At 39.5% G+C, this 72,089-nt stretch overlaps 3 protein-coding genes and 1 pseudogene across 4 annotated transcripts in view; 2 read left to right on the top strand and 2 right to left on the bottom strand.

The window, feature by feature from the left end:
- Positions 1–1,671, bottom strand: part of LOC136833742 (uncharacterized) — a 54,362-nt pseudogene extending 52,691 nt beyond the window's left edge.
- A 3,727-nt stretch (positions 1,672–5,398) lies between these two features.
- LOC136833904 (uncharacterized) lies at positions 5,399–17,429 on the top strand. The gene is made up of 6 exons (XM_067096195.1): positions 5,399–5,542; positions 5,855–5,883; positions 12,547–12,605; positions 13,744–13,835; positions 16,483–16,595; positions 16,997–17,429. The coding sequence occupies exons 1-6, from the start codon at positions 5,516–5,518 to the stop codon at positions 17,247–17,249; spliced, it is 573 nt and encodes a 190-aa protein (XP_066952296.1). The 5' UTR covers positions 5,399–5,515; the 3' UTR covers positions 17,250–17,429.
- Positions 17,430–25,717: 8,288 nt separating this feature from the next.
- Positions 25,718–59,520, top strand: Tmlh (Trimethyllysine hydroxylase). Its single transcript, XM_067095966.1, has 9 exons — positions 25,718–26,039; positions 38,492–38,538; positions 38,871–39,086; positions 39,726–39,859; positions 40,379–40,471; positions 46,638–46,813; positions 46,928–47,152; positions 52,461–52,594; positions 56,174–59,520. Exons 1-9 carry the CDS (start codon positions 25,963–25,965, stop codon positions 56,311–56,313), a joined length of 1,242 nt encoding a protein of 413 aa, XP_066952067.1. The 5' UTR covers positions 25,718–25,962; the 3' UTR covers positions 56,314–59,520.
- Positions 59,521–62,001: 2,481 nt separating this feature from the next.
- Positions 62,002–72,089, bottom strand: part of ave (Protein aveugle) — a 15,830-nt gene continuing 5,742 nt past the window's right edge. For both annotated transcript variants that reach the window (XM_067095968.1, XM_067095967.1), the window contains exons 3-4: positions 70,066–70,191; positions 62,002–64,291 (exon numbers count right to left, since the gene is read on the bottom strand). In XM_067095968.1, coding sequence (XP_066952069.1) covers positions 64,124–64,291; positions 70,066–70,191 — 294 coding nt within the window. In that variant the 3' untranslated portion in view covers positions 62,002–64,123. The remainder of the gene's footprint in view (positions 64,292–70,065; positions 70,192–72,089) is intronic.

Below are 72,089 nucleotides of genomic sequence, written 5' to 3' on the forward strand. Positions count from 1 at the left end.
CGATGGTTTGCATACTGTGTAGGAACTAACCTTTCCTAGAATGCTGCATCCTGACCTAACCAGACCTTACCTTTCAAATCTTACTTAGGGCACTGGTGCCCTGACCTGGTTGGGGGGGCTTTGCCATCCTGGCCCCGACTCCCAGTAACACTGAAGATCAGATACAGATCAGCAGGACTAAATTCGGTAGAACTATAGAACAGCTCCGCATGGGGTGTTATATAACCTTGGATATTGACTTTTTCTATAGTATTTTGGTTGCTTATCAAGAATTTACTGTTATTTTTTGTCGGTTGACTGTCATCAACCTATTATAAACCTCAGAACTGATATGATATTGTATGCTGGCCATCCTACAATGCTATCAAGCATGTGCAGTGTTATAGAGGAACATTTGGTAAAAAGTGGGGTTTCCTTCACCAGGGGTCCAGGGGGCAGAGCCCCCAGCTAAGTAACATGGCCTACTAGGTTAGGTTAGGTTAGTATAGTTCCTTTTATAATAGATTTCCTTAGCTAATACCTTCTTGAACATATGGCTCCCTAATGACTTGCGCATGCCTGGAACCATTCCATAACAACAAAATGGCAGTTTGGTCTTTCTTGCAGCGATTTCCCCCTCCCAAAACTTCATCTTCAAAATGGGTCCCCAACCTTGGATAGATATTGAGGTTAATAATAATTGATAGACAATAAACAACACCACCTCCTTCATCAGCAACACCAATAGTATAAGAAAAATAAATTTCCAAGGTAACAGTCCATGCAGAGCTGTTCTATAGGTTAGCCTAGTTTTACTCAAAATTTAGGAGGCAAAATTACCAATGCCTTGCCTAATGTTGTCTCCCTACTCTGTACACAGTAAACCTTTACTTTAGTTGCACGGACTGGTTCCCGCCAGTCTCCGATTGGGACATGTTACACCTTTTTTGGGGGGTTTGCCCAACAAGGTAGGTGAGGGCACGTCGCCCTAAGTTAGGTCAGGTAGGTAAGATCTGGTTAGGTCAAGACCTGGCATTATAGGAAAGGTTATGTCTATATGTATGAGGAACCCATCCCAGTAGATGACTGGCGGGAATCAGACTGCGCAACTAAAGTAAAGTTTTATCCGTATACTACCGGGGCGGGCGCCCTGGCCACGCCCCACCTGGGTAACACGGCGTTAGGCTAGAGCCTGCTACCGTCGTTCTCAAAAGCTTCCCTGCAATCTAAATTCGGGCCCAATCCAACTGAGAAGTCGCTCGAAACCGGCAAATCTGTCAGGAGTATCCAAAGCCTCGATTGACATTAGTAGGCTGTAAGCAAATGCAAACTTAACTAACTAGAACAGCCGACCATTAGAGTAGCCCTGGTTAGGAGAACTAGCCTATCCTATAGCCTGCCCAGTCAAAGTCACGCATATCTGTTTGGCATCAAGCTCTTACCTGTGTCAACTCCCACGACCCCGACAACAGGTCACCCACACCTGCACATTGCGATAAATCTTCGTTGTGGCACCCACTCATTTTAACCTTCTGCCATAGGCTATGAAATGCTACAGCGGATCAAAGTGAGCTGCAAGAAAGTTCAGCGACTTAGGCACTCATGTCCGCTTTGTTTTGATGGGCCAGCGACACCGTTGATGTTACGGAGGAAAATCATAGATCTCAAAACTAAATAGAAAACATTGATTTCACAGATGTTCCTAGATCGAAATTTTTTGTTCTAAATTTACGTAGGATTCCACTATATGTGCTACTGTTTTGGTTAGCGAGTCAGTTGGATTCGAAAACCAGTAACTTTATATATATATATATATATATATATATATATATATATATATATATATATATATATATATATATATATATAGAGCCCCAGCTTTCAGCCTATAGTTTAAATTGATAATGTTAATTAGTATAGTTTTTATAATAGGTGTACACGCATTGTATACATATGCGTGTGTGTGTGAGTACACATGGAAAGAATTATATTTCATTATCAATTTAAACATGAAAACGTGAAAATTTCGTGCTAAAGCCTGAAACATGTCATAAACGGAATAGTAAGGATACCATTCCTATAAAACCCATTAAAGATGGAATGACACGAACATTTAAGAAAGGCTGTACACGCTACAAAATTTTATAAAGGGGAAAAAATAGTCAGTTCTTTGAAAAGAAAAGCGGGTACCAGCCAAACAGCTTTCTTTCTCGGGATTCCCGTCACTCGCAATCAGAGGCAAAAAAGCTGCTTGAGATGATGACCTGTGCAGAAAGAAAGCGAGAACTCAAACAAAAGAAGGTCTTTGACAACTTAACAAATTGTCCGGTAAATGGGGCCAAATAAAGTGAATGGTTCTGTGTAACGCAAATATGGATCGACTAACTGCTGCGATCATAAAAACTGCTGCCACATTACACAGAGAAAATGAATATGAGAGGCGTAAATAGAGTACACGTACCTGGGTAACACGGACACGCACACACACATATGTGTGTATATATATATATATATATATATATATATATATATATATATATATATATATATATATATATATATACTTATATATATATATATCTATAGAGAGAGAAACTTAACTAAGAGAGAGAGAGAGGAGAAGAGAGAGAGAGAGAAATTAACAACAGGGGTAAAAGTACACCTAAGACTGTGTGTAGAATACTGATGAAAGAACGTTGATCGAGGAGTTCTTCCCTTAAGAGAATCACTTCACTTGTGGAATTGCATGTTATGTGTAATTAACTAGGTTTGCTTTGAAACGCTCTAGGTGATTCGATTATATATATATATATATATATATATATATATATATATATATATATATATATATATATATATATATAGATCTCAAAGGACCTAATTCAAACTGGATGGTATCTAATGGAGTTTTTATTCAAAAGTTACAAGTTTTAAATTGGACAAACACTCCATATTATCAAGTATCCGTTATGAGCAGACGCGTCCGGCTGTATTTGTATCTGTGTGCTGAGTACTTTTAATCCTATAATCGCCTAGCTCTTCCTGTGTGACCTCCACCTCTTGACCTTGGTCTTTCTCTGATCCTTCCTCCTAGGTGACCGTTTTCCGTGTACGTTCTCTTACGTTTTTTCTTCGTTTCATTGCTACTGTGGAGTATATGATTTTTCTAGATATGCTGTCTTCAAAGCCGTTTCCGGTGTTCCCTGCCATCGTGTTGTTGGCGCAAGTTATGAAGACTTTTATTGTAAACCAGTCTAGATGTTTTGTTGGTGTATCCTGCTAGAAAACTCATATTTTCCCAGTCTATTCTGTGATCATTTTCCAACAGTGTTTGCAACTGCCGACGTCTGATTATAATATTATTATGTTCTGCAGATGTTGTTTGTATTTCTCTTTACATGATTTGCCAGTTTCGAATAGTAGCCTACTCCTTCTTCACAGTCTAGACACGCTGCCATATAAAAGAATCTCTTCCCTCTACCGACTTTTTGTTTCTAACTATTTTATTCCTAATGGTGTTTTTATAGTAGCTGCCTATCAATTTGAAATTAGGAGATTAGGCTACCCTAAGTATTGGTGGGAGTGGGTACATATCAAAGCAAGGAAAAACTATTTTGGGGAAGGGAAAATAGAAAAGGAACATTTGGTAGGAAAGAAAATAATTACAGTCCCGGGAAACAACTCTATTGCACCCATTAACAGGAAGCTAAATAATTTCAAATTGATAGGCAGCTACAAAAACACCATTAGGAATAAAATAGTTAAAACAAAAAGTCGGTAGAGGGGGAAGAGATTAGAGGGGGTTTATATGGTACGTGTCTAGACTGTGAAGAAGGGTACTATGGCGAAACTGGCAAATCATGTAAAGAGCGAAGCAAACAACATCTGCAGAACATAAGGCATTATAATCAGACGTCGGCAGTTGCCAAACACTGTTGGGAAAAATGATCACAGAACAGACTGGGAAAATATGAGTTTTCTGTACAGGAACACCAACAAAACATCTAGACTGGTTGTAGAGAACGCCCTCATAACTTGCGCCAACAACACGATGGCAGGGAACACCGGAAACGGCTTTGAAGACAGCATATCTAGAAAAATCGTATACTCCACAGTAGCAAGGAAACGAAGAAAAACGTAAGAGAACGCACGGAAAAACGGTCACCTAGGGAGGAAGGATCAGAGAAAGACCAAGGTCAAGAAAGGTCACACAGGAAGAGCTAGGCGATTATAGGATTAAAAGTACTCAGACACAGATATAAATACAGCCGGACTTCTGCTCATTGTACGGATACTTGATAATGTGGACTGTTTGTCCAAGAAAGCTTGTAACTTTTTGAATAAAAACTCCATTAGATACCATCTAGTTTGAATGAGGTCCTTTTAGTAATTCTACTAATGCACAGAACAATTGTATGTGATAATCTTAATATACATATATATATATATATATATATATATATATATATATATATATATATATATATATATATATATATATATATATATATATAAATATTATAACTGTTCCTTCTGCAGGTGAGTATTGCAACAATTTCTCAAGTAATTTTAGTATAAGTAGCTGGGTGGGTTAATGCCATAAAAGTAGTATTAGAAATACTGGAGATATTAAAAATTCCAAATTAACACTTACCCTCTTCAAGAATCGTATGTATTAGGAATATTCACTCTAATAATAATAATAATAATAATAATAATAATAATAATAATAATAATAATAATAATAAGAAGAAGAAGAAGAAGAAGAAGAAGAAGAAGAAGAAGAAGAAGAAGAAGAAGAAGAAGAAGAAGAAGAAAGCTATTGAAAGTTGCAGGACCGGGACAAATTCTGTCGAGTTTCTAGCGTGTCTCGCATTCATTTACTGACCTGACAGCTTTCCTTTTTTCTTCCAGAGAAAGTGAAGGCTCCAGGGTTAGAAGGGAAGAGTGCATCGGTGAGCAGTTGACCCCTGTACAGTATAGGCTACAGTGCCCGTTCAGCGTTCGGTACTGCCACAAAGGAGATCCTTTTCACTTAGAGCGTAACCAAGGCACCTGAAGTACTTACGACTCTTGTTTATTCGGCGCATGTGGTTGTGTTGTGAATCAGTCATTCAGGATGGCATAGAGACGTAAGGAGAAAAAGTTGTATCTTATGTGGATGAAATAGGAATAGTTACAGGAACTCTACACAAAACTGGAAAACATCACACAAGTGATTAAAGGACAAATTGCGAAGGCATCTGAACTTAGCTCAAGGTGGTGTTCATACTTCAAAATTCCATAGTAAACGTACTATTCGATTTAAATATATATAATACGGTACCAGTCGATAAAGCTTTGATTTAGAACTTAAAGGAAACGAGTGCCTATTACACGATCAGAAGGAAATCACAGATTTCTTGAAAATCTTGGTCTCCAAAGGTGAAAACTATTATGTGAGATAGAACAAAATTAACGTTTAAAATTTACTGCAGACGAAACAAACGGGGAGTAATTTTAGCACACCTGCGTAGACTTTAGTGCTTTAAACAACATGAGATTGTTAATTATTTGTGTACTGGTAAGTACTATATGCTTAAAGCAACAGCAGTAATGGTGATCATAGTTACGACGTCGATTTTCCTTAAGATAATTTGATGGAGATAATGATGATGATGATGATGATGATAATGTCAATAATTGAAGAGGATGAAAATTTCTCCTTTGTTTTCATTTAAAATTTCAGCAAATTGCATTCTTATTCATAACCTCAAAAATGCAATAATAAACAATTTATTTACTCACAGAAGCGTCTGGCTTTTCGGAATATATGCACCTTTTTGAGGCAATCATTTTCTTTTAATAAAGTGATCTGATTTTTTTTTTTTTTCAGCCCTTGCTACCAACTGCCAGCCCAAGAAGGTAAGGGTCTGATGACTCTGAAATTAATTACTATTTCTTAAACTGTCTAATCGTGCTTAAACTTCCGCAACATTAACTGCTTCATACACATACCAAGAAGGCTCATTAACAGTGCACGAAATTCCTATAAAAACTGATTCATTCGCCTCTAATTGCTCACACTCTCGCTTCCTGGATGCTGAGGCCCCTCAGTTCAAATACCTTTTCACGCTTTCGAACCAAAAGTTTCTAGGTCATCCTCTCCTCCTCACTCCCAGAACTTCTGACCAGAACGCCAGAACAGCCAATTACTATCCATTCTTTGTTGAACCATCTTAAAACATCGTAATCCATCCCTGAATAAACACTAAGATGTAAAATTTTACTACTTTGTCTGACTATTTCCATACTTTCACCCATTCAATTCTTCCTATGCCTCTTTTACTGTGCAAACAACTTATCTCTGCAGTTTCCACAATTTTTCTCCAATTTGCATCGAAAACCACACTTCACTTCCATAAAGGAGAGTTGGGTCAAGAATCACCCCTTACTTTACAACCTTGACTTCAAAGGCATTGCAACCAGCCCATTGATCTTCTGGACACGTCCCACTTACCTTGCCTCACCTAATCAGTGACCTCTTTACTCTCATTCTACCATTAATTAAAATTGTTACTGTCAAAGAAATGCTCAACGAGCAGGTAAAGGTTACTGCTGATTTATTACAGATCCAGGCGGCTTATATTGCGGCCGACTGACGCCGGGCCGTGAGAGACAATGGAATTGACTGTGACCTGAGGTCGAAACAATAAACAATAATATACAGTGAACGAGTACGAATTACAATACGAAACATACAGAGACACAATATAGATACAGTCTTGATGCCTATAATGAAGAAACATTTGATACACAATGTGTGACATTCGTATAAATACCATAAAGTAAAAATGATTAAAATGCGTGACCTGGCACGTTTTAGGCGTGACTAATTTAGCTTGAAGAAAACGGGAAGTCACCAAAGAAAACAAGCTCAGCGGAGACTTAATTAATGGCGCCGCCGAAACACTATCCTGGCGCCGAATTGGTGACTTTACAAAATATTTACTCCCAAATGCTCATAGGAATCTACTGCTTCCATATAATAAATACATACAAATTTATAGCACAAAGCAAAGGGCCTATATGAAATACCAACTCACATTTCTTTCCTGAGCTTTCATTTCCACAAATCTCCAATCATATCCAGTCTCAAGTTCCATAGGTCCCATTCAGGTAGTAGGCCTGTCATTCAGCTCTTCCGGTGCCCTCAGGAGTCCCATATATATCCTCGGTGTGTGCGTGTACCTTATATGTGTTCTCACAATCTATTGCGGTGAAAGCTAGTTTGATTCCTGAGAGAGGCAGTATGAGTCAGGTACTAAAGACTGGGAAGAAGAGGCTAGAAAACAGTATGCCAAAATACTCGCATTTTCTACGGGTGAAAGGTGTGGAGGTTATCTATGCAGTTTATACATATGTACACGCACACACACACACACACATATACATATATATATATATATGATAATAAGCGACCTCATAACCTTTTATCCAGATTCGTGCCTTTATATATCCAGAAGTCCAAACACTGGCGGGAGAAACTACTCCCAAAGGGTTGGGTGTTTGCCAGGCTCACTCTGGAACCGGTGAGATTCCGTGGTCAAGCTGGAGTTAGGAGGGTGATAACTATTCGGTCAATAAGCACAGAAGATTTCACTTCATTTATCATTCGCCTTTTGTGTGCCACCTTTGTCGTTTGCTTTTATCTCGTATTACTGTCTCCCTGGGATCAACGACTATCAACTCTCTCTCTCTCTCTCTCTCTATATATATATATATATATATATATATAAATTATATATGTGTGTGTGTATGTGTGCATTTTGCAATCAAACAGTTTAATATTTTTTAAAGGGACACAAAATAATAACAGATAGTTAAACAAGGCACTATATGTCGGCCAATACCTATCACCTGAGAAGAGGGCCAGTTTAATTGGCTGCACATATAGAGGCTTAATAAAATTTCATTGTTTCTTTTTGGGACGTTTCAATACATACACACACATATATATTTAAATATATATATATATATATATGTAAGCCATATATATGCATTATAAATCATAATAACACTTATATTCACATATATATTTCATAGTTTGGAGTAACGAAGATTAACAAAGCCCAAGCCAGATCACGATGTGTCCATGAATCCTGCGGCTCAAGAGAGATTCTCAGAAGATTTACCAGTCTTGCTTTTAGAGAAAGCACCATGAAGCCAGAGAGATGGGACTCAAATCGTATTTAAGAACAACAGAAGAAATGAGGACAGAATATGCTTTAATGCCATAAAATTAGATGGACTCAGCAATGACCCAATCTTTCAGACATTTCATCAAGGAATTATCCCTACTGAGAGACCTGGGTTTGATCCCGACGTGAGTCAGAAATTTATTTCTAAAAATGACGTGATTGTGTGTTGATGATTTCTATCTTATTCACTCAGAAGGGATAATTCGAATGAAATGTTGTCTATTGGGTCATTTTACATGAGTCGGGAAGTTGGGGAAACTTCGCTGGTATGCAAGCAGTTAGCTTGCCCAGGTAATTCCTGGGTGCAGTTGCTCTCAGGTTCCAACTTCTTTTAGACTTGTATGGCCCAGTGGTAACGCCCTTTGCTTTCCACCTGAGAGACCTGGTTCGATCCCGACGTGAGTCAGAAATTTATTTCTGTTCCACACGTGATTGTGTGTTGATGATTTCATCTTATTCACTCAGAAGGGATAATTCGAATGAAATGTTGTCTATTGGGTCATTGCTGAGTCGGGAAGTTGGGGAAAACTCGCTGGTATGCAAGCAGTTAGCTTGCCCAGGTAATTCCTTGGGTGCAGTTGCTCTCAGGTTCCAACTTTTTTAGACTTGTATGGCCCAGTGGGTAACGCCCTTGCTTTCCACCTGAGAGACCTGGGTTCGATCCCGACGAGTCAGAAATTTATTTCTGTTCCACACGTGATTGTGTGTTGATGATTTCTATCTTATTCACTCAGAAGGGATAATTCGAATGAAATGTTGTCTATTGGGTCATTGCTGAGTCGGGAAGTTGGGGAAAACTCGCTGGTATGCAAGCAGTTAGCTTGCCCAGGTAATTCCTTACGCAGTTGCTCTCAGGTTCCAACTTCTTTTAGACTTGTATGGCCCAGTGGGTAACGCCCTTTGCTTTCCACCTGAGAGACCTGGGTTCGATCCTGACGTGAGTCAGAAATTTATTTCTGTTCCACACGTGATTGTGTGTTGATGATTTCATCTTATTCACTTTGAAGGGATAATTCGAATGAAATGTTGTCTATTGGGTCATTGCTGAGTCAGGAAGTTGGGGAAAACAAGTAGTATGCAAGCAGTTAGCTTGCCCAGGTAATTCCTTTGTTGCTCTCAGGTTCCAACTTCTTTTAGACTTGTATGGCCCAGTGGGTAACGCCCTTGCTTTCCACCTGAGAGACCTGGGTTCGATCCCGACGTGAGTCAGAAATTTATTTCTGTTCCACACGTGATTGTGTGTTGATGATTTCTATCTTATTCACTCAGAAGGGATAATTCAATGAAATGTTGTCTATTGGTCATTGCTGAGTCGGGAAGTTGGGGAAAATCATTATGCAAGCAGTTAGCTTGCCCAGGTAATTCCTTGGGTGCAGTTGCTCTCAGGTTCCAACTTCTTTTAGACTTGTATGGCCCAGTGGGTAACGCCCTTGCTTTCCACCTGAGAGACCTGGGTTCGATCCCAACGTGAGTCAGAAATTTATTTCTGTTCCACACGTGATTGTGTGTTGATGATTTCTCTCTTATTCACTCAGAAGGGATAATTCAATGAAATGTTGTCTATTGGGTCATTGCTGAGTCGGGAAGTTGGGGAAAACTCGCTGGTATGCAAGCAGTTAGCTTGCCCAGGTAATTCCTTGGGTGCAGTTGCTCTCAGGTTCCAACTTCTTTAGACTTGTATGGCCCAGTGGGTAAAGCCCTGCTTTCCACCTGAGAGACCTGGGTTCGATCCTGACGTGAGTCAGAAATTTATTTCTGTTCCACACGTGATTGTGTGTTGATGATTTCTATCTTATTCACTCAGAAGGGATAATTCAATGAAATGTTGTCTATTGGGTCATTGCTGAGTCAGGAAGTTGGGGAAAACTCGCTGGTATGCAAGCAGTTAGCTTGCCCAGGTAATTCCTTGGGTGCAGTTGCTCTCAGGTTCCAACTTCTTTTAGACTTGTATGGCCCAGTGGGTAACGCCCTTTGCTTTCCACCTGAGAGACCTGGGTTCGATCCCAACGTGAGTCAGAAATTTATTTCTGTTCCACACGTGATTGTGTGTTGATGATTTCATCTTATTCACTCAGAAGGGATAATTCTGCAAATGTTGTCTATTGGGTCATTGCTGAGTCGGGAAGTTGGGGAAAACTTCGCTGGTATGCAAGCAGTTAGCTTGCCCAGGTAATTCCTTGGGTGCAGTTGCTCTCAGGTTCCAACTTCTTTAGACTTGTATGGCCCAGTGGGTAACGCCCTTGCTTTCCACCTGAGAGACCTGGGTTCGATCCCAAAGTGAGTCAGAAATTTATTTCTGTTCCACACGTGATTGTGTGTTGATGATTTCTATCTTATTCACTCAGAAGGGATAATTCAAATGAAATGTTGTCTATTGGGTCATTGCTGAGTCGGGAAGTTGGGGAAAACTCGCTGGTATGCAAGCAGTTAGCTTGCCCAGGTAATTCCTTGGGTGCAGTTGCTCTCAGGTTCCAACTTCTTTTAGACTTGTATGGCCCAGTGGGTAACGCCCTTGCTTTCCACCTGAGAGACCTGGGTTCTGATCCTGACGTGAGTCAGAAATTTATATATATATATATATATATATATATATATAATATACATACATATATATATATATATATATATATATATATATATATATATATATATATATATATATATATATATATATATATATATACAGTATATATAGGATGAATCCAAAGTAATATAAGTACCCTGTCAATAGCTTTAAAACATTATGAATTTTTACTTGCTACTAACAAGTTTCTCATGGATTTATCCCTTACAATTTTGCTGTGAATTATACATGCATACATGTATATGTATGCATACTGTGTATATATACTGTATATATATATAACCAAAACTGACTGAAAAACATGAATCCAACACCAATATTTAACACAGGTTTCATAGTTTGGAGTAACGAAGATTAACAAAGTCCGCAAGCCAGGGTACCAGTCCATGAATCCTCCGGCTCAAGAGAGATTCTCAGAAGATTTACCAGTCTTGCTTTAGAGAAAGCATCATGAAGCCAGAGAGATGGAACTCAAATCGTATCTAAGAACAACAGAAGAAATGAGGACAGAATATGCTCAATTTAATGCCATAAAATTAGATAGAGAGAAGATCAATGAGATGGAATCTTTCAAATATTAAGTAACAAGGATATCTAGTACTGGTTCTTTGATTTGGAATTTAGAAAAAAACTAAAAATGAAAAGGTCAGTCAAACAATGGGTAGACTGGATAAAGTTTAGGAAAATAAACAGATTGAAATTTCGTATAAAAGCAGGCTTTTACATGAGTCTAGTACGAACTGTATTGATATAAGCCATGGCCATGGCACGACAATGAAATTATATCTGAAAGATCTTGTTGAGAATAAAGCCTTAGAACCGTGTTAGGTATCAGATGGTAGCACAGAATTAGAAATTACACTATAAGGGAAATTATGAAAGTTCAGCCTATAGACTAGAAACTGTTGAAAGGGAGACGAAGATAGCTTGGTAAGACCTTTGCACGGGCCGTGGGGGAATAGTAGGCCTACATGACAGTGTCACCTGTGATCCTGTGGAGAGATGAATGGAGATTTATGGAAGATGAAGTGCAGGAAATACATGAGTAGCAAAATGGGAAATAATGAAGCAAATGTGTAATGTACTATTTGTTTTTACGCAATATAATCGTGAAAGATTTGGAAACTCCGTCAAATTGTGAAAAAGCGCGAAATGTTTTGAAGGTATTTTTCCCGAGTTGTCGTTTAGAAACGTATTATATTGTATTTTTCGTAGACCATTACAGCTGCTTACGCAAGAGTAAAAGGAAACTTCATAGAAGTGTATTGTATGCTAGGGTGCATACCATACGTGAAAATTAAAGATAACAGTATGTCAGAGTTAAAATCAACTAATGCTTCTCAATTATCCACGAGACCATGAATGGTAGATTCCTCTACTTGTGTAAATAAAGTCGCTTGCTCGGTGATGTCCTTTGTTCTAAGTTTGTCCATCAGAATTAAAAGATGTAGACAAAGTAAGACCCAAAAACAAGTATATGAAAACTTATTTCAGATCTGAGGTAAGAAGATATTTTTGCTACAAAAAAGTGTGATATTGTATGGAGGAGTTGAACCTTCCCAACCACAACAAAATTCTGCAAACATGCAATACCAGTTCCCCACTAGTCGAAGCAGCATGAATATTTACAGACAGACTTTGAGTTAACAATGGCTGTCAGATATCATGCATCATTTCATAAAAGACTCCCTGATTCAAAAAGTTAAAATATTTCAGTAATAACATTTATATTTCTCTTTTCAGAGACACCGTCAAAGAGAAACCTGTCCCCGACACTGAGGTCAATGCCTTCAGCGGCAAAGGTAAGATCTCTGAAGCGCAGGAAACATTACATGAAGCGATCAGCCTGGGTAGAAGGATTCTTCTTGTAAGGAAAGGAAGAATATCTAGGCTTTCCTTTAATATCTGAGTGGCGAAAAGTTCTCAACTCAGCTCAAGTCCTATTTTTCATTCTTGGTCTTCATCTCACCCAAGATAAATAACTACCATTCCAATTCAGGTTCATCAATAATAACCATTACATACAAGTTGGTCAAACAATTATGAGTTTTTTTTTTTTTTTTTTCTCAGGCTTAGTAACAAGGAACACACTCTTTCGTAGTCATTCCTCTATTAGGAATTCACTTATTCTTATTGAAAGTATTAGGGATTTGAATTGAATATATTTCCTATTTACATTCAGGAAAATGGACTGAAATATAAAGTGAGAAAACGAGATTCTAACTTCATTGACAGTCACTTCAAATGCTTTACGGGACGAAAAAAGGGACAGGCATTGATATCCTCTCTCTATCTCTGCAGCCTCCTAAAACAATCTGGATTAAAGGGCGGTGCGAACAGCTCAACTACTGCCTTGGTTGCCAATACTGAGATCCCATCTTCGATGCAATCGAATTTGCTCAGGGTCAAAGCTTGACGAAGAATAATAATTCGGATAACAATATAAACCAAGCTAGAACCCCACCAGAGGCATAGTGATGAAAGAGTGAAAGCAACCCTCTCATTTTGCTGTTTTGTCTTGTCCTTTGAAAGGAGGTATTGCAATGCATAGGCGGTGCTTTAACGCCTTCATTCCCTCATCATGGCCTTCGTGTATGTTGAATTCGAAGCTCTTTCTTATCTGGAGGCCAATGTCTAAAGAAGGGTGATAACGATGATATAAAAAAGTACAAAAAGATCACATAATATAACTTGTAACATAACTTCCCAATGAATGCGGCATTATAATGAAAGGTAACTGAAGTTTTCTGTTCTGGAATTTAGTTTAACTTTTGCTCTGAAAGAAAACACATGGCTGTCACCTACGCACTTAAACGTTCAGCTTAAAAAATAATCCACACCTCTCCGTTCAGAGCAATCTGTTAACTACCATTTCTGTTGGGTAGTGTTGGTTGCAGCACGAAATAAATCAAACTTATTTTTTCCTATCTTGTTTTTCAGAATTGCCTTGTGGCGAACACCATCTGCCACTAAAACAAAAGTTCTTCATTGACTGGGAAACTGCTCAAGAAGAGTGCCAGTGGACATTGAGGGTTTGTAGATACTTTAAGACCTTTTCTCTTCAGTCTAGATATTTAAACAGTCAAGTATATAACAAAAACTGAAAATACGCACCCACTTAATTCATTTGTACATGTTTATGGTTGATATTGGTTCTATCTGCCAACGTACTGGTTGGTAAAAGAATAATTAACTCGCATTAGCTAGTTTTATTTCTAATTAATGTTTTATGTTTTGGTATTATATCCCAAAGAAATTATGCATAATAAGCTGACCCACCTAGAATCATCTAACGCATGATATAACTCATTTAGTGTGTGTGTGTGTGTGTGTGTGTTCGTGCGTGTTTTTACACGCAGCCTCATTGACGCACATTGAAAGCAAAAATCATTAGAATTATCAGCGGTTTTTCCTAATAACAGTTCTTAGGCTTACGGATCAAGAAGCACAACCCACATCTTAGAAAGTTGTTACACCGAGGACATAAGAATCTTTTCACACGAATCTGTTACCTGGCGTCTCTCAGCACCTTGCCGACAGAATTTGCGTCAGTAGGTCAATATTAGTGAGGTGCGATTGAAGTCACCCCTGCTCACGATAGTAATTCCTATATTTCACGAATACAGAAAATGTTAATGGGAATTTATTGCTAAGGTTGGCGCAAGAGGCTCCATGTTACCAGAAAATTGGCTCTGAGGCGTACATGACTTGCAGAGATTAAAATGAAAACAAGATTGTTGGTGCATACAGGCCAACTCATATATTGTCTTTGAGGTGTGGCACTGCAGAACGTTTTTGTCTTTGTTTTTGGACGCAGCTGGCTGAGAATCAAGAACGTAACCAGCAATCGGTAAGAGGGATCTTGCACAATTCGCTTTGCCCGAATTTGTTCAGTCTCCCTTACGAAATTATATATCCTAGTTTTCTCTTTTCTTTCTCATAAGCAATATAATTGTTTGTATATTTACTCTTAGGAGTTATTAAAGTAATAAAAGCTCGCGCCCATAAAGAGAAATGCATGCATGTTAATAGAAAAATGCATGCGCTTTTGATACACACATATATATATGTGTGTGTGTCTGTGTGTGTGTACGCGCATGCATTTTTCTATTAGCATGTATTTCTCTTTATGGGCGGGACAGAGGCTCATTTGCTATTTAATGGGCCTTTCTCCCCACTACGAGTTTAGTTTATAAATCTTAACTACTGTAGGCATACTTTTCCTTTAGGATACAGTGCATTTTATATATAATATATATATATATATATATATATATATATATATATATATATATATATATATGCATATATATATGCATAAATATGACTTAGAAAAATATCACAAATTAAATTAATCCTCTTCTAAACCTAGGCATAGTCTACTTTGTGTATTATGGTAAACTTAAAAAAGAATAATATCACAAACTAAAAACTGGCTACTGCTCAGAATTGACAATTAAATTACTTAGGAAATTAAGTAAACGTCATAAGAGAACATTTTCATTTCAAATTTATGTGTGATTCTTTAATATCATAAAATAAAAGTACTAAGAAAAATCTAAAGTTAACAATTTCCAGGTATTAAGCTAGACTTTAATATATTATTCCATTAAAAAAAAGGAAACATACTAATTCAAGGGGGAGGGGAGCAAGGAATACTAGCTGATGTTAGATAATTTTCTAGGGAGGGTCTGGACATGTGTTATGAGGCCTGACAGGGGAGAAGGGGGTCAAAAATTACCAAAAAGGGTGTTGCGTAATTTTTGAACGACCCCAATGTCTATAACAAAAAGGAGTGGCTGGAGGTATATCTGAACTTCTGACATATAGAAGTTTGAGTTGGGGGGGAAACATGACTGTAAATGTAATGAAGACAAGTGACGTTGATAAAAAAAAATTGATAAGAACTCATAAGGAGAAAATGGAGGAAAACTGGATTAAGGACATGAAGGAGGAAGTACTATGTATGGAGCATTTAAAATTTGAGGGTGGAAAAGAGTCAGCAGGATGTTTACGTGCACTGGTGGCAGGAGAAGGAATGAAAACATTACGTGGTGGGCCAAAATGTTTAGTGGAAAGTAAATGATTTCAAGCGTCATTACATGACAAAAGAGAACACCATATCTTGGTATAAAAGAGGACAGGTAAGCTAGTCAAGAAGAGAGTGAGAGAAAAAGACTAGTAGTGAAAATATGTGGGCAAATCTGAGCCAGAGCCTTAGGTTGGATAAGTTGCTTTGTGAGGAAGCAATTGAAGATTGAAACGTTAATTAGTAAATGGATCGCAGGTGTGTATAAAGAGTTACTGAAATGAGTGGAGTTCAGTAGAATGAGTATTTTGAAAATCTGTTGAATATCAAGGGTAATATATAAGAAAGATCTCAATGGAACAAGAGTGAAGGAGGTAGATGTAAGCTGAATAATACCTTTGGGAGTGACTTTGAGGATGCAAGGAGAGCAGTTAAGAGGTTTAAGACTGGAAATTTACAATGAGATAATGTGATGAGTCTTCTGTAATGGTGTATGAAGCAGCTAACGTTGTTTAAGCTTAATTTACGTGTCATCATTTAAAGTACGAATGTGGAGGTGGCTATTGTCTTGGAGCCACCCAATGTAATGGAAAATGGCTCAGTGATGAGGTTCCTTTTTATAAGATTAAAAACTGTTCCTTTATTTTCAGGTCCATGCAGACACTACAAACATCAAAATTCGGTGCAACACTCGCCTGCGAGAAAGCGAAAACTGCCGAGATGCTTACGTACAGCTCTTTGATGGTTGGAGGATCAAGCACAAGTGAGTTGAAAGCGAGTGTACTCTCTTTGTAGGCCATGAACCAGTCTTTACTGCAAAGGACGAACTAAGATGTAATTGCTGGTTTTTCCTCTTGTCGATATGTCCTTTTTATTGCCATATTTCGATCAAATCAAAATATTTTGGGTTCAAAGAATATCTCACCATGCTATGAATTTGTGCACAAACTGGTAACCTATCTAAACAGCTCACAGCTCAATGATGTATTGAGCGCAACTATAGCAAGTATGAATTTGTAGACATGATAACATGTATGTATTCAATCGTTTACATAGGAGTTGAGGGTTTTGACACAGGCATTTAGTTAAATCATTCACCAATGATAATCTGCTCATAAACGTGTACAATAAATGACGCCTTTATTCACTTTCTCTATTTACCAGATACTGCGGGAAACGAAGTAACATCAGCAGCCACAGTGGCACCGGTCTCATGGTGGTGAAAGCGGTTGGCAAGACGAGCAGGTTCAGCAGAAAAGAACTAGGAACTTTCGGCTGCGAAATCAGCACCGAACTCAAGCCGAGTCAAACTGTCAAAGGCCCCGAAGAGCCGGAGGAAGAAGAAGAGCTCCCTCTCCCACCGCCCCTGTCGCTTCTGGAAAGGATCTTTTCCCTTTTCATGAGTGAATCAAGTTAATAGATGTGAATTAATGATGTCAGTGAAGTATCTTCAGTCTATTTTCTTTTCTCTCAATAGCATCATTCGCAATGAATGTTAATTTATATTTAAATTAATATAACTATTATGAAGCATTTCTTTCAGTCCTCTTGTATTCCAGGGAATATACTCTTTAAAATAAATTGTGAAAACAGTTAGCGCCATTGTTTCAGTCTTTGGAATTGGTTAAGTAAACATTTATGTATCAAATCAACATAAAAGTAATTCAAGTATTCTTGAATGTAAGAATGTTCTGTGAAAAGGCTGCTTTCTAAATATATTTTTTTTTTTAAGAGCTTGAAAATTATGGGTCACTGCTTTTATTATTTGAGCAAATTAGAAGAAAGACAAAACCTGCACTTATGTTAGAGCAAATGAAACAACTCGGAATTCTTTAAGAATGAGAGAGAGAGAGAGAGAGAGAGAGAGAGAGAGAGAGAGAGAGAGAGAGAGAGAGAGAGAGAGAGAGAGAGAGAGAGTTGTTTCGGACTCCTTGAAAGTCAATGTATAAATGTCGTATTCGTGAACTATACCTCATCGTTTTGACGAGTAAAAATAAAATTTTGGATAAATGCACGAATCTGACTACAGCTAACCTCATCATAATGAACTACCGGAAGGTAAGTGATTCTTTCTAGTATGAAAGAAGGAAGGAAACCACGATACATCCTGTTAGAAAAAAAAAGAAGAAGTGTCATAATCTGTAAAAGCGCTGAACCAAGGTCGAGAGAATGTACTGCTGAACAAGAATCAGAGCTGTTGTCATCAAAATGTAGAATCTCTGTTCCCTCTTAGTTTCGTCAATGACTTTCACACGTATTGCGTTCAGACTAACATTCCCAATATGTTTCTTTCATTCAACCAGTGAGCTTTCGCGTTTTGAATTGGAAGAAAAACATGCTAGTTGAGTGATGTTGACCATTAGATGGAACACCGTGTCAATACAATATATAAAGAACTAGGCAATAAATGCAGTTCTAGGTTGAAGTGCCAAGCCAACGTGCATGAATCTAATACTCTTCAAGAACGGTGAAATGAAGGTGGCATTTTTCAAGATGCAGAGAAACGTGTGACGGGCAACACACAATACTACCAGCAGCCCTTGCTGGTAGGAAGGCCCTCCTTCGTCTCTTACTCGGCCTATCACGTGGGCCCTTCTTATTTGTTCACTTAAAGCCCCACGTTTCCTATATTACATTGCTTTTAGTTGTGATTTCTTTTGAAAGGATGGCTACAGTTCTTTTCAACTTTCTCAAAGTCTCCCCCTTTTTTCCGGGCCAGATAAATGAGCAGTACAAAAGCCTTTTGCTTGAAAGTACACGTACAGTATCTTTGCTGCATCTCGGCTCCGTTATAGTATAAAAGTCTGACTTGTTTCATCATTAAATGTATCTGGGTTGACTTCCACATTGTTATTGAATTCTATTTTGTTTGTACTTTGAAACTTATTGCACTTATATTCCCTTCTTCTTGTGTCTCCCTGACTCTGCAGATATGCTTTGAAAATAATCATAAAGATAACAAAAAAAAGAAAAACCCATCTGTACATTCGTACAACTATAAGTGAATAATAAAAAAAAAAAACTTGTACAGCCCCTCCCCCGTCCATCGTCGATGTAAAAGTAAGGATCATTTATTTCAGCACGAAAAAGTCTAAAAGCATTGTATTCAGTGGCGATTCTAGGACTCTGAAAGTGGGGGGGCCACTTCAGGGCCAATATAAATTTTGGGGGGGCATTTATCGTTGGTGGCTAGGTGGCGAGCGAAGCGAGCCCAAGCAGCTTTGAAAAGTAGATGTTCTATGTGCATTTTCATGGCACTCTGAAGACAATATTATGTCATTAATGAAATAACAAATGACAATAATAACACCTCATTACTTTCATAACTTGCATTTGTAAAACATATACATGTATGCCTACACAAACATTATGATAATGGAGGTTATTCGTATTATTTAAAAAAATATATATGTATTTCTTGCAATATATTTTTAACAAAATCGCAAAAATATGGCAATGTTTCTCCAATGTACAGTTGGACACCTGAATATAGCATGTATTCCTTGAATTTTCGATATGAGGGAAACTATATAGGTGGGATAGATGTCTGTTTTGATACCGGTATGCAGTAGTTAAATAATATGGCCAATTGACAATTGTCTTGTAAAATTTAATAATGTTTGTAAGTCCGGGATAAGAGTTTCGACTGCCCTTCATACACAATAATGAAATAGCAGAGAAATCTCCATTGGCAAACTGTAGGCGTGTCACTTAACAAACAGTGATTTGCTTGACATTTCAGTACTTTTTATTACTATAAATCATCTGTGAATCCTTATAATTAACCATTTTTCATTATAAACTACAAATAAAGGAAATTATTTTGGTGTTTGATTTTACTAAGTTCTTCGGATTGACAACCTGACCCTTGGTCAGACTTTTAACGTGACTGCACCTATAATTGCATAGCACTATGTACAGCATAATAGGTCCACAAAATGTTATGAGTGACTATATCGCTATTGGCCTATATGACTATATCAACAATAAAACTATGACCTCGTGCAACGTATGTAATCTAGATAAAAAATACTGAGACACAAGGCATGAGCAATCATGCAATGGCATGCTGTGGGAATGACATGATTTTCATATAGGCTAGTATAGTCGAGTAGCGTTCACCTCAGGAAAGTGAAAATCACCCTGCTGGTAACACCCGTTGCTAGGCAACCACTTTTACTTTCTACATAATTATGTTGAAAGGACAAACCTAAGTAGCCTACTTCAAAAATTCATAAAAACTATCTTCAAAACAAAAATGAATCATGAGTTATGAATGTAATGTAAATATTATGTTGATATTAAAACCCCATGCAAGCATGCATGAAGTAATGCAGTGTTGCCAACAGGGCGAGTTTCCTTTCCTGAGGTGAAGTAGAGTATAGTACGTATATTTAGTGCAGCTTAATTCTACGATTATCATGCCGGCTATCAAATTCATCAACAAAACAGTCTAAAATCAATTCCCTCGGCACGTGCACTTTCAATGGACAGTAATGCGATATTACTCAATCTAGCACTGGTCATGGAATTTCTGAAAATGTTTTCACTAATTTCATTTTTGAAAAACTTCTCTCACAAGAAGCACTGGTAACAGGAAGAGTGACAGATATTAACAATAGTTTGTACAAACAGTCAAATGCAGCCTTATAAGGACTAAGGAATGACAGGAATTGTGTAATGGATGTAGGCTGTATTGGCTCTTTCATGTGAGTAATTTCTTCACCAGAGGGATCTCATATTGTAAAACATTTTGACTGACCGAGTATGCCATTGCATATGCCTTCAAGTCTTCTTCTAACAAGAATGTCTGTCCTCCAGGACAGAGAGCTGAAATACCACAGAAAATTGCATTTGACTCTTTGGAGAAACGACGGTCTAATTCACTAATTAAAGCAGTCTAGGACTTCATAGAAAATCCTGATGTGTTGCACATGACATGGAACAGAAGATCCTTGACCACTTGTTTCAAACACGATAAATCCATCAAGCTTACGAGGTTTCTTTACCCGTTTTCTTGTTGTTGTTGGTGTAATGCAGCATTTCCTGCAGAGTTCATTAACCTTCTCAGAGTAATGGTCATTCAAGTCAGAGTTGCGTACATTAACTAAATGTTCATGGAGTGACGAAATTAGATTTGCTGCTTTTCCTAGGTCTGCTTGTTTATCCTGTAGCTGTGTAGACACTTATTAACTTTTCCAAGAATATCTGTGAAAAATTGCAATAAGTAAACAAACTCTGCATCAATCTGGGCAAGCAAACCGCGAGCGGATACAGCTCAGGCACCAATGTCATCTTCAGAAATTTCCTTCAAAAGTCTCATTATGCATTCCAGACGGAGTAGAGCATTTTCACACGAAGTGGCCTGACACCACCACCTTGTGTCACTGAGATGCTGCAGTTCTCGTACTTGTTCTTCAGGCAACATTTCACGCTGTATCAAAATGAATTTCTCATGAACTACCGAGTTACTAGCAAAGATATAGAGTTCTTCAAGCAAACTAAAGAATTCAGCAGCTTGGGGTACATACTTTGCAACATTTATCAACACTAAATTGAGCCTGTGTCCATAGCAGTGTATATAATATGCAAAGGAGCTTTATCACGAATTCGTTTCTGAACACCACTAATCCCTCCACTCATCACTGATGCCCCATCAAATCCTAATCCTACAAGAGAAGATTTGTAATCCAACCCCAGTTTATCAAACTCTTCAAAATAATATCTGTGATAGAGGCAGCATCCAACAAGTCCATCTGAGTGAAAGAAATGAAGCACTCCTGAATACAATTTGCTATTTCATCATAAAATCTAATAACTAATGCCAACTGCTCTGCCTTACTAACATCCTTGGCTTCATCAGCTTGAACAGAAAAGTAATGACATGACCTAACTTTTCTGCAATTTCTTCCTTCACCATACATGCAAGTGTGTCAATCATCTCATTCTGTATTGCAGAACAAGTGTATTTTTCATTTTTGGACCACTTTCTACTCTATGAGCTATAATAGGATCACGTTTAGCAGTGAATCTGAGAATCTTACGAACATTTCCTGGATTCAGTTCATCATCACCTTCTCTATGTCCTCTCCTCTCTGCGAAATGTCTTGTGTTACAGTCAACAGGATTATTTCACCTAATGTCTTTATGTAATGACGATTTTCACGAACTTTCTTCTGGTATGCCTCACTTATACACTGAGCAATTGATGTTTTATCAGCTTTATTTCGTTGATAGTCCGCCCATGCAATACAAGAAGTTTTGTGGCACTGTGAGGAAATGTGCTTTTCGATGGCACCATCTTTTCCATGTGCTTTCTTCCATCGTCTAAAGCCACTCTTTATGAATGCTTCATCTGCATTGCCATATGTTGGTGGAGCAAAGTGCCTGCATGCAAAACAGAACATTGCATCTCGTTCTTTAGAATATTCAGCACATTCATATTTGTCGAACCAAGCCCCACAAAAGACCGAGCATGAGACTTTCCTTCACTATGCCTTGGATACTCTTTTAAGCGTACCTGAATAGGATTCTCAGAAGCAGATTGAGAAATGTCAGCTGGTGCAGAATCTTCCTTTTCTGTTTCTTTTTGTTGGATGATCATGAACTTGATCTTGCAGGATTGCCAATACTTTCACGATCACAGTCTCCTCTGACTTCTTAGCAGGTTTATCAGATTCAAGGTTTACTGTCAATGGTGCATCACATTCACTGCGTTTTTTAATTACAAATTTATCCATGATTGTCTATAGTACAATAAAATTATCTGTGATAGTAAGTTCTGAAAAAAAAAATTAAATTAAATAATCACACGTAATTCACAATTAACACAACACACCTGTCACCACAGAAAAATGTGATAAAATTTGCGGTTTTGCCGACTACCGACTGGAAGATGATGACAGCACGCACACACACACACTGTCACACACACACTGTCACACACACACACACACCCACACACACACACACCCACACACACATATATATATATATATGTGTGTGTGTGTGTGTGTGTGTGTGTGTGTGTGTATAACATGTATACAGTATAATAAATATATGCACATATAGGCCTACACTATCACTGCCAACATTCACGAATCACAAAAATTATGATACAATTAGACGATTTTTATTATTATAGGAAGTGTTTTCTATGTAAAAATAAAATGGGGTTAATTGTCACCGACTCACCAGCTACTTGTATTTTGGCCTATTTAGTTATTTTCTTTCAAATATGGCTAACGACAATATTTATATTTGGCTTTGTCAGATCTGTTTGTGAAAAAGGTTAACACTGGGTTGAAGGGTTAAAACTTGAGTTGGGATATAGACCTACATCATATAACAAAAAATTAGTGTACATTGTTTGCTACTTTACACCCGCCTGTCAGATTCTTCTCATTCTTTTCTAAGATTTCGTATAATTATTTTTTACTCTATTTTCGTATCCGCTTCTTATGTGAAACACCCACATACTGTACATAAAAATCGAATATCTCATAGCCACTAGTCTACTCCCACTTTGTATGAGACGAAATAATGAATACCACTTATGCTCAAATGCACTTATGCACAAATAATTATGCTTTAGACACTCAATAAGACACTAATCGGGTAAAAACTGACTTAACCGGCTCACAGTCTCACAGAAACAGACTACATGTACTGATCACATCATCACATCATACATGGACGTGAAACATACGCGTCTGATTCGCGTCACACACACACAAGCGGGCGAGGAGGACGGAGGTGTAAAAAAAATTCCAATAATTTTAATCTAGCAACGTTACCATTTTTTTTTTTTTGTGATTACGTCTAGTTATTGTGATAGGATGGGATATTTGAGTGTATATATAGTATACTGTATAATTTATAAGGTATAGGCCTATATTTATATTATATATTATATTATATTATTATATATGCCTAAACTAAGCTTATTTAGAATTAGGATATGGAAACAAAAACTGGGGGCCAAGCTGGGGCCAGCCAAAAAACTGGGGGCCATGGCCCCCAGCCCCCTAGAATCGCCACTGATTGTATTGCCAGGAGCTGGTGAAGGTAGAACCTCTAAGAAACATAAGTCTCACGAGGAAGCCAATTGTATTTTCATGAAATTGTTAAAGTTTGGATATTAGCCCAATATATCTTAGCTAGAAGTTGTAAATCAAGGAGAAAGGAAAATTTCGTGCGCATGCGCTGCAGTTCGGGAAGAAGTCAAAGATATCTCAAATTAATTCTGGACGACATCCATTAGAATAAATTTTGTGTATCGAAAGTAAAGATTAGAAACCTGAGAATTTTTTGTTTTTATGTGACAGTCAAGTGCACGTAACTATCTATCTATCTGTCTACCTACCTATATACTGCATATATAAAAGCTAGCTCATTATTGCTTTGATTTTGCCTTTCGAATTGGTGAAAAAAATCTTATTTAATTGATGAATTAGGTATCAGTCAGAAGTTAGTTGCACTCATGGCATATTTTGTACTTGGTATGAAATTCATCCAGTAGTCTCGTAACTGAGAAAAACATGGAAAAGTAATGTGAAAAAAAATTAATAACACTGAGATTTTACGGTCTAGAAGAGACCCGAACGGGAAGAAAAAATCCCCACGTCACGAGTCAGTCTGAGTTATGCCAGTGGAATGGCACTCATGTCTTTCCTGTGCTACCACTGCCACACATCTTCCTATGGAAAAATGCAGCCTCGGAAAGTCTTACTAATAATGCCTTGCAATCCACTGGCTTAACTTAGTCCATAGAAGTGACTGGGAAAAGCCACACGCAGTTATCCAGATTAACGACTTTACTCAGAAACATCCTTGAAACCGAACAAACTGGGGAAATTTTAACATAGTCCCTGCCCTGTCTTGTATTGGTCTTATATTCTTGTCTTTTCTTGAAGCTTATAGTTATATATATATATATATATATATATATATATATATATATATATATATATATATATATATATATATATATCCTATAGAGTGTGTGTGTAAGTGCTTCAGCAAGGAAATGAGTGCAGGTAAGATATAGCTTGTGGTCGCTGTGTGTAAGGGGTCTGATACACTAGAGACGAGCTTTTTGTGTAGGTTTATGAAGTGGCCAGTGATCTGGAAATCTGCTGTACTGGGATTTTACTTGAGATTCAACAACTAAAGTAAGGATGCTGCAGTGACAGTTAACTCTTTTTTTTTTCCAAGGCTGACCCTTCATGTTAAGGGAAACGGTATAATGTTGAATACTCATATAGCCTATATATATATATATATATATATATATATATATATATATATATATATATATATATATATATATATATACATACATATATATATACATACACACACACACACACACACATATATATATATATATATATATATATATATATATATATATATATATATATATATATATATATATATATATATATATACATACATACATACACACACACACACACACACACATATATATATATATATATATATATATATATATATATATATATATATATATATATATATATATATATATATTTGTAGTCGTCAGTTGGTAACGGTTACGCAATGTTTATAGTTTCTCCATCTATCTTATCTTCGTCACAATCCACGATCATAATAGTTATAAGAACAGCAAAACATATGTTTCGTGAGATAAATGTAAGGGAGTTTAGTAACAATTGTAATTGTGGTTTATCATGAAAGTTAAAAGAAAAAAAAAGCGAAAACGAGGATGAATGATAGGCCTACATCCCGAGGTCAAGGGTTTGTTATTCGATTGACCTTGAATTGTATTATCCAGTGTTGTCCGAAATTAAATAAAACAATTGGAATTTGTCACAAAAGCTAAATAGCATTCACATTCACACCGACAAATTAACAAGCAAGAGCAGAGAGAAACCGAGAACTATCTATTTTTTGTTTACAAATATAAAAGTGGGACGAGTCTCGAGAGACCAGTCACCCCGTGACCCCAGTCACACTGAGAGTAGTCCCAGACCAAGGCCCACCCAACAGTGGGATCCCGCAGAGCGAGTTGCTTAGTACGTGTCTACACGCTTGTACGAATCACAGCCTCGGTAGATTGTACTGGTGTCAAGATTGCTGAACAAATGGAAAGACCAGCTTTGTCCTTTATTACATTTGCCTTGAGAAGATCTACTGGGCTTTTGCCTCCATTATGCAGCAGGTTAGTTTATCAATAAAGTCTCTTATAGGATGAAAATACAATGGTGAATGTGAGAGAAGCCGTTCGTCACGTAGGTCGCTATCGTCGGTACACCAGTTGGGTTACCAAGTTTCAGATTTGTTGACGTGCTTTACTCGATGTCACAAGCATAGTTTGAAGCATTAATAAATGCACTAACGTACAGTTACTAGCGAGGTTTGAAACATCAGTAAATGCACTTTTATAATGCACTTGACAGATGCATAAGTTTCATTCTTCTCGACAACCTGTTGTTGTGAAGCTAAGGACTGCTTGTACCCTAGTTACCGATTTTTGTTTTATTATATTTGGGATTTATGTTATGTTAAGAGAAAACTGTTTTATTAAAAGCTGAGTGTTTCCTGCCACGCACAAAACTTGCCAATTGAGAATAGAAATATATTAATGGTGTACTTTGGGGAAGCCCTTCACTATCAGTTTAGAAGCAAGCTATGAGTACATTGCCTCTTCAGTAGCCTATGTGAATTTTTAGAGTGGGATAAGAAAGCACTTACCCTGTTTCGCGCGGTTGTTAAACCTGACAGAATGACACTACGAAACGAACTTTTTTGAGGACAGTGAGAATGAAAAATCAATTTTTGGGTAGGCTAGCCAAATACGAGCTACCTAACATATTGCTCGGGGCTAGAGACATGCACAGTACTACTGTTTCCTGATTAGCCTCTCTCTATTATTTTATAAGTTGCCAATACACGCTATAGAATTGTAACCTACATTTTTTAAAAGTTATTCATTCTCGTTATTTTGAACCCCATAGACACTATGCGCAAATGATAAATAAAAAATTAATAAAATTACAACTTACAAGGTAAGAATACACCCCCCCCTCTCCATAGTTAACACGGCAAATTTGTAACCAGTAAACACCCCTAGGTTAAGTTATACAGTATAGGTATTTTAAGGTTCTTTTGGTGCCCTATCATTTCCTAGTTATATTTGCATGAAAAACCTAAAATGGTTTTTTGCGCAAAAGTGGCTGGCTGGAGTCTTATTGGCAACTTATAAAATTTTACCAGCCTCCCAACCTTATCTGTAATGGTGTAATCTACAAACATTTATTAGAGCACATTTCAAAGAACTAGGTTGTTAAACTATAATATATATATATATATATATATATATATATATATATATATATATATATATATATATATATATATATATATATATATATATATATATATATATACAGTATATATACATATATATATATATATACACACACATATATATATATATATTATATTATTTTTTTGTATATATCATATGTTGAATGGTTAATTCAAATTAGTTGCTACCAGTTGGGGGTAATTCTAAGTATTACCTCCATGCCTGTTTTTACCTTGGAAACTGGTTTTTCTGCACTTTTAGGGCTTCTGATACTGGCGGTGCTTTTGTTTGTTGTCGGCCAAATGTAATGTTCCTTCGGCGTGTTTAGTACTGGCCCCTGGGGCGGTGGTACCCATACGTTAACAAGTTATTGCACTTGCTGGACGGGATATGAACCGTTCCAAACAGTCGTCCCCGTGCTCTGTCTTGTGAAGATCGCATATGGAAACCCCTTGTTGGAGGGACTTCAGGGGTTAATTACATTCATGCAACAAGAATTAAAGGTAAATCCATAATTAGCAACCAAAAAACTGTAGAAAAAGTCAAGTTAGAAGGAAAACGCCACCGCAAAGCTACTAATTAGATCTACAATTCAAATTAATTGCTACCAGTTGGGTAACTGGTGGGTCGGGAAGTCGCGTGAAACTTACTGATATGCTAGGCAGCAGCCTGCCCAAGAAAAACCTCAGGTGCAGAAGTACGTAAGTTCCAACTTTTATGAACCATGCGATTTCAGTTGGTAGGCCATGGTCTTTCATTTGAGAGACATTAATCCTGATGTGAGTCAAATATATAATGTATATATGTGTGTGTGTATTTATGTTTGTTTGTTCATTCCTACACACATACAAACCTTTGTTCTTTACATAGGGATTTAGCTTGCAAACACAAGCTGGAATGGCCGTTTAACTTTCATACAAGGTCATTGACTATTTACAGGTAGGTGGAAGCCTGCCCACTTGTCAGCATGCATACCACTTTTCTTTCAGTTGCCATTGTATACTGATGTGTCTGTGGATTCTCTGCCTGACTTGCCATTTTTGCCTTCTTTCCTTTTTTGCATGTTTGCTCTGTTGAGAAATGCACTGTGTTTGTTGAGTTGTCTGTATCATTATGCTGCAAACCCCTCAATCACTTAAGCCTTCTAATGCTTCACAGAGGTAGCCTCAGGTCTTTAGGCACTGTCCAGGGAGGGATAGGCCTTGTAATAGAGTTGTCTCCTCTACTGAGGTAGGTCCACATACTCTGCAGGAGGCACAAGTGTAGTTAATATTACTAGCCCATGTCTGGACAGTGGGAGAAGTTTGCCAGGAAGAAGAGATAGAAGAATGTCTCCCTGGCATCATCGAACTGCGATACTCAGCCAGTGACCCTGAAAGCCCTCATTGATGCTTTCCTTCCACCTGCCAAACTCCACCCACTGTTACTGCTCCGAAGGGAGTAGTCCCCCCCACTGACTCATACTGTTTGATCTGTAGGGTGTTTCCAAGGAGGGAAAGATGTCTAGCACATTTTCTCATCTGGAGCCTCTCTTTGTTCTGAGGGAGAGTTGTCCTCATGAGGACGCTCTTTATTGTAGCAAAGGGAAGAGCTTCCGCCTAACCCGACTTCCGTCACATTAATACTGTAGGATGAGGCGCTCAGAGATTTTTGGCCCTTCCTTAGCATCTCTGGAGAGCCTAGTGTATCATCCTTTATAGACCACCTGAAGTGATGAAGGGATATCCTGTGACTGCATCTACCGTGCCCATGACCTTGACAGTCACAGTCTTCACTGACTCTGGGACCGCCCCCACCTTGTTGGTTACTCACTCCCACTTCATTGGTGACTAGGAGATTCTCGCAATCACTCGCATTTGCTAATTTTTTGTTATTAGTTCTGATGTAGTTAATATTGAAGTTGTATAACAGGAGTAGTATCTACTGCGATCCTCATAATGTAGGTGGTTCATAGTTACTACATGAATTCTAAAGGTCAAGCAAGTTATATTTTGATTTGAAAAGGATTTCTTACCTGTACATTACCTTTATAAAAAAAATTATGTCCTTACAAAACTATAAACATTTTGTTAATAGTACTCAATCACATTTTATTTCATTGTAAAACCTGGAAAATTCAAAGCAAGAAAACACACATATATAAGGCCAAATCAGAAAAATATTTACAGGACCTCTTTAAAAACTATTTTCAGTTACAGCATGGTCTCCAATTTTCCTTTGCTGCGAGTTCTCAAAAACCAGAACGTGAAATGATTCAAATGAACAAACGCGTTAGCAGGTGACATACAACTGGCCGTGTGTGATGATGTTTGTCCTTGAGCCTTGTTGATGATCAAGGCATAAGCTAACTTCACTGGAAATTGTCTGTGGCAAAGGTTGAATGGCATATCGACGTCGTCTTTAGTATAGAGAGGACTTGGCATCTCAGGCCTGAGTGTCAACAACTCTGTTAATACTGGCTCAACCAAGAAAGAGGTGTCCCAGAGCACGATAACTGTCTGGCTTCATGAGACAATCAAGTAGGCATACTCTGCATCTGATGAGGTCGACATAATTATGATTGGGGCGAGAGCTCACAAGGTTAGGGGTTTAGTCCGTCCCTCATGTTCCGGAAGAACCTGTCGGTTCTACGGGTGTTACTGCTGGTGATCCCAACAAACAACATTCACGTCTTTTTACCTTTGGGACATTGCTTACAGGTCCTTGGACGTGTTTCCCTTGGGTCCTGTGGTGACTGCTCAACAAGTTGTGTCGCTCAGCTGGCTCCTCTAGAGGGACAGGTAGCATCTCTCCTAAGGTGTACAATAAGCGAGAAGGAATGTGTGTGAGTGACTGGCTTCCTCCTTTTTCTCTTTTTACCTTTCTCATAGGACAAAGAGGCAGGTAGTGAGCTGTCACATGCGGGATGGATGTGTCATGCAGGTGAATCTAGACAACTGATTATCTAGTCTATAGTCTATTGCAGATTGTTAGATGCAAGTCCTCCCCCTCTCTCTAGCAAGGGGAGAGATGGGTTGATAATAAAACAAACCTGTTGGTTTTTATTAGCCTTTTATTGTCTTTGACATTATGGGTTCATCCAAGCCTTTTACTGAAATAATGATGCAAACCCATTAATTCACACCCAGAAGTCTGATAGTTGAACATCCCATATGTTCAACATGTTAGAGGTAAGGACTCCTTCCTCAGGTCTTCAAGACCAGGAAGAGATTCCGAGGTGGGTGGAACTTCCAGTCTGTTCAGAGATTTACCCAAACTCTACCCTCCAATGGGTAAGTCTCCTATGTAAATATTGAAGGTGTGTTTTGTTCATGAAACTTACCTGTCAGATATATATATAGCTGTATTCTCTGTTAGTCCGACAGAATTTCAAAACTTACGACACACGCAGTGGGAGATCAGGTGGTTAGTACCCATTCCCGCCGCTGGGAGGCGGTATCAGGAACCATTCCCATTTTCTATTCAGATTTTCTCTGTCGCCAGTACTGTCAACACTTGTTTTCAGTACCTCCGTCTTGGATTTCGGATAAAACTTGATTGTCACTTGAGTATTGGTTTGATTTTTGGTTTTTGACTTGGACTTGTGGCTAGGCATACGCTATTGTGGATTGTTTTGGATTTGGCTTTGTTTTTTCCTGGGAGTAAGATGTCTGAATCTAGTTCTTCTAGTTATCGAGTTTGCCGTGTGCAAGACTGTAAAGTGAGGCTACCGAAAATTTGGTAGATCCTCACACTGTATGCTCGGGTTGTAGAGGACATGTTTGTTTGTTGAATGACCGATGCAAGGAGTGTGAATCTTTGTCTGATGCTAGTTGGAGGACTTATGATTCTTATGTGAGAAAGCTAGAGCGAGATAGGCTCAGGAGGTCTTCCTCCAGAAGTGGTAGGAGTCAGGGTAGTGTGCTTTCACCTGTTAACCCTCCTGTAGACGTAGCTCTTCCTAACCCTGTGGTGTTGCCCCTAACCCTGGGGTTGTGTCTGCGGATGGTGATGCCTGGCCATTATTATGTCTTCCATTCGTACCTTGGAAGCTAATATGCTCGCTCTTCAAAGTGCTGTGAAGTGCAGTGATAGTGTCCGTCCCCTAGTGTTGTGGAGGGGTCAGATCGGCCGTATAACGCCTCTAGGTCTGAGACCTCTGTCGGACTCCCAGGACTCAGGGAGTGGGCAAGTCGAAAGCCGCAAGAGGGTTACGCGGACCCCCCCACCGATCTGGCGTCCCCGGCATGTCCTGATGACGCTTCCCAGGCTGCCAAGGATCGTGCGGGCACGAATCCTTGGCGATTGCTTCTCTTCCCCGATTCCTCCTCCCCGCGTCGGGAATGGAAATCTCGGGATTCTCGCCCTTTGAAGAGAAGCTTCAAAGAAGGGGCGCTTCACGCCCTTTTTCTCGTGACGCTCTTGGCTCTTCTCCGGAGGATTTTGACGCCATCCCACCGCAGAAGAGACCAGGACGTCATCGGACGATGACGCTTTTGAGCGCTCCGCTCGCTCCAGAAAGAAGGCTGTTGCTTCCCCTGTGAGAAGCAAGAAGAGGCGTCCTCGCCCTCTTCTTCTCATAGGATCAGTCCTTCTCCTGAAGTAGAATCTTCTCCCTACTCGTAAGCTGCTCCTTGGCATGCAGGAGCAATTGGCTTTAATGGCCCAGAAGGAGACCGATGCGTCGTGGTAAATCGAAAGGATTCGACTGCCGATCAAGAGGTCTAAACCTTCCCTCTCCTTCTCCTCGTTCGTCGTCGTCTCATGCTTCTGCCGCCGCTAGAAGTCCTGTTGCTCAGCGTTTTACTGGTCTTGGCAGGGATCGCAATTTCCCGCTTTCTGATCGCTTCACGCTGCCAGGCTTGACGCCGCCACGCTCTGACGACCCTCTTGTTTCTCGTCATGACGCTTCTCATGCTGCCAAGCGTGGCCTTCTCATGCTGCTAAGCGTGGCGCTTCTCATGCTGCTAAGCGTGGCGCTTCTCATGCTGCTCGGCAGGACGCCTCCTTGCTGCTCGACATGGCGCCTCCTTGCTGCTCGTCATGACGCCTCCTGGCTGCTCGTCAGGACGCCTCCCTTGCAGTTCCGCCAAGACGCCTCCTTGCTGCTCGGCACGACGCCTTTCTTGCTGCGAGGCATGACGCCTCCCTGCTGCTCGCACTCACCAGGACTCTCGTCGGATCGGTCGTCAAGAAGCTCATCGGGATTCTCGTCAGGAAGGGGGAACTCCGGCTGCGTCGAGACTCTCATTTTGATTCTTCTGCTCGTGACTTTCGGACTCCTCTCGGACTTCTTCCAAGCAGAAGTCCCTTTTGCATGTTGGTCTGCAAGGACTTCGTCCTTCCGGTTCTTCTCCTGCCCTTCCGTTGCTCCTGTGGAAGAAGGAGAGCTTTCTTGCGCTCGGATCCTGCAGTTGAGGATCAGACATCTTCTTCTTCAGCTTCTGCAGACTACCAAGTCTTAACTAGGCTGCTGAAAGACTTGTTTGGGGACAAGTTTCAACCCTCTGCTCCTCGCCTCCCCTGCAGCTTACCTCGTCTAAGTCACAAAAGTCTTCTGGTTTTGTGAAGATGGCTACGTCTCTCTCTCTCGAAGAGGGCCTTTAGCAAGGTTCAAGAGTGGATGGACTCCAGGAAGGCTCAGTGCAAGACTTCTTTCGCCCTACCTCCATCAAGATTGAGTGGAAAAGCAGGAATTTGGTATGAGACAGGAGAGGAGGTTGGTTGGAGAGTTCCTTCCTCTTCCCAAGGGGATTTTGCCAGCCTTGTGGACGCTCCCAGAAGGTCTCTCCTTTCTTCAGCTAAGGTGTCCTGGTCTTTATCTGAGATTGATCACCATCTGAAAGGCCTTTTCAGGTCCTTAGAAGTTTTTAACTTTTTGGACTGGTGCCTGGGAGTCTTGGATTTGCAGGCTCGTAGCCCTGACTCCATTAGCCTGGGAGACTTGTTTAGTGTCCTATCCTGTATGGACAAGGCGGTTAGGGATGGCTCCGAAGAACTGGCTGCCCATTTCTGTGCGGGCCTTTTAAAGAAGAGAGCCATTTACTGCAACTTCACGGCAAGTCGGTCTCTCCTACTCAGAAGGCAGAATTGTTGTTCGCTCCGCTTTCTAGCCATCTTTTCCCCCAACCCTTAGTCAAGGATATGGCCTCCACATTGCAAGAGAAGGCTACTCAGGACCTCCTGGCCCAGTCTTCTAGACGTCCTGCAGCCCCTTCGACTTCTTCCCTTGGACAGACTTCCAAGATTCAGAAGCCCTTTCGTGGAAGATCTTCCTCTAGATCGTCCTTTCGAGGCAGAGGTCCCTCAAGAGGTAGAGCCCTTCTAAGACCAGGGGCAAGAAATGACTCCTTAAACCTTCAGACACCGGTAGGAGCCAGGCTCCTTTCTTTTGCAAAAGCCTGGAGAGAGAGAGGACGGACAGCTGGTCCCTCAAGTCATCGAAAAGGGATACAAGATCCCATTCCTCGTATTGCCTCCATTGACTCGATTCCCATAGATCTGTCGCCATCCTATCATCAGGAGAAACAGCAAATTCTCTTCAACCTGCTCGATCAAATGCTCGAGAAGAGAGCTGTGGAGCAAGTCTCAGATTTACAATCCCCGGCTTTACAACAGGCTGTTTCTGGTTCCGAAGCAGTCAGGGGTTGGAGACCAGTTCTGGACGTCAACAAGTTGAACCATTTCGTTCTGAAGGAAAAGTTCAAGATGGAGACGTCCCAGTCGGTCATGGGAGCCCTAAGACCAGGCGACTGGATGGTTTCTCTCGATCTCCAGGACGCCTATTTTCACGTTCCTATACATCCTCTATCGAGGAAATACCTGAGATTTGTCCTGCGGGGACAGGTATTCCAGTTCAGGCCCTTTTTGCTTCGGGCTCAGCACAGCTCCTATGGTTTTCACGATCTTGATGAGGAATGTTGCAAGATGGCTTCATCCTTGGAGGAATAAGAATCTCCCTTTATTTGGACGATTGGCTCATTCGAGCCTCGTCAATGACAAGGTGTCTGGAGGATCTTCACACGACTTTGACCTTGACGAAGTCCTGGGACTTCTGGTGAATTTCGAAAAGTCCCATCTGACCCCGACTCAGTCCATCGTTTATCTGGGGATTCAGATGGATTCAGTGGCTTTTCGAGCATTTCCGTCTCAAGAAAGACAACTTCAGTGTTTAGAAAAAGTTTCAGCCTTCCTGAGGAAAGAAACATGCTCGGTGAGGGAATGGATGAGTCTGCTGGGGACCATTTCATCACTGGAGAAGTTTGTTTCCCTGGGGAGACTGCACCTCAGACCGCTTCAATTCTTCCTTGCAGAGAACTGGCACGACAAGGAGAATCTGGAAGCTTCTCTGAGTATCTCGCCAAGGTAAAGAATCACCTTCGGTGGTGGCTCGATCCTTCGAAGTTGGCAGAAGGCCTTTCTCTTCAACTTCAGAACCCGACCTAGTGTTGTTTTCCGGCCAGCGTCCATTTCGGGTGGGGGAGCAACACTGGGGAGGGAAGAAGTGTCGGGCACCTGGAGAGGGGAACAGGTGTCCTGGCACATAAACCTCAAAGAATTGGGGCGATTCAGTTGGCCCTTCTTTTCTTCGAGGAGCGAGTCTCGAACCGAGTTGTCCAGATCAACTCGGACAACACCACGGCCCTTTCATACCTCAAGAAACAGGGGAACTCACTCTCGGTCCCTGTTCGCCTTAGCAAAGGACATTCTTCTGTGGGCACAGGCCCGAAATATTACGATCCTCACGAGGTTTGTTGCAGGCGTAGAACGTCCGTGCGGATCTTCTAAGTCGGCAGCGACAACTGCTCCCGACCGAATGGATCCTACACCAAGAGGTGTGTCAAGGACTGTGGAAGCTTTGGGGACGTCCCTTGGTAGATCTCTTCGCAACCTCAAGACGAAGAGACTTCCTCTTTACTGCTCCCCTGTTCTCGACCCAGGAGCTCTCTCAGTGGACGCTCTTCTTTGGGATTGGTCGGGGATGGACGTGTATGCCTTTCCTCCGTATAAAATCATCGGAGAAGTCATCAGAAAGTTTCTGCGTCGTCGGAAGGGACGAGGATGACGTTGATCGCCCCATTTTTGGCCTTCGAGGGAATGGTTCACAGAGGTCATGTCCTTCCTAGTAGACTTTCCGAGATCTCTGCCCATGAGAGTCGATCTACTCAGACAACCCCACTTCGAGAGGTACCACAAAAACCTCCCGCTCTGTGTCTGACTGCATTCAGACTATCGGAAGCTGGCCAGAGCGAGGTTTTTCTAGACCAGTGGCGAAAGCTATTGCCAGGGCGAGAAGACTCTCTTCCAGCAATTTGTACCAATCAAGTGGACCGTATTTAGGAGATGGTGTAGAAAGAAGGGCATTTCCTCCACCACGACCTCTGTGAGCCAGATAGCAGACTTCCTCTTATTTCTGAGGAGTGATGTGAAACTTGCAGTCTCGACTATAAAGGGGTATAGAAGCATGCTTTCATCTGTTTTTAGGCATAGAGACTTGGATCTGTCTAACAACAGAGACCTTCACGATCTCTTCAGATCCTTTTGAAACCTCGAAGGTGCCTCGCCTAAGGACTCCTTCTTGGAATTTGGATGTTGTGCTTGGTTCCTCATGTCCAGTTCGTTTGAGCCTCTTCGTTCTGTCATTGAGGAACATTACTAGAAGACTATTTTTCTAACTGCTCTGGCAACGGCAAAGAGGGTTAGTGAACTGCAAGCCTTTAGTAGGCATGTAGGCTTTAAAGGGCATAACGCGGTTTGTTCCTTAAGCCCTTCCTTTTAGCTTGAAAAATGAAAGCCCGTCTAACCCTTGGCCCAAGAGTTTCGAAATCAAGGGTATGGCTGAAATCATTATTCAAGAGCCAGAGAGTCCTTTGCCCTGTTAGGGCTCTCAAAGTCTACTTAGACAAGACGAAGGAAAGTCGAGGTCCCTCAGATAGTTTATGGTGTTCGTAAAGAGACCGGACTTACCTATGTCAAAGAATGCTCTGGCTTTCTTTTTCTGAGAGATACGATTAAAGAAGCCCATTCATCCTGTCAAGACTCTGATTTGAAACTTCTGAAAGTCAATGCTCACGAGGTGAGGGCGGTTCTGCGACCTCAGTGGCTTTTCAGAAAAATATGTCACTCAGCAACATTCTGGGTGCCACATTTTGGCGGAGCAACTCTGTGTTAAGCTTCACACTACCTGAGAGATGTGAAGACGACATATGAGAACTGCTTCTCGCTAGGACCATACGTTTCCGCAGATACTTTCCTGGGGGCAGGGATGACACTCATCCTATCCTATAGAAAATGGTTGGATAGTGTTTTTATGGTTGTTGGGTCGACTGCCTGTGGCGGACTTCCCAATCGTTAGCTTTAGTTAATCTTATCCTAACTTAGTTAGGCTTGGTCAGGTGGTTGGTTTTGTTCGTTTGCCCTCATTGTATGGTCAATATGGTCTTGTCACACTGTGGTCACGTCCCGTTGACAGATCATCTAGAACTCACCAGCTATACAGGTCACACCCTTGCTGGAGACTCTAGTTAAGCAGAAGCGGACTTGGGTGACAGTAATCACGAAGTCAGCTATGCTAACAGGTAAGGAACCAAAATATCTTTCACCTACTTGTAGTGTGTTTTTCCAAATCCTATTCTGTCTGTACCCACCTCCAATGGTGGTATTCAGCTATATATATATCTGACAGGTAAGTTTCATGAACAAAATGATATTTTAATGATAAAATAAAGTTTGTTCATACTTACCTGGCAGATATATATATTCATAGTGCCCGCCCACCTCCCTCAGGAGACAGTGGCACTAGAAAATCTGAATAGAAAATGGGAATGGTTCTGATACCCGCCTCCCAGCGGCGGGAATGGGTACTAACCACCTGATCTCCCACTGCGTGTGTCGTAAGTTTTGAAATTCTGTCGGACTAACAGAGAATACAGCTATATATATATCTGCCAGGTAAGTATGAACAAACTTTATTTTATCATTAAAATATCATATTTGTGTAGGAACAAATAGCAAATTTTAAAGTAATACGTATGTATTTTTCCTAACATACAAGCCTGAAAGATTTTACATTTACAGCCCACCTCAGCCACCCCTCATTTTGGTACCTGGGCCGAAAGGCAAAGTGGAGTGCTGACCAAGGAGTGGGCTGGGCTTCCCCCTGCCATCACAAGCTAAATCCTATGTAAATACCTTCATGTTTGTATGTTAGGAAAAATATAAATAATTTTAAAATTTGCTAATTTTTTTTCAAACATACAAACCTGAAGGTCTTTACATTTACTACCTACCTCAGCCACCCCTCATTCTGGTACCTGGACCAAAGGGCAAAGTGGAGTGCAGACCGACAAGTGGGCGGGGTTTCCCTCTACCGTCAGTAGTTAACAACCTTGTTTGAAAATTAAACAGCTGTTCCGGCTCATGTTCACAAGCTAAATCCCTGTGTAAAGACCTTCATATTTGTATGTTAGGAAAAATACAGATTACTGTAAAATTTGCTATACAATATTTCATACAAGTATTACTTCAGGTGTTATAAAAAAAAAAGATTGCTCCCAAGTAGTAGTAATGTACAACATAGCAAAATTAAAGGATTTTGACAAAGGAAAAATCTATTTCTGGAGAGGGGCCCGTGTCACCCGGTGAAATAGTCCATTCAGCACTTATTTCTAGGTAATTCCGTTGCTAGATACCAGAGAAAGCTAAATGAAATGCTGGAGTTACTACCCCAGAGCGAGCTCCACTAGATGGAGTCGTGTATGGAAAAGGGTGAACTAAAAACACGGAACCTTATCCTATAGAGATTCCCAATGTCAAAAGTCCCAACGAGAGAGGTGCCGATACAAGCCCATGCCCCTACTTGGGGACTGTATACAAGGCAACACTAGCCGCATTCCATGTTAGCACCCACCTCACTAGAATGAAGTTTATCAAGGGAGGAGAGAATGAAAAACAGGGTGGGTCACCGGGTGACACAGGCCCCTCTCCAGAAATAGATTTTCCTTTGTCAAAATCCTTTTTCTGGATCGAGTCCCGTGTCACCCGATGAAATAGTCAGAGAAATAAACATCATTCTTATGCTATTAAAAATAGTAACAGAAATAAACATCATTCTTATGCTATTAAAGACTTAAATAGAAACGTTGAAAACTAGGAGAATTCTACCCTGAACATAAGTAAGGTCCTCTAAGTTCATGTAATGAAAATAATGTAAGTGGTCACCATCTAAGATCATGAGCTTAGAATAGCACCTGAATAGGCTTGTATTAAGAAAATACTTCCTGCCTAATAGCAGACCCAATGACATTACAATTACTATATTCCAGAACACTTAATTCTCGGTGGTATTGTGCTTCGGTTCCACGGCCTATTGGTAAGTTAAACATCAATTTAGTCTTTACCTGTCATGAGACATCAATTTAGTCTTTACCAGTTATGACCAAGCATAGCTTATTTTTAGCAGTTTTTATGGCTCCATTGGTCTGTAAGAATTAATCTTAGGTATTGCATGCTATAGAGGGTTATATTTGTAGTTGTCATATTTTTTTTAGATTTTGTACAGTAATATGATGTATGAACTTCATTTTCAGTGTTTGCTTTCACAGAACACTACAGTATATCTTAAATGTAAATTCTTTTATTTGTGTATAACACTTGAAAAGAGATACAGTACTGCCCAAATTTTTTTATTTTTCTATTCTGCAGTTGCTGAGGCTATAGATGCAGTCACACGACTGGAGCTGCATGTGAATCGCTGGCCGCACACTCTTGGTGTATCTTACCTGTGGTTACGAGATCATTGCCGGTGTCCTGAATGTTATAATTACATAACTAATCAGAGAAAATTAGATATGCAGAAAATTCCCTTAAATATACGCCCAGCATCTGTAAAGGCCACTCGTGAAGCCCTTGAAATTCAGTGTAAGTACTACATTTTTTACTGGATTTGCAAAATATACTGTTTTTATTGTTAAGAATAAATCCACCTATTGGATCTCTTGGGCACATGTAAAAAGTGAGGTAACTTCAGGCGTTCCCATGTACAGTATATGCTAAAATTGGTTCTGAGCCATAATGTATGCGTAAATTCACATATATCAGTGAACCCCATGTATTAAACATTTTCATAATAAATACATTTAAATATACTGTAATTGAATTTTGAATAAAGTATTTAGTTTAATGTGCTGAGGTTGTTTATAAGCATATTTAGTGTTTATAGTTATAAGGTATTGTCAAGGTAAGGTCAGGAAGGGTACCGAGTTGCCCTCGAAGACCTGTAGGTTTTCTTTTACTTGCTCTTACCTGGATTTTGCCCTTATCCGACAGGGCCTTGGCTCTGTTAATCCAGATAATGAAGGGATTACTTTAATAACAGTATGCCATAATCTCAACTTTATTGATGTAAAATATTAGTAGTCTCATTATGGATTCTTGATCTCACGCCTATTTACGTTTAAACATCTTACCTGAGGGGAGGGAGCAGGGTTTTTTTTTACTTGAAGCTGTGTGTGTCAACCAAACTTTGAATATAGCTCCATTTTCTACTTTTCAATCCAGGGCCTGACGGACACAAGTCTAAGTATGAATATAAATTCTTATGGCAAAACACCTATGAAGGTCGACAAACTTCTCGTAAAAGGTCTCAGCGCCTTTGGAATGCTAACACATTTCCAAAAGAAAATCTAACTACAGTAAGTGTAACAAATACTTTTATTTTTGATGTTGCACATACATGCTGGTGTGCAGTGAAGGATGAACTAATGAGTAGATCACAAGTGAGGTTGTTAACTTAATTTGGTAAAAAAAAAAAAGCTAATTTTTGCAGTGTACTGTATTAATTTATTCTGGTAAAAGAGGTCATTCTTGTTGCTCATTTGGTAAGGTTTTTATAGCTGTTAATATATTAGCAAGTGTATAAAAAATATTTTTTGATAATAGAAATGCGAATTATATAAATTTATAGTGGATTTTATACCTTCATATGATCACTGGTTCTAATTTTAATGTATTCTATATAAGTAAGAGCACTTGATGGGTTTGAGGCTTATATTATAATTGATACCTGTTATATCAATAACAAAGCTATATTATTTTTCCCTTATTTCATTTCTAGGCTGAATAGGCTTATCATATGCTTTATTTTAAATACTCTTTGCAAGGATGTCCATCAACAGCCTTCTATCTGAATGTTCTTTCTTTTTATTTGAAAGGTTCCACTAATGGATATAAAGAATCCAGACAAGAATGGGTTAAAGTGTCTCATATCATCTATTGTAACCCATGGCTTTGGATGTATTTCAGGGGTAAGTCTTTGGAGTTTACTAAAATGTAGATTTCTGTTTAAGAACAACTTTTTATTTTAGTTTCTAGAATGTTGAGCAAAACTACTGAACAAAAATAAGCCAAATGGGCTTATTTTTTAATGAGAGGTTGAATTTAGGTAAGGCAATGTTGAAGTTGGACAGCTAAGCAATAGGAAACCAAAGGGAAGAGATGCAAAGTAAATTAGACAGCAGTGCAAATTGGCCAGGAGGATCAGTGTGATGCATTTTTTTATATCATCTGCCTTGAGCTGTGTAAGGTACACTTTGGATGGAACACCCATGTGGTTTTTTATTTTAACCACTGCACATGTATTCTCTGTCACCAGAGATTCTTCAAGTGAACTTATAATACAGCTCTTGCTTGTGCCTACAGTATACTGTACAGCAAATGTATTTGCCTTTGATGTAATACTTCATAGGTTATCAGGTACTTTTAGGAACCCATAGAGACAAGTCATTATTTTATAGAGCAGTATAGAAGTAGGAAGAACTTTCTCTGAGCTCAACAGAACAGTCAAAACAGTGTAAGAGAAAGAAGAGCATCAATGTCTTATGAAGGTGAAAAAGAGAATAGAGAAACACAAGAGCAGTGCTTGAGAATAAATTGATGATACTGTACAGCATTTGGTTCAATCATAATTGCAAAGGGAGATAAATTGGAAGTAATTGGTCTCCCAGAGTATTGCCATAATCAGTGATTGAAATATGGTACATTCTTTTTTAACTGTACAGCACTATAGAATGTGTTGGAGAGTAGAACTTTCGTATCTATTGAGACAACTTCACATATGTTAATGTAATAGATTTTTCAGCGTTTACATTTTACAATAAAGGTTACATGTAGTATTTAAATCAAGGACATTACTCAGGATTCCAAGTCTATCTTGATTCGGTAACTTAACAGTTCAGGTGAATTCTGTTAAAAGGTTTCCAGCATTTTGGTTAGTAGCATTTTGAACTCAATACCAACAAATGCATATTCTTCTTATCTTTTGGTACGGGACCTTACTATGAAGACTTGGTAGGTTGTTTTTCTTATGTTGGAATAAAAAGAGAATTCAACTCCCATATTGGCTAGTTATAAGCTTTGAGAAATAAGGAGGATCAAAAATAGGTTTATATCTCTTCTTTTGAAAATAGGTAATTATTAGTGAAATGTGTAACATACCTTGTGGGTCTGGTGTTTGTAGAGAAGTGTCACAGTGAAACCTGAAGAGTACTGAAGCGCTGAATGAGTGGTTGTGGATTATAATCTCGTTAATGGGCATTAGCAGTATAACTTTCAGTTGCACCTTGCCATAGAATAAGAACATTCAAATACTCCCTCACTCCAACTCAGAAGAGCTTGGATATTGAAGGAGTAAGGAATGTACTTGTGTAATTTCTCTCATGTAAAGAGAATGGGTTCTGTCACTTTGGTAATCCATAGAATTTGATCATAGTCAGGCACTTAACTTTCACATTTTATATATGACACTTACCAAGTAACTACATAGCTATAGTTTCTACTTTAAACGGCAGCTTAAGAATTGAAAATTCGTGGTAGCGCTCATTTGTTTTGGTGCAGGTAAGTGCCCCGCCCGCCTTAGGGGAAGAGTAGGTACAACGTAGCTAAAGAGCTCACATCATTTCTGCTGTTGATGACTGAACATCAGTCGTTTAGCAGCTGTGTTTTGTTAATCCAGGAGTAGTTTCACTGGATGGTTTAGTTGTCTATCGAAGGATTTGGTGAAGTATTCTTTCATTTGGTAGCCTCCAAGCTATATTTTCAAAGCTTAGCTTAGCCTTTTTTTTAATTTTTTGGACTATTATGTCAGACACGAGTGTGACCAGTAACCGGGATTGCAGCAAAGGCTGTAATACTAGGTTGACTTCATTTAAATATGACGAACATTGTTTGTTTTCACTGCTTTGGGCAAGTATGTTCCCCCGACTTGACTTGTGAGGAATGTAAGGATTGGGCCGTAAGTAAATGTTGGCCAATCATTTGGATAAATTAGAGAAAGCTAGGCTCAGGAAAGTGGCTGCCAGAGCCGAGGCTAGAGCTTCTGTGTTCTCTACCCCTAAACCAGCTTTTTCTACACCTTTGACTTGTTCCCTGATTCCTACTTCTCTTGTTCTCCCTACAACTCCATTACCTGGCTCCCTTCCCTCTGAACCTAGTGCCATCGCCAGTCTCGAAGCTTAAATGGATAAGAAATTCGACGCTTTAGTAAGTACTGTTGCTCAGATAGGAGCTTCTGTAAGAGTTCTTTTGGACAAAGCAAATGAAGATCATAGTGCAAGTGTCGGTGCAAGTGCTAGTGCCCGCACCTGGGTTAATGTTATGGAGGGGGTGGCCACTCGTCCCACTGATGCTCCTAGATGGAGGTCCCTGCCAAACTCCCCTGCACATGGGAGGAGGCAAACCCTAAATCCAAGACATACATTCCTGGCTTGCAGAGGGATCTTGCCCTTTGGGAGGTGGGGAGTGCAATGCTGCAGAAGGGTGCAGTATAGGTTGTGAACAATTGGTCTTCAGGCTTTTACAGCTGTCTGTTCTTGGTGGAGAAGGCAACAGGTGTTGAAAGCTGGTCATCGGCCTCTCTCCATTGAACTAGTTCGTTCATCAGACCCGGTTCAAGATGGAAACTGTTCACTCAGTGTTAGATTCCATCAGAGAGGGCAACTTCATGTTTTTGTTGGGCTTGAAGGATGCATATTTTCGAATACCCATCTTCTTGGAAGTACCGCAGCTTTACCCTTGGAGTGATGGAGGGACAGTCTTTCAGTTCAGGGCACTGTTTCAGGCTTTCAACCACCCCTCAAGTGTTCATGCTGGTGTCAGCTTTGCCCCTTTGCACAGGATGCGTCTTTTGATGCATCTCGATGATTGGCCAGTCCTAGCGAGCTCGTTGCCACAGTTGCTGCGGGGCAGAGACTGCCTCCTCGAATTTTGTCAAAACCTCGGTGTGGTGATAAATTTTGAGAAGTCAAGAGCTTATGCCCAAGCAGTTGGTACAGTACCTGGGCATGCTGATAGACATGGCAGCAGTGAGAGTTTTTCTGTCAGACTCTCGTGAGCAAGTTCAAGGAGGTAGTGCAGCAGTTCCGTCTCACGAGGAACAACCTGCTTGGCAGTGGCCAGTTGTTCTAGGTCACCTGTCATCATTGGAGAAGCTGGTCCTTCTTGGTCAGCTTCAGCTCCGCTCCCTTCAGTGGAGGTTGAAGGAGTTCTGGTCTCTGGCGAGAGACCCTTCTTTCCTTTCAGTGCATCTCTCAGAGGAAGTGAGACAGCATTTAAGTTGGTGGTTAGATGACAGTAACCTCACAGTAGAAGTGCCAATTGCCACTCCTCCCCCAGAGGTGTCTGTTCTCTGACACATCCAATGCCTGGTGGAGTGCACCTGTTAGTGTCAGGTGTGTGAAACCAGAATGACAAGCATCTCCACATCAATATCCTGGAATTGAAGGCAGCCTTCTTGGCACTTAAGGAATTTCAGGATCAATTGATGGGGTACTCCGTGGCATTGATGAGTGACAGCACCACGGTAGTGGCATATGTCATCAAGTAGGGGAGACTACTTTCACACCTGCTGCATCATTTAACAGTGCAGATACACGAATGGGTGGTGGACTTGCTCGGTAGAACTATTTGCCAGGTACATTATGGGAGCTCTGAGTATAGATCTGTATGCCACGTGGCACAGCAGAAAGCTTAACGTGTTCTATTCGTTAGTGCCTTTCCCATGGCCTGCAATTGAGGAGCGCCTTTCAGCATCACTGGGGCAATGTAGCTCCTTACACCTTTCCTTCATTGAGCTCGATTCATTGGTTGATCACTCTGAATCTCAGGTTGACCCTGGTAGTCCCCAAATGGCCACAAGTCGAGTGATGTCTGGACCTGCTAGCTCTGTTGTCTGAGGTCCTGAGAAAGATTCCTCCATGAAACAACCCTCTGTGTCGGCCACACGTCAAGAGTTATCACCGGGCAGTAGAAGCACTGGCACTTCATCTTTGGGGACTATCTAGTGTTTCCTGTGAGAAACAGGCTTTTCTCACTGTATAGTGAAGGAGATGTCTGGGTACCTTTGGAAATCCTCAGCAGCTGTACATTGGGAAATGCACCATCATCTGTAGTTGGTGTCGTCGACTGGGTATCTCTCCAGTCAGAGCAACTCTTCAGTAGGTAATGGACTTTCTCATCTTTCTTTGTCAAGAGAAGCTTCTTTCAGTTTCAGCCACTAAGGGCTACTAGGTCAGCCTTCAGCCAGGTCCTGAAATTGCAAGAATGAAAGGAGCAGATCTCTCTTCCTTGTAGGAGATCCCTGCTCCTGAGAAGCTTCAAACAATCTTGTCCCTTCCCCCCTCACCAGGAATAACCTGCATGGCAGTGGCAAGTTACTCTATGTCACCTGTCGTCAGCTGTACTAGTTGGTGTCGTTGATTGGGTATCTCTTCAGTTAGAGCAACTCTTCGGCAGGTAGTGGACTTTGTCTTTTTTCTTCAAGAAAAGCTTCTCTCAGTCTCGGCCATGAAGGTATATTAGTTGAGCCCTCGGCTAAGTCCTGAAACGGAAAGGAATAGATCACTCTTTCTTGTAGGAGACCTCGTTGCTTTTGAGAAGCTTAGAATGAAGTCTCTCACCCCCCCAAAACTCAGCTCCCCAAAGTTAGATGCAGTCGTCGTCCTTAGCAGTCTAACTCGTTGCCTGTATGCGTCCTTGAGAGAGTTGTCTGATGGGGATCTGACTCTAAAGACTGTTTTTAGTTTTCTGTGAAAGAAAACTGTTGTGCTGGCTTTGTCTGTCCATGCACACTTTTTCTGTCTGCCTGCAGATCTTAAAAACTACTGAGGTTAGAGGGCTGCAGATTGGTATGTTGATCATTCACCCTCCAATCATCAAACATACCAAATTGCAGCCCTCTAGCCTCAGTAATCTTTATTTTATTTAAGGTTAAAGTTAGCCATAATCGTGCTTCTGGCAATGATATAGGACAAGCCAACACTAGGCCATGGTTAAAGTTTCATGGGCATGGCTCAAAAACAGCATTATACTGAGACCATCGCTGTACAGAAAACTCAATTGCGCCGAAGTGCCGAAGAAACTTCGGCACATTTTTTACTTGTTTATTCTTGCCCTGGCTTTGGTAAAGAGAGTAGGTGAGTTTCATGGCCTTTCTTACGACGTTAAGCACTGTGGATAGGTAGCTGTCTTGATCAAATTTGTCCTGGATTTCTTGGGGGAAGACTCAGAACCCGTCAGTCCCTGATGCCAGGTTTGAATCCTTAATCCCCTCCCAAGTGGATTTTGTAACAGATGACAGAAGAAAAGCTGCAGAAACTGATAAAAGGATGAAAATATTTGTATGAGAGGAAAGTTAAAGAAGAGTGATAGCAAGTCAGGAATATGGAAGAATGAATATCAGAATGAATTTTGGAACCTGAAGCAGTTGGTTCATATTTTCAGGAGTAAAATATACAAATTATGGTAGGATGAGAAAAGAGGTAATTCCACAGAATAGGAATAGTAAAGAAGGTGTATGGCTAATACTTTGGAAATTTTCTCCTTAGAATATGTATCCTTGATTTGGCATTTAATTAAAAAATGAAAATGACAGTGACTTTTTCCTAGTCTCCTTATGTTGTGGAAAATGGTTTATTGGAGACCAAACAGTATTTTACATGTATGTATGTAAAGGGCCACAAATTTTAACATTCATTTGGTTTATGGCATTAATAATAATAATAATAATAATGGAGAAGCAAATCCACAGTTATGTATATGTACAGATATTTTAAAGACAAATCAGTATAGATAGCTTTCAGGAACTTGTTCGGTTCCCCTTTTCAATCTGAACAGATTGAAAAGGGGAACAGGAAAAACCAAAAGCATCCATACTGATTTGTCCTTTAAATATATGTACATATACATACTGTGAATTCTCCATTTTAAGACTCATGCTACTATGAGTATTTTTAATTAAATAATGACAATAATAATAATTATAATAATAGAAGATTACTGTTAACCAATCATCTTTAAACCTGCAACGAGAAGTCCTGCATCAAAATCAGAATTGCAAATAAATAAAATTGTGGAGTGAAGCATTGTTATTACAGTAAATAGCCATATTAATTAATGTGCAGTATTTTAACTCCTTAGGTTCCTCAGGATGTAGATGGAACTCGAGAAGTTGTGGAGGAAATATGCCCTGTAAAACCTACCTTGTTTGGTTCTATGTGGTCCTTCCAAGCAGACTATGAACATGCAGATACAGCATACTCTGATGAATATCTTGGTGCCCATACTGACACTACTTATTTGTCAGAAGCATGCAGGTTAGTTGTGTACAGTATAATGTCTAGATCAAACTGTGACTTGAAAAAGGTAATGTAGTAATTGACCAATACATAACTGCTGATTTTATAGTGAATTTCCATATTATTTTGCAGAATTCAGGTTTTCCATTGCTTGGAGCAAGCAGCTGAAGGAGGAGAAACCATCCTTGTTGATGGGTTCAATGTAGCACAGCAGTTTCATGATCGTCATCCTGAAGGATATGCTTTCCTTTCTAAGGCTGCAATACCATCTGAATATATAGGGGATGGCCAGCATATGTTCTGCCTTGACACAGTTTTAAAACATAATCCAGCAACAGGAGACTTGATACAATTCAGGTTTGTAGTATTGGCTATATCAAAACTAATGGTGTGTGTAAATGTGGTACACAATTGTAGATTTTGAATAGGCATTCAACAGAGCAATGAAACAAAAATTAGACTGATATTAGGATGATATTAGTAGGTGCACCAGAGGAATTTGAAGTAAATGTTGTCAATCTCTGAACCCTTTTAGGTTTAACTCAGTAATGGGGAAAGCTACAAGGAAGGCCCTTGGGAGCTGCAGTGTGCAGATAGCCTAGTGTTAACAGCAGGATATGAGGAAAAATGGTGGAAATGTTTAAAAGGTGAAAGAGTGGAATGGAAAGGAAGCAAGGAAAAAAAGACATGAAAGTGACCTGTAGTAGTTGTAGGAAAGGTGTAGGGGTGGATCTACTGCATACTGAATGCAAAAGATAAGGAGTTGTTCAGGATTATAAAGTATACATGCAGTAAGTGATTTTCTGCTCACAAAATGTTTTACAAAAGAATATGGGGAGGAGAAGGAAGTGGAAAATCTTGTTGTAATAGATAGGCTTGATTTAAAGGAAGTAGAGTATTTGTGCTATCTTCAGTACACACCATACTGAAGAGGCACTGAGAGGTAGTAAGAAAAAGAGCAGCTGCAGCATGGATCCAATGGAGAGAAATAGCTAGACTACTGTTGAATACAAATGCCCCATTAGTAGCAAGAGCAAAAGTACATTATGGGTATATAAGACCTGCTCTATGCAGCAAAAATATGGGCACTAACAGGGAAAATGGAGGCAATTTTGGGAAGATGTAACTAAAAATGTTAAGATTCATGCCTGGGATTTGGTGGGAAGATAATGTTTTGAATGAGGAATTTGCAGAGGTTTGGTGCTCAAAGGATAGAAAAAAAAAAGACTGGGATCTCAGATATTAAAATGGTTTTTACATTTAAAGAGAAAGGATGAGGAACAGCTTGTCAGGAAAGCAGTGAATGTGGAAGTACCTGTAGCAAGATAAAGGGGTTTAATTTTCACCTCTTCTTATTTTGTAATAAGTACTAGACACTGACTGGCACTGCTTTATTAACCAAAGTTACCAAACTGTTTCAGTATTTGGATTATTTTTAGAGTTTGTTTCCCTGCTTTTCTGGAGGCAAAGTCATTTATATCATTGTATGTGATCTTGCAGCCAGTTTTGTTGTTGACACTTAATAATTGCAAGTCCACTTAGTCTTTCGTGTGCCATGGTAGATCTCCAGTAGGTTTTAATCAATTTGAGCTTTGAGAAGCTTCTTTCTGCTGAGGCAACTATTACAGGGAGCGTGCAGGCTAACCTGAGAGCTATCCAAAGATTAGGGTACAACTCACAAATGCCATTTTGAGACAGGTAAGTAAGAAGCTCAAATGCGGTCATCTTGCTTGTGGGAGTTTTGGAAGACTCTCCATCTCTGTAGTCAATGCACTGCCATCATCTAACTCTTTTCCATAGGTGAGTATATCCCCAAGCTAGACTACAGTTGCATATGGGCTGATGAGTGACATATCTAAGTGTCCTATATAAAACACCTTTTGGTGTTTTACCCTATCATTAATCACCAACAAGAACTGACCATAAATGGTCATGCAAACCTACCTTTGTCTTGTTTTTTCTCTTCCTCCGGTCTATTCTTTTTTTCTCTTCTTCCCTTCAGAGGAATAAATCCTTTTTTGAGACATGACAGTAGATCTGATGTCAAATTAATCTTGACTTCACATGTTAATCAAATGGATTTGCAGTTGCACCACGGACTACATGAATAGAGACAAGACTACAGTGGCGGCTCATAATTAAATGTATTGGAATTTAATACTTTTATCAAATAATTGGATAATTTTTTATTTATTTTTTACTTATTTTGTATTTTATTTTTTCTTTTCCAATTTCAATTAATTTTATATTTTCCAAGCGCTCTTGGGGGCCCCTCTGATGGCATGGGGCCCCCAGGCAACAGCTTAGTTCGCTTATGCCTTGGCTGGCTGTGGTCTCCTGAATGTGGTTTCCTCTTCAAATGTATGAGGTCCCGAAGAGGAGGATGCAATCTTGGCCATAGCAGGGGACCAAAGATCAGTCAGGAACTGTTTGGAAAACTGCCATGGCAGCCAATTCCACTACCACTGCCTCCTGTTGCAAAAAAGGAAACTCCTTCTGCATGGAAGTGATCCAGCAACAGACTCAGACACAGATGAAGTAGGTCTGGTTCAAGCTGTTTAGTTGGAAAAGGCCTCTCCGAGGGTATGTAATATTTCCTCTGGCAAGTGAGAGGCTGAGGAAGTGTCTTGCATGATGAGCTAGATCAAAGTGAATTCTCCTGCCCAGACACAAGAGAATTTACATGGTCCAAAACCCCCTCAGCAAGTCCAGACCATGGCAAGCCCATCAAGACCCTGGGTTCTTTCTGGGGTCCCCAAAAGGACTCGATGGCTGAAGAATGGTCCACGGGGAAAGCCATGGTCTTGGACTCTTCCTCAAGATAGTTATACTGCTGTATCAGACAGACGATCTCAGAGAAACTCATCTTAACTCAGGGTGCCTGAGTCTTGGGGCATAGGACCCTCGAGTCCTTCCAGATCACAGTCCTTCTGAGTTACTCTCTCTGCAGGAGAGGGATGCTCGCCAGAGCCCCCTGGCAATATCTCAACCACTTGAGCATACAACTGCTCCAGTCTAAGGACCAAACCCGGAATGCATGTTTCCGTGGTCGGGCTGAGATGGGAGCGTGAATGGTCTGGCTCCTGGAAACCCCTAAGGAGGTGGAGGGGACATGTGAGAGATCCTCAGCACCCTTGCCCAGCCTGCTGGTGGCCAAATTCCCAGCAGGTGAGTAAGGCTGTGGGCAGTCTCAACCTGCAGTGGCAACAGCCGGATGGGTTAGGGAGAGTAGTCCCAATCACGCAAATGTGAATGGGGGCTGTCCTGGAGATGTGCTACAGTCTTCTTAGAAGCCGAAACCTCTACAGTAGAAGAAGACTGGATGGGGGACCTCCCATTGCCTTGCCCAGGTGAGTGGGCTGGTAGGCCAGCATCACTGTTCCAGGACCTTTGCGCTGCTCTCTTTGGAGAGCGGGGAGGGAATGAGTGAGTGCCTGCCTGCTGTCTACTCACTTTCTCTCACTGGGCCATGCTGGCAGACAGCCTGGATCCATAGGCCAGGGACCCTTACTGGCCCAGTAAGGTGATTTCCTGGGACTCTTACCGGTGCACTGGGAGTCCGTGGAGCCCAGGAATTGGTTGCCCCCGTGCAGTTGGCAATGGGAGCTGCAGTATGGGGGTTACTGCTAGCGAGAGACCTGGCAGCCTTCTCCGTGGAGGAAGGCTGGCCGCCAGAAGCCCTACGGGACTTCTTTGCTGATGGGTGAGGAAACTTCCTACTTCCTCTGCTTGCTAGCTTTGCTGATGGGTGAGGAAACCTCCTACTTCCTCTGCTTGCTAGCTTTGGAAGTAGATGGGGGAGGAGGTGACAGCACTCGACGAAGATGAAAATGAAGACGATGGTGAAGACTCCCTGTTCCTTTCCTTTGACTTCTTCTTCCAGCCAAGGCTGACTTTGGACAGCAGGGTATCAAGGAGGATGTCACCAAGTGAAGATGAAGTGGAAGGCAACACCTGGGGCACACTATCGGAGGCAAGTGCGTTGTTATCGGCGCCGTAATGGTGGCCCTCAAGCCGGTGGGAGATCAACCTGAAACACTTGGCTACCCCGGAGGATCATGCCCCAGAAGGCTTGGGGGACCATAACTCTGTAAGCTCCTCGAGCTCCACAGCACCTGTAAAAAAATGTGGGTTAGGAGAGGCAATCCCTGTTCACCCCTAGGGGGAGAGTCCTTTCGAGGACACCCCCTCCGAAAGTGGAAGGAAACCGCTGGGAGTAGTCAGACTGGGCATCCTCCCCTCCTCTGATGGCTCTCTATGACAAGCATTAGGAGACAACAAAGGGGAAACTGCTCCCTTAGGAGTGGCAACAGTAGGTGGAAGCTTGGCCGGGAGAAAGAAGGTACCAGAGAGAATCTCCAGTGTCACTAGGGGAGTATTGTACTCCGATGACACAGGAGAAACTTTCTTCTCTCTCTCTTCTTTTTCTGAGCAAACTTCACCCACTGTTTGGAAGGTTAGACTCAACGGTCACTACAAGGACTCGATTGATTGCAGTCATGCTTAATGGCATGATAAGTACAGTATAATGAGTGAGGGTCTGTTTCAAGGGAGGATAGGAACCAACTGCAAGGCTTGTCCTTTCCTGGGCAATTTCCAATTATTAAAGGTTTCCTTTCCTTACGCTGATGTAAGTTAGAGGTTTGCATTATTGATAATCGGCAAATGATCACAAACAAGCATATACTGTATCAAGCACAGAAACAAAAAAAGAAAGCAAATGGCAGTCAGGCAGAGAAATGCAGAGATGTCTTCACATGACAGCAGCTCAAAGCAAAGTGGAATGCAGACCGACAGGTGGGCAGGGCTCCCCCCTTGCCATCGGTAGCTAACGACCTTGTTTGAAAGTTAACAGCTGTACCAGCTCATGTTCGCAAGCAAAATCCTATGTAAAGACCGAAGGTTTGTATTTGTGCAGGAAAATTTTGCTATTTTTAACTGTTTGGGTTTAAGGAACTTTGCAAGTTGATCAGTAGTTGCTGTATCAAATTTTGCTGTGAATGATAATTGCAGATGGGGTAAAACTTGATTTGATGACAGGGTGCATTATACACCATATACTTTATGTGCACTAGGGTATTATCAACCACCCCATAAATAACATAAAGGAAGCTGGTTTGTATGTGAAGTATTTAAAGTTACTTGGGTGGGCTGTATAGCTTGCATACCAGTTAATGAAAGTTTTACAAAACTAATTGACCCACTACTGATACAAATGGTAGAATTAAGAAGGGATTACTATCAACCATGCCAGGCACTAACACTTGCATGACTGTTGGGTTGGGGACTTTGGTAAAAGCTGCTAGTATACAGGCTGTACAGCCAGCCCAGGTAACAACATGTTTAGGCACTAAGTGCAGTCAAAGTCAAAAGTCTGCCTTCACTTATTCATGTAAGTGAACCTAATGCATTTTCTGCAGTGAAAAAAAGACCAGTAAGTACTACTAGAGTGTTGAATCTGATTGTATTGAGGTTCCAATGAAATTTATGACTGTGGTATAGTTAGTAATGCCATACTTTCTCATATGAGAGATCCTGAGTTTGATCCTGGCATCAAGTAGAAGTTTATTTCTTTATTTCACATTTGACTGTGGGTTGATTTCCATTATGCTTATTTTTGCACAAAATTTCATTATGAAATACTCAACTTCAATAATTATTCCAGGTACAACATATATGACCGAGCACCTCTTGCAAGTATTCCAGTGGGAAAAATGCAGGAATTTTATTTACATATGAGAAATCTTGGGAAAATAGTACAAAATTCTAGAAATGAACATTGGCTGAAACTACAACCAGGTACAGTATTTCATTTATTTTTTATTTTAAGGGAGTTTGAGTTATAAAACAACTGCATGCAGAGTGTATTTGTAAACTAAAACGTCCTTTTTACAAAATTAGACTGTTTAATGAGAAATCCATATATCATAGCCCTAATATTCAGTGCTAAATTCCCCAGAATTATAATTTCCAAAGCCTTGAAGATAGATGAAGGAATGCTAGAAATCAACTAATGAAGATGGAAGAATTGCTAAATTATTTACAGGTACACAATCCTTTATCCAAAATCCTTTGGGCCAGATATGTTTAGGTTTTGGGAATTTTTCGGATTTTGGAACTGTGGGGTCAGGGGATAATCAAACATCACTACTGCAGCAAAAAATATTTTTTATCCTTTTTTCATGTTTTTTTATTATAGTTATTTATTCATTATAGTTATTATTTATATTATGTTATTTTCTGAGTCCGATTGGAAGAGTTAAATTGAATTTTGAATGAAATTTTGCCATAGGGCCAACACCTAGATCTCAGAACAAGCAATAAATGTAATTAATAGTATGACTTACCTTGATATTACATCTATTCAAGGAAAATGGGAAGGTTGCCTTTCAAACCAGTCGGTTATATTAAATTAATATATTTACAGATTTGCAACTAGAATTAATATGGACAGGCTGGCAGTTCAGCAATCAAGGCACCTGCTATGTGCCATAAAATGTATAACTACAGTTAGCAAATAAAGAAATCTGAGTAGGCTACAACCCTACAAAGAGTTGGACACGAATCTCATAAAACACTTCATGTAAGACTGGCTGATAAAATTATTTCACGCTAGCACAACATTAATGCTTGAGGGGCCCTAACCTGTGGCCCTTGTGGACTGTCGATTGCAGAAGTATCTTGCACATGGCAAGATGGAATTGAGTGTTCTAAGGCAATTGTTTCACAAGGGCAGGGCCAGAACATGAAGAGTCAGACAACAGGATTCTTATTGCATCTGTGCATGGAGCTTGCTTGCAGAGGATGGATTCAGGCCACTCTTTTAGAAGTTCCGACACGTGGCCAGTGAGGGGAGGACAGAAAGCACCAAGACTTAGTGTGGTTAACAGTGAAGCGACCTTGCACTTTGGTGTCGGGGAATGGTGCGAGGCCAAGCCAGGTCATGGCATCGTCCCCTAGTAGGGGTCTCCTCTAGCTGCCATGAAATTTGACTTCCTAGCTAACGGGCTGGAGAGACAAATATCTAGACATGTATTAATTATTATACAGTACTGTTAAATGAATGTGAGATAATTAAGATCATCAGTAGTAAAATGAGTGGCTTACCTATCATCTGGGAGCCTTCTCAGAATGATGACATAAACTTTTAAATTTCACTGAAGATCTTATGCTAAGTCTATGAAGATGGGAGACCTGACAGCATCTTTTGATAACTTAGGAACAAGAGAAAATCAGCTAAAATTAGAATAAAGGCATTTATTTCACCAGTGCTTCTCTTGTCAATACAAAATCAACTAAAATTAGAATAGTCATTGTTTGTATGAATTTCTCCATTTTTTTTGCCAACTAGAGAATAGGGCCCACTTCACTTGATATAAATTGTCACTGCAAGGCCTGGAGGTAACTTTGGCAATATCTGCTAAAAAGCCTCTAACCCTGAAGCTATGTTGGATGATCACCAAGAGTAAAGACCTAACATCTCTATGTTTCTGTGATATCACTGAATGTGATGTTAGGACTGTCTGTTAGCAAAATTAGAATGTCAGCAAACTATTTGTGTTGCATCTAATAAGGTGCCATTAGAATTATTGACAAATGTTTGGTGTTCAAACATTATCCAATACAGTACTGTCTCGTTTCATACCAAATGGATTAAAGACACACACCTCCAGGGCATCTGTCTTCCAGGTTGCAGAGGCTGGTTGTGAAATGTCTGAGATGGACAGACCATTCCAAAGGAAGGACATGATTCCCCTTGTTAAGGCTGCCTGCAACCATGTGCCTTCTTGGAATGAACCTTTGGGTGCTTTCCACATCGTTGGTCTTAGTCTAGGTAAAACTTGTGATTTAGGATCTCTAGTCTCATTCCCCTAATGTAAGCTGTGTTATGTTTTCCATTCCCTACTGTTTTGTTCTTGTGAGGAACAAAGGCTTAAAGACCTATATAGACTGCCTTCATCTCTCAAGTAGTTTTTATGATGCATCTTGTCTTGTACAGACCAAGTCTCAGAGGTTTGGATGTTTGGAAGTTAGGCTTCTCACCTTTGAATTAATGCATCTATGAAAAAATGGACTTCCAGAAAGGAAAAGGGGAACTGTAGGAAATTTGCCTTGAGATTCCAAGTCCCCCCCATCAACAAAGATTTCTTATGATTTCTGATGGGGTGAATGGATGGTAGTCTGTGTTGCTACTGCAGAGAACAAATCCTGAACTAACTGCAAGGGGTTAACCTTCCCAGGGAGATTAGCTCACCTATTGGAGATTGCCACATCTTGGCAAAGGGATTCAGTTTTCAAAGGAAGTCCCACACCAGTGGGGAAATCTCTTGAACCTGTTTTATTAGATAAACTAGAACACTACTGAATTGACATCCAACTTGAAATACTAATGTACAGAGAGAAAAGTTATGTTGTTAATTAGTATATGAAAACAGACTGTTACTACCAAAAGCAACATCAAGGGGTTAAGGAACTTCTTGAAACCAAAACCTAAAATTGGGAGAAAACTGACAGATACTAACTTTGAAATTAAACACTACTTAATGCTTGTAATTAGAAGTTCTACTGACACTGAAATAGCAGAATACCCCATAAATCATTGAAAAACAATGAAAATTAGTACTAGCTTAATTAAAGTAGTTTGTTAAATCCCCTCAAATCACATAAAATTACTGGAAATTGTATGCTAAATTCCATTCAAAAAGACATCAGAAACCCTTGATGGTTTCACTAGAATTCTTGGTTGTGCAAGCAGAATAAGGAGATAAAATGAATGGACTAATACCTGCAAGAATGATGATTATAAAAATTAATGAAGTCAATCCTTAAAAAAAAAAAAAAAATTTTGCAAAGTTTGGGAACCTCTGTGTCTTGAGAATAGCTCACCAGACAAAAAAAATGGCAGTTATCTACTGGGGACTGATGGATTCATGTGCACAAGTGCAGAGCTACCTATTGGCTGTTGCGTTTCTTTTGTTTGTCAAGTAAAAGATTGACTGGTGGAATATTATTGATCACAAAAATTGGGTTAAATTATAAACACTATACAGTAATGGGTTCTTGGTAAAACAAAGACATTGGTTTTGTGTGGGAAGGCAGCATTGGTAATTCAAAGAGTTTAATGAGATGTTATTTGAAGGAAGAGACAGAGGGGAATGATATAGATGAAAATGACTAGAAAATATTAAATAGATATATGGGAAGGATGAAGGAAGAAATGGCTTAAGAAGACCATGAAGTATAGAGAGCATTATGTAAAGGTGTTCCATTGTTGAAGAAATGCAGTGCTGACACATTTTTTTTATGGTTCATAATATTTCTTGAAATAGAAATATTGTTCTGTTTTACAAATGCAGTATCAATTAATTTCTCTTTCAGGTACACTTCTTCTCATAGACAACTGGAGGGTGATGCACGGCCGCAACAAGTATTCAGGGCCTCGTGTTATGGGTGGCTGTTACCTGGACAATGATGGTTTTACCAGTAAAGCCCGAACACTGGAGGTGGCGCTTGATTAATTATTAATTCCATTGAAAATAAAACCACTGAAGTAGTTGAAATGAGTAACATGAAAATCAGTGATTCTGGTGATGTATCATTTTAGATTTAAAGAAGTAACATTGTTTACTGAATTTACACATTCCTCTGTAATAATGAGCTAGTACGTACACAGTTTGCCAATATGCAGTCAAGATATGTTAAGTTTTAATATATTTGTTTAATGTTTATGCTGTTATTGTATATTTTCCACATGAGTTGCTTGTAATGTGTTGCTTTTAATTACCATATCTTAAGTTTCTAGGATTCTATGGTCTGACTGGCTTTTAGCTCATATGAGTAGAGATAGATCATCACTAAAGGTGCATATTACATTCTTTTCCAGTTAATTTTTAAGTCCAGGTACTAGTATCATTATATGCATTTTTCTCTTGAAGACAAAGGGTAAATCTCTCCTTCAACACCACCAGTAGTGGTAGCAATGTGTTCTAATTATGTACTTGAAAAACTGTGATTTTAGCTTTCTCAATAGTCAGTATGATTCAGCCTATAATGGAGTATGGCCATAACTGTTGGCATCCCAGTTTAACCTGGGATGTCCAGACAACAAAGCATCTTACAGATGCTTTCCATGGTTAGTTATGTTCCTTTCCTACTTGGCCATGATTAATTCTAATGTCTTGGTTACTTGCAGGATTTACATCTTACAATTCATCTACTGCAGGGTTCATTGTCACCTTAGATCTTCTCCCAATTGTATTTCACATGAACCTGCAGGGATTTTGCATGCCTTGATCTTTTGTACATTTCTTCAAATAACTGATTGTATACGTTTGGCTTCTTGTGCTTCCTGAATTTTGCATTTAGTAATTTTACCAGCATTTTGTATTTGCCCTTCCCCAAATCTAGTAACTTTGGTTCATTTTCTCTTTGTGCGTAGCATGCTGATCAAGTACAAAAATGAAGCACTGAATCCATACACACTGTTTTTTACAGTATAAACCAGCTTTTGCTGGATTCCAGTGATGCTCTCATTACTGTCATGTTTCTATAAAGTTTTCTATGTAGTTTATTCACAGTATATTATGTACTGGTATTCCAGGTCTCTGGTTAAATACTAACATTGGTTTGAAGAGTACTATATTTTAAATCTGTGATATTTGATGAGATAAAGACCATAGTGGTATGAATAGATATAATTGTTTTTGTTAAGTTGATGGATACTTTACCCTAGAAATGTAATATTTCAGTTTGACAGTGTCTCCCTGTACATGTAATCAAATGCTCAGTGGTCCTATGTTAGCAGCAAGCATCAGTCAAACTCCAATTTTTATATAACTGACTCTGGTATGGTTTGTATTTTTCTCTCTTGCAAATAATAATTGCTTGCAAAAAATATGCCAAGAGAAGAATTTTTTTCTGAAGTCAGTAAAAATCTTACCTTTTCTTACATGAAAATTACACTTTTATTTTCAAAAGTTATTTACTTAAATATTGTTGTATTTACAGTGTTTATAATGTGATACAGCCATCGCCAGTATTTTTCCACCAAACTTCAGTCTGGCCTTGTCTTCCAGTTTTCTCCATATTTGGGGTACCAGTAAAAATCTTATCTTTTTCATATATGTATAAAATTTCACTTTTCTTTTCAAAAATAATTCATGTAAATGTTGTATTTCCAGTGTTTATGACATAATGCAGCCATCACCAATATTTTTCCACCAATTTTCAGTCCATCGTCATCAAGTCTTCTCCATATTGGGGGTACCTTGTATTACATACCTTGATGGTACTTAAAGTTCTTTGCAATGTCCTTTTGCTCCCAGCTGTGTTGCTTTTGCCTTTACTTTTCATCCATTCTCTTTGGCCTCTTCCTACCTAGCTGTCCAATTTCTATAACTTAACCTTGCCCTAATTTTCATCTCGACCAACAACAAACCCTTTAGGATAATCATGTGTCCAGAAATGCGACTCACTACTATTTAACATTCAAAACCATTTTTCTGTAGGGTTGGCATCGTAATATTTCATATCACTTTGAAAAACTTTGTAGCTATTAATATTGAACTCATGAAATGTCCTGATAGGTTTTTGTGATAGCAGATGGTATATTATGTATTCCTTTTTATATTAATCATTTCATACAACGGTATCAAGTTAATATAATACAGTAATTTAATTTGCTACTCCAGTAATGTCAGTGTGCTTTTAAAGCTGATTTTGTGAATGTAATTATGCTCTTTTGTCTATGTAACTGTTATTAGTTCTTGAATATTTTTCATCATGAGAACAGATAGTTTCCAGCATAATTTTAAAAAGAAGCATATTTTTTTAGTTTCACTGATGAGCCTCCAGTTGTGGATGCACTTTGCTGCCTAAACTTATAACACTTCTGGTACTTTCAAATATGTTTACTCTGAGAATTTTGGCAAGTCTCAAATGTTTTTGTAACAATATTTATCAGTAGTTCTTAAGCCAAAAATGTGCCATTATCATCATCAGTATTGTTTGTCAGCTTACCCTTATAATGGGGTAGATGTGAAATAAGTTCCCTCCATTCTTATCAGCCCTAGGCTCTTTGTGCCTGAGCTCCCATCAGATTTAGGTTATCATGTATCACCTTGTTCAGTTATTTCTTGGGCCTCCCTGTAAGTCTTTTCCCTGCTATTTCTATATCAACTGTTGCTCTGACATCTGTGTTTCATCTCCTCTCTTCATGCAACATGAATGTATAAATTATTTTAAACTAGGTCTGAGAAAAACAAAGACCAGTGTGCAGAAAAGTGAAATGTTAGTGCCATCATTCAACAAAGGAACTTATTTGAGGAATAATTCCAATTTGCATTACCAAAACTGTCATTGCTCATACATTTGTGATGTTAGGGTGGTTACCACTCAGTCTGGCAGGGCTGATTCTCCAAGGAAATCATTCATGTTAGCCATATGAGGATTGAAAGTAGAGTATATTTCCAAACTTGCCATAGTTCTTTATGGGTTGTTTTGACTGTACACATAATATTGTAGTTCAGAAAGCTTATACTGTATGCTTTTATGACAAATTTGGGAAGAAATTAGATTGTAATTTATATATGCAGCTTGTTAAAGGTGATAGTTTCTAAGTGAAGTTTAAATAATTTAATGTGGATCTATTGAAAATGTTATTTTTATATTAGTTGTTATGAATGTACTGCAGTTTTTGTTGTATCTAACATAGTTATTTCACTGTTTATTATACTTTCATTTTCTGATCATTTTGGAGAACCTAGAACATGTTTGCTTTGAGCAAAATCTTGATGCATACTGTGATATAGATTTTAAAACAGCTGTAGTTATGTATAAAACAACTGCAGATCTGCACTATGATAAATGATTTACAATTTAAAAACAAAAATTTAAGTAATTTATATTTTTCCTAATGTACAAACCTGAAGGTCTTTACTTGTGGGATGTTGCTTGCAAACACGAGATGGTATGGCTGTGTAACTTTTAACTTGGTATGCATTCACTTTGCCTTTTGGCCCAGGTAGCAGAGGTGGGCCATTTATGTAAAGACCTTCAGGTTTGTATGTTAGGAAAAATACAAATTACTTAAAAAATTTGTTGTTCCTAAACAGATACAAACCTTTGGTCTTTACATATGGAGACTTACTTCTTGGACCTCCTTCCTGGTCATGTAAAGCAGAGGAAGGAGTCTCATGCCTCTGACCTCTCAAGCGTATGGGATGTTTGACTGTCAGAAGACTTCTGGGCCTTTTGAATTACTTGTAATGAGTTTGTGTCATTGCTTCAAAAATGGCTAGGATGAACCCATAGTGTCAGAGACAATAAAAGGCTAATAAAACCAACGGGTTTGTTTTACTGTCAGCCCCTCTCTCCCCTTGCTAGAGAGAGGGGGAGGACTTTCATCTATAAACCTATATAATGTAGGTTATAGACAGGGTACTCAGTTATCTAACTCACCTGCATTACAAGCCTGTCCAGCATGTGACGGCTCGCCAACCATCCCTTTGCCCATGGGAAAGGAGGGGTCCCTCTGCCCACGGGAAAGGAAGGGTATAAAAGAGAAAAGGAAGGAAGCGCCACACACACACACACACACACACACACACACACTCACACTCTTTCTCTCTCTCTCTCTTTTCAACCGTACACCTTGGGTGAGATGCTACCTGTCCCTCTAGGGGAGCTGGATGAGCTACACGACTTGTTGAGCAGCCACCACAGGACCCCAAGGAAAAAGTTTCCAAGGAACTGATAGGTTCTTTCTGAATGCGAGGGACAGACCAATGCCCCTAACCTCGTGAGCTCTCACCCGGTATATACTCCCGTCCACCTCGTCAGATGTAGAGTACAGTACACCCGTTTGATTGTCTCACAAAGCCAGAAAGAAATGGTGTTCTTGGACACCTATTTCTTGTTCAAGCCAGTACTAACAAAGGGTTGTCAACACTCAGGGCCTGAGGGGTCGAATCCTCTTAAGATAGTACCGCAGCACCCGAACTGGACACAGTACCATCTCGTCCAGATCACTACCAACAAAGTCCTCTAGGGAGGGGATCGCAAAGGATTCAAATCTGGTGTCAGGGACTGACGGATTCTGAGTCTTTGTTACGAATTCTGGGACAAATTCGAGTGTGACAGATCCCCATCCCCTCAAGTGTTTGTCAAAGGGAAAGTCCATGAAGTTCGCCAGGGTAGGCAAGAACAAAGTCTTGAGGGTCAGATCCCTGTCTTACGGCTCGTAGGGCGTACAAGTCAGGCTCAGTAGAACGAGAGTCACGTCCCACTCAGGGGCCCTGAGTTCTCTGGGAGGGCAAGACTGTTCAAAGCTTCTCATCAGCACACTGATCTCCCACGAAGAAGAGAGATCGATGCCTTTCAGGCAAAGGACTTGGCCCAGGGCAGACCTGTAGCCCTTAACAACTGAGACAGAGAGAAGCTTCTCATGGCGAAGGAAGATGAGAAAGTCTGTAACTGCTGAAGAGTAGCTCCGACTGGAGAGATACCCCATCTACGACACCAACCAAAGAAGCCAATGAGTGAGCAGACCAATTAGGAGCCTCCGTCTACTGACAGCAACCCTTCCCAGGGCCCCCATCTCCATTGCTCAAGCACAGGCAGATGATGCACTTCACAATGTCTGGGAGAAGGCTTTAATCGGGCATTGTAATCCTCAACTGCCGACATAAATTCAGTGCTGCCCCACCTGCAGCTCAAGGCTCCTATATATCTGCAGAACTCCATTTCTCCAGATTTGACTCTCCCATCCTGAAAATAGCATTCAGGTTGGCTATATTGACATTTAAAGAATCACCCTATGAGGAAATCTGTTGCTTGAGGATGACCTCCAAAATTCATCAATCAGATGCCCTCACCGCCAGAAACTCTATGGAAACATCTCTCTGCATTTCACTTCCGTCTACAGTAGTCACTGTATAAGCAGAATAAAATTACTGAAGTTCCAGCTCCTGTACCATTTCTCTCAGCCGTAATATGAACATTGGCCAGCTTCCATCTAGCATTAGCACAGAAGAAAAGAGAATTTTATGTAGAATTAGGAAGACTCAATATCAAATCAGTTTGACTGATGCTGCCATTTCATTTAACAGAACGTATTACTTTACTGTATTATTATTATTATATATATATTATTTTAGTGAAGAGGGATGGCAGCTACTGTCAACCAAGGGCAGAGGAAGATGTCTACATAAATAACATTTCTTTATTAGACAAAGCTAACAGATAAACAACCCAAACAATGAATCTAAATATTTCTGGAATGCAAATACTTCCAGACATCACTGTTCTGAAGGGAAACTGTATCTGCATTTCTGGAAATGTTTCTTATTTAACAAAAAAAAATGACTGTGAATGAATCGCACACTGAAGACATTGTTAATACTTGCACTAGTTTTCATTCAAATTTTGTAGGGTTTTCTCAAAACAGAAATGCAGATTAAGGTATAAATTCTCATGCTTTGGTATAGTCCTTTTCCTTTGTTTTCCATTATTTAAAAAAGATAAAAACCTTGTCCAAAGAATATTGATTAATGGAATGCTTTATGATAATTAACAGCAATCTTCTACCTCCTCCCCTCATTACTCATCAAGAATTCCCACACACCCTCCTTTCCCCCTTTATTCCCAGACTTTTTCTCCTTTTTCATAACCCTCCTTTCCTTACTATATTATTTAGCAGGGAAACTGTTCACTCAGTAGCTACATGATAAGACTTGTTTTGTATGTAACATACATAGAAAACTCGAACCAATGTGAAAATAACATTAACGGGGCAATCTAGTGTTATACAGTGGTCACAATGTGGCTGCTCTCATCATTTGTGGACTGTCTTATCTTTTTTTTTTTTTATTATCTTTCTTTTTATTATCTGTATACAGCATGTACTGAAGATAGGCTGACAAAAAGTTGAGCAAGGAAAACTCAGCTTCTAGATGCCAAGCTAACTTGGAAACTATTTGTTCTTTGCTGTATATAATCAAGGAGTCAGGATTCACTGAGCAAGAACACTGCTTACCCCTAAATACAAACCAACAAGGATATTATCACCAAATTGACCAGCACAGACATGGATTTACTGACTGATTTAAAGTGTCCAGTCATCATGACATCAAAGGTCAAAGCCATGTCTTCTGCTACTCTGCTTTAATTTTTATCCTTGCTGGTTTGTATTCACAAGTACTGTATGTAGTATTCTTGCTCAAAGTGAATGTCAACTTATGCTGATCTCCAGAACTAGGAATTTTCTGGGTAATTCAGCATCTACAAGTTGAGTTTCCTTATTCAGTCTATCTTTTATACACTACATGTAATAGTTTGCATCTAGGAAATTAAACATTCAATATTTTTTATTTTGGTAAAAAATGTTGCAAAGATGGAATAAGTGGATAATATAAAAAGAATGGACAAATACCTCTACATTGAGAATTTATTGGGTTTATACAAACATTTAGTTTATAAGAAAATGTAATAAACAAAACTATAAATTGTCGGCACCTTGGAAACTAGTTACAGGCAGTCCCCGGTTATCGGCGCGCTCAGTTATCGGCAATCCAGTTTTACGGTGCCTGTCTCTCGACGAAAATCGGTGATTTTCGGCGCCGATACACAGATTTCCGCTTATTGGCGCTGATCTCTGGTTATCGATACCGATAAGCGTAAAAAATCAGTTTTTCTGTTATCTGCGATTTTCGCTTATTGTCACGCCATCAGAACGGAACCCCCACCAATAACCGGGGAATGCCTGCATTCCCATGAAATAACTACAATAATTTTTGTGCTATGGCAAGAAAGCATGGCGAGTTATTCAAATTTTAAGGAGCATTTAAGAAAAACTGACAAATTTTGGATTTAAATAAACAATAATGATGACATAAAGAACTACATACCTGGGTATATATGCTGCTGGTCTGAAATAAATTTTCAAGAGATCTAAACTACCATTTAAGGCACAAATTTTAAAAATTAAGATAAGCTTTTCACTGGTCTATTAAAACATACTTTTTACTATTAAATAAAAATCACAATTCCATAAAATACCATTTCATAATTACGTATATACAACAATAACTGTGAAGCTTCCCATGCAGTCTAAAATATTTTAACAAAACAGCAAAAATTTTACAGGCAAAAGTTTCACTTCCCTGTTTCCCGTCCACAAATACAGCAACGAATATAATCACCCTGTCATCACCAAAAGTGATACCTCAGTCAACCAACAATAGACTTTAAGTAATGTACATAAATTTATCCACGATATATATAAAGTCCCCTGACTTATCTTGGAGAAAAAAGCAACATTTTCTTTCATGTCTAAAATGAAGAACTCATTTCAATCTCCTTCATCTCTTGGATATCAGCTTTGAGACGCAGCTTGAGAATTTCACGCCATATTGCTTCAAGATGTTCTGGATGATTTATTCCCAGTCTGATCAGAGTTCCTTCACTCATCCTCACCAGGGCTTTACCAGTTATGTCATTCTACAAAGAAAAATTTGTTTTCAAAATCTACACACACTAATTGTAGCTCAAAATACACATATGTATTAATATATTTCCTCATGATATATCTTGTTCCTGTACAAATACCAGCTCTTTAATTGAGCTTAATTTCTAGGTAAGCAGAGGGATAAGCCAGTCAAGACTTGTTTAAACTAATGTATCAAAAAAGATTGTCATTTAATTGCTGGATCTGATTAACAGCAGCATATTTGGTTAGGAAAAGCTCATAAGTTTTTACCCTCTCATTTCCACTATTTATAAGTTCTAATGAATGATTTGGTACCTCCTATAATTCTGTTACACTGTATTTGATTACTGATTATTAATACAGTAAGTATACAGTATCTTACATCATTGTTAAGAACCGAGGTTTTCGGCCCTTAAGAAAAAACACAGGATCTTTATAGATGGAAAAACTATTAAAGGCTGCTCTGGCTAATCGACAGCTCACACACACAAAGAAGGAGGAATAACAAAAATACAGGAAATGGTTATAAAAATAGATTTATTAATATTAAACTTAATAATCTTAAAAAGAAAACCATAACAAAATGAGCCAGGTCCGGGCCACGAAACACAAAAATAAAGCAGTATTACTTTATATAAAAAAGAAGTACCAGCAGCAGTCGATACAAAAAAAGCCATCTCCAGCGAAGTCCACCAACTAACGACAACAGGCATTATCACGACGTCCTGCTGCCGTCTCGCCAAAATACAAAGGACACGGGCCACTGCACCCGAGCCAAAACTGCCGACAGGGTCTCCACCTGCGGCCAACAAACAACCATCTTCGTTGGTGCGCTGCTCCAGTCTGGGCCCAAACACCGGCTGCCCAAGAAACGTCCTCAAAGTCGAACTGCTGCTGGTACTCAAAGTTCTCTTCCCCAAGAGAACAACCTGTTCGCTACTGCTGCCCGAACCTGACTAAAAGTTGGCGCCACGCCACCACAGACGTCAACAATCCTGTGAAAATAAGAGGGGAGGGGAGAGGATTAGCCAAATAAATAAACAGGTAACTACCGTACCGCCCATAGAACAACCAAAGATCCTAACACCTTCCCCCCCGACAGAAAAAAAAAAAAATTACAATTTTTTTTTTTTCCAAAATAACCAACCTCCTCCTCCAATGTGGAGAAAACTCCGACAACCAGAGCAGAGCCAATCCTGTCACGGTCGCCAATGTTAAGAACCGAGGTATTCGGCCCTTAAGAAAAAAACACAGGATCTTTATAGATGGAAAAACTATTGGGGCTGCTCTGGCTAATCGACAGCTCACACACACAAAGAAGGAGGAATAACAAAAATACAGGAAATGGTTATAAAAATAGATTTATTAATATTAAACTTAATAATCTTAAAAAAAAAACCATAACAAAATGAGCCAGGTCCAGGCCACGAAACACAAAAAATAAAGCAGTATTACTTTATATAAAAAGAAGTGCCAGCAGCAGTCGATACAAAAAAAAAGCCATCTCCAGCGAAGTCCACCAACTAACGACAACAGGCCGTATTATCACGACGTCCTGCTGCCGTCTCGCCAAAATACAAAGGACACGGGCCACTGCACCCGAGCCAAAACTGCCGACAGGGTCTCCACCTGCGGCCAACAAACAACCATCTTCGTTGGTGCGCTGCTCCAGTCTGGGCCCAAACACCGGCTGCCCAAGAAACGTCCTCAAAGTCGAACTGCTGCTGGTACTCAAAGTTCTCTTCCCAAGAGAACAACCTGTTCGCTTTGCTGCCCGAACCTGACTAAAAGTTGGCGCCACGCCACCACAGACGTCAACAATCCTGTGAAAATAAGAGGAGGGGAGGATTAGCCAAATAAATAAACAGGTAACTACCGTACCGCCCATAGAACAACCAAAGATCCTAACAATCATGTTATTTCAAGCATAATAAGTATGATTACTTGTCCTGCCTTCTAGCATATGCCAGTTGAACCATGCTGGGTTTATAATCAAGTGTAGCTATAAGCCATCTGCTATGGATGACTTAATAATATGAACCTAAAGATAAAAATGGCTGAATATAGTAATTTCTTGAGCATAAATCCTTGTAATATTTCTTACTTTTTGGTATACAATGTACTCCAGTACATCCTATGGCCTTCTCATGTAAGGCCCTTACAAATCCTTGGTTTCACTTGCTAAATACTTATAAAAACATGATGTGTCATAACATATAAGATCATCAAAATCATCATTTTGGTTTTATAGTGGCATGGGGTTGCTGAGCTACCAATCGAGTAAATCTAGCCTTCCACATACCATGACAGCAACCTCAGATGATGCTTAAGGGTGGCTAAATTCTTGCCAAATGGAGGCTGGTGCCAAGAAAATTATGGCCAACATTGAAGGTGACCTTACTGTATTCCCTATTTTTAGTCACAAAGGAGGTAAAGAAACTTACTTTACTGGTTGCTGCTCTGGATATCAGCTGTCAGTTTCTGGTCTGAAGCAACAGACATTAAGTCTAAGGATGTCCAAGAAAGGCCTTAAGCGTCAAGGTTTCACTCAATGTCTTATTTGCTATGTCATACAGTGTCTTTGTTGTCGACTCTGTAAAAGACTGATACAGTATCTAAACTTACAGATTCAATTCTGCCCTTCTGAGAAGGAAGAACTGATCTCAGATTAATTGAGAACACTTACGTGAGATCTTAAGTGCCTTTTGGAGGCGTGACTCTTCACAATGCTCTTTTTGAAAAAAGGGTATGATGCATTAGGCTGCCCTTTCCATTTTCTTTATAATGTTTTACTATAGACTGAATGCGCCTAACGCTCACCAGTTTCCAACAGCATTACACACTTAACCCATATCTTTTATGTGAGGTGTCCAACTGACAACAAAACATGAGGCATTATAGCCACAGATAAATAAAGCAGTCACCAAAAATATAGGTACAGGCAGTCCCCGGTTAACGGTGGGGGTTCCGTTCCCGGCTGAGCGCCGATAACCGAAAATTGTCCTTAACTGGAACATCACAATTATTATGGTAATAAATGGCATTTATGAAGCCACAAGCACCAGTAAACAGCTTAACAGCACCATTAACTGCTTACCAATGCCAATAAACCACTTACTGGTGCCAAAAATTGCTTACCAGCGCTGAAAATCTGGTTAACAACATTGTTAGACAAGCGTAATAAAACCAAAGTGCCGTTAACTGATGCTGCCAATAAGCAGGGACTGCCTGTACAGTATCTGCTGTCAGGATATAGTAATAAAAACCAAAATATAAAGAAAACACACAAATGTATAGTGCTATGTAGTAAATATAAAGAGTACTAAATTTTTTTAAACAAATTTTTTGAGGGATGGGGAGGGGGCACATATCCATCACTTCAGACTACCTTCTGGTGTGTAAGCTCCTTTTCCAGAAAGGTTTAAAAACTACACGATGGGAGCGGGCTGCCATCCCTCTTCATAGCTTGTTTACGAGCCGGAGGCGAGTCATCTTCCACCAAGGCACCAGGCCTTTTCAACAGCCCTGACACCTCAGCAAAGCGCCAACTGCGCTTTTTGGCCCCATTAGAGTCCGAATCACTTGACAATGATGTATGTACATCCAAGCGGATGCCTTTCCAGTGGCAGTCCTCCGAGTCCTGGGACTTACGGACAACAGGCTCGGTTGAGGAAGCGACTACTCGTGGGTAAACCCCACCAACCTCCCTTGGACTGCCAGTTTGCTTCCTCCCAGGTGAGCAAGGGGAGTTTAACACGGATCTTAGTCTAGAAGCATCAGTGGGAGAAGTAGCCACCCCCTCCACTAATACAGCACTTGACACTGTACCAACACTGTTAAATTTGTCCAATCTGGGAAACGGTATTTACCAAAAAATTAAATTTCTGATCTACTTGTGCTTCTAAGCTGGCAATGGCATTGGATTCACAAGAATGGGAGTCAGGTATTGGAGTAACAGGAAAAGTTGGAGGACTGGAGATGGGGGAAAAGGTGGTCACAGGTGTTGAAGGGATAGGTAAAGCAACAATATCAACTCCCGGAGAATTAACTGAACTGGCAGAAGCCTTAGCTTCAGCCCTAGTGGTTGCCTTTCTCAGTGTCACGTTGCAATTTATCTAAATGGGTCTGCAAAGCCTTCCACTTCCCCTTATCCCAATCCTTATATTCTTTGCAATTACAGTAAGATCAAGTGAGCAAATCTGCTCCCTACAAGAACTACAGATGGTATGGCTGTCATACTTAGCAGAAGTAAGTCTAGTCTTGCAGCCTTTACTGCAGTACCTAATGCTAGACAAACTAGAGCCTGACATTAGTCAAAAACAGTCAAAATCAGGAAAGTCATAATCGTGAATGTTACCTGAATATTAGCTAAGCTAATTAAATGCTGAACACTACCAAAAACAAAGTGTACTTCACCAAATGAAGAAAATATCCAACCATCTGGAGAAAAACAAAAGCCATGAGCTGCTCAATAACCAATGTTTAGTCACTGACCAGGAGAAACGAATTGAGCTCTTTAGATGTGTTGTACCTATTCTTCCCCAAAAGTGGGCGGGGCAGTCTATCTACATCCAAAACAAAAGAGCTACTGTGAATTTTGAATTTTGAGCTGCTGCGTAAAGTAGAAACTAATAGCTATGTAATTATTTGGTAAGTTACTTATATAAAATTACATTTTATCTTTAATATAAACCCATAAATTATTAGAATTACCCTCCTCCCATCCCTGCTCTTCTAGAGGCACATCTAGACTACACAGAGGAATGGCTTGCTCAAAAGAGGCCATTTAGTTCCTGGATATGTACAGTCAGTCCCCAGTTATCGGCAGGGGTTCCATTCCCGACAGCATGACAATAACCGAAAATCACTGATAACTGGAAATCAACGATTTTCAGTGCTTATCGGAGCCAGTAAGCAGATACTGGCAGTGATTGGTGCCTCTATTAGGTGTGTATTGGCGCTGATCTTTGGTTATCGGCACTGATAAGCAGATATTGGCATCGAAAACCTGGTTATCGTTGCCGAAAATCCAGTTATTACCGTCACTAGACAAGCGCCAAAAAACTGATCACTGATAACCAGAACAAATGATAACCGGGGACTGCCTGTATTTGGCTAATGGGAGTTGTTCTGCTGTTTCTGTGGTGCCTGTTTGGAGCTGCTGGACTGCAGGATTTGGCATAAGTAAACTGATAGGTTTGTTTTACAAATTTACAAGTAATAAAAATAATGAATAAAACATATCCAAAATTCAGTTAGTCGGGACATGATTAGTCAATAGCTTAAAACCAAATTGTTAATTAGTGAATAGCTCTTCACTAGACATACACTTAAATTTCAAACAGTAAAATCAAAACACCACTAAAAACAGTTACAGAAACAATTTTTTGAGATCAGAGAAAGTATTAATAGTACTCATTCAAAATTTCTGGGACTACCTACACTATGATGAAGGAAATCACCAGCACAAAGAAAAATATAATTAAAAAGAATGAAATGGAATGATGCATATGGTAAAATGAAAATCAAAAACAACAGAATAACTATGAACAGTTTCAGTCTGAGAATCTCTAGATCATACATTGTGATCCATGGGATCTTAAAAAATAAATGTGTATGCTAAAATCTAAATTGGAATACGTCTTGTATTTTGCAAAACACAAAATATTCTATGCTAACGTAATAAGTTTGTAGTCAAACTAATACTGCATTTACTTCATGTTGATTTACAAGTCAAACAATTTTTAGAGAATTAACAAGGTAGTTTGCTGATAAGTATACTTACAATTATAAGCAGATGAGAATATAAATGAAAGTATTCACTGCAATGTCTCTTAAACCATTTCTGAACATCAGCAGTTGTCCACAGGTAACAGGGCTTTGGCCTAGCTATTGGTTTGCCCTGTTTCCCCTGGAAAAGTAGATAATCAAAAATAAAATTTGGGAATAAAAGAATTCTTTTAATTTTCCCTGATTCCTTATAATGCACATTCATAGTATACTTACTCATACTATTAACTATTCCTATTCAAAATTGACACTACTTCACCATAAACATTTTTATATTAGCTTTCCCCTTTTTGAGGTTAGATGCAAAAAGAATTCTCTACAATCTCTTCTGCTTATATTCTTTCTGCCACAACTCCTGTCAGGTCTAGGTCATCATCTAACCCATTTTTCATGATTTCCTAGGCCTTCATACAATTCTTTGTCCAGCTACTTCCATATCTACTACTTTCTGACCAAAAAAGGATATCACTTGAGATGCAGTTGCATGACAGAAAAGAGGGATTGTGTCAAGAGTGCAGAAGGATGGATAAGATGGTCAAAAAGTTGGTGAGAGATTAAGAATGCTTGTAATAAAAAAATGGGAGGAGGTAAAAGTAGTAAGGACTCCAAGGAGAATACAGTGTTCTACAATAAAGTATATGCAGAGAGGTAAATGAGCAAACAAAAGACATAAATAAAGAGAGGCTGTCTGAAGAAAAGCAATCCTCCTCCCATGAAGTGAAGAATTTGAAGATTTGTTAGATATAGATGATAGAAGAGAGGAAGAGTTGAATGACACAAGAGTAGAAAGGGCTAGGATAAGCTGAAAATGCTTGTAAAAGTTGCTGTTTGGATACAGGGAGGGGATGGAGGCTGAAAAAGTAGACAAGTGAAGTGTGCCCCAGTACAACAGTGAAAGTGTGGCAGTGGCTGAGGGGGTGTAAGGTATATCTGCATATGGGATAAGTTCCAAAGAATTGGGTGAGAGAAATAACAGAAATTATTAAAATAAAATTTATATTTTTATATACCTTTCTATTATGATAGCTGTATTCCGTGTCAGGTTAGAGGATGATAATTTTTGGAAACTAAAAAATTAATAGGATCATTTTGTAAAACCCACACTGCAGGAGAAAGTTTGGAGTTCACTGACTTTTTGCTGAAGCCAAGACCACTCTTAACAGTCTTAAATGTCAAATCTTGTAAGAGGGCTGAGTTTAGATAGGGTAAAATTTTGGCAAATGGAGGCATTTATCTCAAATACCTCAGCATAATATCTAAGTTTCAGCTCAGAGGTTTAATAATTGATTTAAGAATCTCATTTTGAAAGGAACAGATGGCTTCCTTAATGTCCAGGTTAGAAGAGATATCCAGACCAGAATGTCGTAATATGGATGCTAACATGGTGTCACAATATGGATGCTAACATGGAATGATAGCCCTTGATAGCAATAACAGACAAACTTTTAGTGAAGTGTAAATGAATATAATTATTTAACATAATTATTTATAGAACTGGTACAGGTGCAGGATAATCTTTTTGGAAAAGCTAAACAGCTTAAAGATATCTAAATGCTGTCTTTACACTACAGTAAATTGCTCAATTGTTACCTGGAATTAATGATGGATCTTCCACACTCCTTGGAAAAACCTGTTGCTCACTGAAGCATGGAGATAAAAGTTTTTTCATTGACACCTTATGCATCCAGGCTGTTGTGAAGATATCCAATCCTACATTATATGGAAAAATGGTTTTATTTTCTAATTATCAGTTTATTTCATAATCTGGAACCACTCCCTTGGTGGTTATCACCATGGTCGAAAAGGATGTGCTCCTGGACACCTTTCCAGTAGGTACTGGATGTAGATTTTCAAACCAGGCCTTGAATCAAAGACAAAGGGGGTAAAACATCACTCCAACTGGAAGAAAGATCAGCATCAATGCCAATCTACTTACAAAGTCATTCAGATCCAGAACCTGCAAGTAGTGTACTGAGTCTCAGGCATGAATTCTTGAATCTTGTGAAGAGATCTCTATCA

The sequence above is a fragment of the Macrobrachium rosenbergii genome, chromosome 52 (genome assembly GCF_040412425.1).
Source record: "Macrobrachium rosenbergii isolate ZJJX-2024 chromosome 52, ASM4041242v1, whole genome shotgun sequence".
NCBI lineage: Eukaryota > Metazoa > Arthropoda > Malacostraca > Decapoda > Palaemonidae > Macrobrachium > Macrobrachium rosenbergii.

Excerpts from the sequence above, each read along its gene's own strand:
- LOC136833904 (XM_067096195.1), top strand. The coding sequence starts at position 5,516 with ATGAGATTGTTAATTATTTGTGTACTG. Across the intron at positions 12,606-13,743 it reads CAATGCCTTCAGCGGCAAAG|AATTGCCTTGTGGCGAACAC; the intron begins GTAAGATCTCTG and ends CTTGTTTTTCAG. Across the intron at positions 13,836-16,482 it reads AGTGCCAGTGGACATTGAGG|GTCCATGCAGACACTACAAA; the intron begins GTTTGTAGATAC and ends CTTTATTTTCAG.
- Tmlh (XM_067095966.1), top strand. The coding sequence starts at position 25,963 with ATGGAAAGACCAGCTTTGTCCTTTATTACATTTGCCTTGAGAAGATCT. Across the intron at positions 39,860-40,378 it reads CAAAAGAAAATCTAACTACA|GTTCCACTAATGGATATAAA; the intron begins GTAAGTGTAACA and ends TTTATTTGAAAG. Across the intron at positions 52,595-56,173 it reads TTGGCTGAAACTACAACCAG|GTACACTTCTTCTCATAGAC; the intron begins GTACAGTATTTC and ends TTTCTCTTTCAG.